We start from the raw sequence: 72,089 nt of genomic DNA, 5'->3' as shown, positions 1-72,089 counted from the left end.
TTAGAAATTATACCCTTAGAGGGGTTTCGAGCGGTGAGTGGACGTCAAACTATAACACAATTTGTAGACGAATCTTCGCACAGGAGCAACGATATTGGATGTTAAAGCTCCTGAGTCCTACATTGTGACCCGTTGTATGAAGTTAAATGGACAAAACTATCACCATCTTATACGCGAAACAAGGTTGCAGAGGTGGTTGTCTTCTATTACGCTTTTGTTCTTAGTTACAGCCACGCGAAACATACATGTGAGAACGTAGTTTTATTAGTTTTGTTATCTCTTGGCACTTTGCACTAGTGTTATTCTCCTTGTACTTTTTGTAACATGGTTTGAAAACATGTTTCATGTGATAACTTGTAAGAGATTTTATGTAATGTTGATAAAAAAACATTATTTGAACTTCGAAAGCTTTGATAACTTAGGCAAATATAACGTTGAATACATGAAGATGCAACATATGGGGATGTGACACTCACTAATGTACAAGGAGCAAAAGGCCAACATTAAGGAATCAAGCCTAAACTATTTCTCCAATGAACCTTACTAACCATTTTTCAAAGTTTTTCAAAGACAAAATATTGAATGGTAATTTTTATTAATATTGACCCTATCATGGCATACATATTATCCTTGCATATTAAGCCAATAACATCACATGAATTTGATAATCCATAAACTATATAGAGACTTACTTCTTTTGCTTGTTCCTCTCTCTCTGTCTCTCTGTCTCTCTCTCTCTCTCTCCCTCTCTCTCATAATGTAATATTTCTGCTAAAAATATTATGAGCCGCGTGAGTCTCATGCAATGACAATGTCGGTATTGTGGTCACCGACGGTGCGGGCTTTAATTGGTACACTCTCCACTGGCAATCAAGTCTAAGGACTAAAGATCCCGCATAGCTTCATAAGAACCTCCTCTTGGGAGGAGGTCATGAGGATAATATTGGAATCATGGAATGTTTTAAAAAACTATCCCCTCTTTCCCTAAGCCGACGGTTGTGCTGGAGGAGAGGGAAAAATGCGTTTATGACTAAGCATCTAGCTAGAGGACATAGGGAAGGGAATGGCCATGCAATCAGGCCACGTGGAGGGGGGAAGGTCCTCTCCCTATCCCATATAAACCCCCTGTGGGGGGGGAGTAAGGGAGGTAGTAGTGAGAAGGGATGCTGTTGTCAGGCACTGCCGCGATCGGGTGAAGGAGAGAATTCTGAGAAGTAAGGGAGGGAGCCATCACGCCGCCAAGACGAGGGGAGTGAAGAGGGCAGCGCCGCTCTGATCGCACCGAGATGGAGGAGGATTGCCTAAAGAATCACTGCCGCCATACTTCACTTCCTGCCTACCAACAATCGGCGATATTAGTCATCCCCTCTCCCTCCACGTGGTATCTAACAACCACAGAAGCTTCTTGGAAGCTTCTAAGGGAGCTCCCTAAGTCCCTTTCCTATTGAAATTCCCCTTCAAAGTTCATTTTAAACCTGGATTCCTTTAAAACCCCCTTTCCTATTGCCTCTCAAGCGGGTTTTGATAACCCCCCCAAGATTTAAGCACCTTCCCGTGGTCCGTTTAAAACCCCCCTTTCCATGAATTTCCATAAGCCCTTCTCGAGCAATCTTTACACCCCCTTTCCCCTTGGAGTTTAAGCCCCCTTGCCCCCCAAAACCCACCTTAGACCGGGTTTTAAAGACCCTTTCCGTGGGGACATCGCTAGGCACCTTTCCAAGGATTGGGCCGTGGCCAGGGAGCCACTACCCGAGACAGCCGCGTGTGTTGCCAACAGGGAAATGTGGGAAGAAGAGGATCCGACCATGGAAGCAGAGTTTGAGAGGGCCACAGTCCATGCCGCTCTTCGCAAGAAAGGGCCGAATCGCCAGTTCTCGGTGATTCAAACACCGTCGGACTTTCAAGGTAAAGGTTTCAAGACCTTGATTGATTGTGGTAGTATACATTCCTTTATCTCACCAGGTTGTGCAAGAAGATTAGGAATAGCCACAGTAGAAGCACCTACCTTACTTGTGGAATTAGCAAATGGTCGTGAGGTCACTTGTACCAGGCAAACTGCTAAGGTGGAATTCTTTTTGGGAGGAAAGACGACTTCGGTCAAATTCAGAGTCATGAACCTAGGCATCCATGATTGTTTACTCAAAATGGATTGGCTTAAACCTAATGATACCCACATTCATTGTGGAAAGGGCCAAATTTCCTTTCGGAACTCTGAAAGGGAATTGGTCACAACTCAAGATGAGGCTGGAAAGCCAATAACACAATTGACCAAAGCATCTCGAATTATAAAGGGAGTCAGAAAGGAACTACCTGTCTACTTGATTAAGCTCAATAAGTTAGATCAGAAGCAGGAGTCTAGTGAAGGACCTTCATGGCTAAAGGAATACGTGGATGTATTTCCTGAAGAGTTGACAGAACTTCCGCCTCAAAGAGAAGTGGATCATGAGATCAAGCTAGTGCCAAGAGCTGCGCCAATTGCAAAGAGACCTTATAGAATGTCCATCTCAGAAGCAATTGAGCTAAAGGAACAACTGAAGCAACTGCTAGATCAAGGCTACATCCATCCTAGCAGTTCACCATGGGGAGCTCCAATACTGTTCCAGAAAAAGAAAGATGGAACGCTTCGACCGTCTATTGATTACAGAGGGTTGAATCAATCAACTGTCAAGAACAAGTACCCTATTCCTAGAATAGATGAGCTTCTTGATCATCTTCAGGGTGCGAAGATCTTCTCTAAGATTGATCTCAGGTTTGGTTACTATTAGATAAGGAGCAAGGAAGAAGATATCCCAAAGACGGCCTTCAACACAAGATATGGACACTTTGAGTTTCTAGTTATGTTATTCGGGCTTACAAATGCGCCTGCCACCTTCAACAGGTTAATGCAGGATAATTTTAGGCCATATCTTGATAACTTCGTACTCGTCTTCTTTGACGACACTTTAGTCTATTTGAAACAGGAGGAAGATCATGAACCCCAACTTCTGATTGTCCTTGAGACAATGAGGTCACACAAGCTGTATGCTAAGATGAAAAAATGTACTTTCTAAAAGCATCAGATTGAATATCTGGGATTTATCATATCAGCGGAAGGAATCTCAATGGATCCGGCAGAGATGTGCTAGAATGGCCAATACCAAGAACTATCAAAGAAATACGCAGTTTTCTTGGATTGACAGGATGGTATAGAGTCTTCATCAAAAGCTATTCTTTGATTGCAGCACCTCTGATGAAATTACTAAAAAAGCAAACATCTATTGCATGGTCAACTTCCGAACAAACCAGATTTGATAGATTGAAGCAAAGTTTGGTATCAGCACCTATCCTAAAACTTCCAGACCTTAGTAAGGAGTTCGAGGTAGTAACTGATGCTAGCACGCTTGCCTTAGGATGTGTGCTCATGCAGGAAGGTCATCCTGTAGCATACTCTTCAAGAAAACTGAAGAGCCATGAGAAGAATTATGCTACCCATGATCTAGAACTGTTAGCTGTCATCCATGCTCTAAAGCTTTGGAGACACTACCTGTTGGGTAACAAGTCTACAGTAGTGACTTATCATAAAAGTCTCAAGTGGCTTCTTGGGTTATGTTTACTAAAGATGAGAATATGGTGAATCAAATTATTATGTCTAATATGGCTCGTTTATATTTGTGTTGACTAGATAGGGATATTGTGATAGGTATAGTCACCTCCAGATTATCGTTTATGTCCACTATTGTATAGCTAGACTCCCGAAGGTCACAAACCATGAAGTAGATGGTATATCAAGGGCATGCTGTATTCTTGTCAAAGGGCCATGAATTGAGGGCAAGTTTTTTTAGATGATCTCTAGTACTACGAAGGAATGCTGAAAGTCGCTATGAGTGGAAAATGATCCATGAGGAGTCCCTTTCAAGTGGAATCCGATTGTTCTTAGTTTTCTATGAGTTGTCTGATTGAACTGGCTTAGAAATAAACCATTTATTGAGTCCCATGCATATTTTCAGGAATGTGGATAGCTTATTGTGGGACCATATCACAAGAAAGAAAGAAACTATAGGGAGATAGGCAAGATGGCACTGCTTTGGCCATAATCAAGCTTTGATGGTCCTATACAACTACCTCCTGCTCCTTGGGTTCTGTTCACTAAAGATGAGAATATGGTGAATCAAATTATTATGTCTATTCGTACCCTGACAAGTATGATGCGTTCTCTTGGGTCCACTTTTTCTAAAGACAACCAACGAATATGACTAAAATCCCATGATTGGCATAAGATATGCTAAGTTTATCTCAGTGTTGATAGTAAATATAATTAGTATTTCACAATTTTGTGTTGATTTGATATTTATAATGCTTTAAGTTTCTAGCTCTTCATACTACAGATCATGATTGCAAGGTGTCTCACTCTAGAGATATGTTTAGTAATTTATGAGCTATCAAGTTTAGTGCAATGGGTCTCATAGAAGGAGATTAAGACATCCTCCATTTAATTCACATGATAAGGAGTAGTGGAGATAGTTTTTCTCTTTGAGAAGTACCTGCACATGAGCATGCTCACGATACAAACTCACCTCCTAGTACATCTCATGGCTGAAGCGGAGATTGTAGGAACTGTGCATACCCAATGGGTGTTTTTCTTTGAGCGCTTCGTGAAAACCTTGAAGGGCTTTATATAACAATGAGCTCATCTAGAGGGCAGCATGGTTGAAGGTGCTGGTTAGTGTTGAAGGTATTGTTGCATACTTCAGAGTGGCTCTCGACGGTGGATGTAGATAAGAGCATGGTATGCATGCTAAAGGATGATGATAGACTGAGAGGAGATATAGTTGTTGAAAATGGGATAGAAAAGAGGATGGTGCCATGGAGAAGAAGCCATGGTTCATGCCTACGAGGCGGTGGCATGATGCCTTGACCGAAGCTTCACACGAAGAGGTAGAAGTCTCTAGGGAAGAGTTGGAATTCTTAAGGGAATGTAGTTTAAAAATGATCGCATGCTTTCTTTGTTGTTATATCTAGATTTTATATAAGCTAACTAATCTAGCTATTTTGATATAGAATATATAATCTACACTACAACATGGTCACGTGAGTGATATTTTCCAATTGAGTGCATCGACAGAATGTGCTCCATGATGGACTGTGATATCATGGTGAAGTTTGAGCAAAAAAGTTAATGGTAGGCCATAGATCCAAATATTGTAGTAGATGAGATGAATTATTTTGGCAACCTATATAGTATTATTTCATAATATTATTGTAGCTCCCCATGATCATATTGATATATACTAGTTTAATGTGGTATTGAAAGGAGTAGGGACAACCATTCGAGGAGAACTGTCTGGCGAGGTTCCTATAGACTCTTGGACTATGATGTCATGGTGAAGTTTGAGAGCAAGAAAGTTAATGGTAGGCCATAGATCCAAATATTGTAGTAGATGAGATGAATTATTTCGGCAACCTAGAGAATGTTATTTCATAAGATTATTGTAGCTTCTCCATGATAATATTTGATATATACTGGTTTAATGTGGTATTGAAAGGAGCAGGGACAACCATTTGAGGAGAAGTGTTTGGCGAGGTTCCTCTAGATTCTAGGAGGTAGATTCCAATAAATGATGGAATGATTTACACTATATATTTATCCTACCAAGTCATTGTGAATAGATGCATGACCTTTATTATTAATTTTTTAATAGCATGAAATAGTCACAAATACCAATTCATTCTTTATGACACACTTATATGTGATATTGAACATGTGATCTTCTATCTAAATCCCCGACAACCTCATCGGTGGTATGTTGTGCCATCAATGCTTTGGAGCACTCTAGTATATGATGAAAGAAATGTCCTCAATGTGGATGACGAGAGTATATAGGTAGAGGGGTCAATATTGTGGGGGGTGGAGGACGAGAAGGGCTTTGAGTGTGCGGAGGAGACATGCACGGGTAATATAAACGAAGAGACAGGAGTACAAGAATTTTTGGAGAATGAAGTGGACTCCTCAATCTGTGGAGACCTATGCATAGAACTTTTAGTGTGTGCCGACTTATATGAAGAGCTTGACATGGAGTTGTAAGACTACTCATATTTATATCTGCTTGCCAAATTCGTTGATAATTTCCTTTTACTAAATTTACTTGTATATATTTAAAAAGTTATGTTATTGTGCTTTTCCTCGCATGGAGTTCATCTTATAGAAGATTTAAGATACCACATGAATTCAAAGGAAAGGGTTTTTTATTTAGTAAAATCTACAGAATTATATTTACAAAAGGAAATTGTATTATAATTCATGTGTTTAAGATAGTAAAAGGGACCACCCCCAGGCTTTACTTAAACTCATATATTCATGACACTAACATTGTTTTGTGACTATGCAAGCTAACAATATCTAGAGACTAGGATGAGTTGAGGGATGATGATTGAGGAGCTATAGGAGATATTCATACGTATGTCTCTAGATCAGATGACACACTTCAAATATATGGCAGACCAAGAGTTATCTTGGTCATCATTGTTTGAGCATTTTGTGCATTCTATCTCGGTATGTTCTAATGCTTCAATCTCTAGCAAGCGGAGTCAACTCTCTAGAATGGGGTTGCAGAGGGAGGCTCAAGGATGCCTCGCTCAATTGATGAAGAGGGTAGTTGTGGTTGATGTCTAAGAAAGCTATAAACTCCCTCTCCTCATCGTTCGGGTGATGGTTTTGGGGGATACGATGGAGATGCAGATATTATGACCCCATGACTAGTTGCTACTTCGCACTCTCGTACCAATTCTAGAGAGGGTAGCCTTTGTCGGTGATGTGGAGACACTGATGCTATGTAGCCATCTCGTTGCTTGAGTGGACACTTATGACCTCCAAGGTTTGCTAGAGTTTTAGTGATGTCTTCTCTCTCTACAGAGGTGGCACCCCTATGGGTGTTGTTTCGAGAGATACCATCCCTACAGGTATGCCAGATGGATAGGGTTCTCCTAGTTATGCCTGATACCATAGTTGCACGTGGGACAGGGCGCACCTTACATGTATCCCACCAAGGTACGGATACCTAGTGGAGGAGAAAATTGGCATAGTACTCATGAATGAGAAAGTTGTGCTAATACGTATTTAGGTACAATATTCTAGACCACTGAAAAAATATACTCTTAGGAAGCAAGGACTATATGGTAGCATCCTTGCATGAGGATTTCTCTTTATCTACAGTGGTGTGGTAGACTGACTTTCCATAGGATGGATGATAGATTGATTGTATGCATGCATACATGTCACATAGATGATCAGATGCATGTAAGGTAATCAAAAGGGGGGCTTCAAAGCTTGAGTTGTTAGACATAAAGAATTGGCAGAGACTCAAGGAGGCCATAGACTCTGCAAGAGGACGATGTCAATAATAGCAGTAAGTAGTGAGGGTACGACTAGAGGCAAATAATAGCAGTAAGTAGTGAGGGTACGACTAGAGGCAGGGGTCATCTAGGGAGTGGAAGACTTAAAACTTATTTGGAGGATTTTGTAAGTTTTATTTTGGTTATGGTGACTTTCTTCCTTGGTATAATACTTGTACTAATAACCTTATTTCTAACACTTCTACTTTATTTTTCTTGCAACACTCAGTCACAAATTAGGATACTATAGGTTTGGAGACTCAGTATATGCAGAGAGATACGGTCTCACTGCATTCATTAATAGAATATATATGTGCAGTGGCCCAGTAAGTCATGCCTCTTTCTTTGTTTGAATTATTAGTTTTTTTGTGATGCATTATATATTATGGATTAATCTTTGCTTGTTTGTATTGTAGATTCCATTCGTTGCTTCATTACGTTGTTGGGAGGAGCTCTCGAACGGTTGAGGAGTTGCAATAGTTCCTTAGATTTATGGACTGCACATCATTTCCTTCTTTTGGCCCTATGATTCATGTAGGCTCTTTCTATGTAGCTTTTGGGTATATATCTCATCCTTTGTATGGACTCATATTTTGTGATATTTAAAGATATACTTCTTTGTTTGTTTTGGACTCTCCTCTCTATCATTCCATGTAATTCTATGAGATATCATCATCGATAATGTAGTACTTTGAATATTAAATCAAGGACTCTTTCTTTCCAAAATCTCATGGTATATGCGTTTCGATGACAATTGTGTATTTAATTTATAAATGCTTTATAGAATATTGTTTAGCACATAGGACTAGAAGGGTAGTAGGGTAGGATATCCTATCACCTAAATTTCTTTTTCTCTACAACAGTCGCTATAAGCATCATAAATATACTTATACTACACATCGCTATTTTTGTTAGTAAATATGTTGGAAAGCCTTGTTATTTATGTCACTAATTATGATGCAAATATTGATGTGCATAGTGACACAAATAGTGCTGATGTATTTGTAGAGACGTATATATCAAGGATTTTAGCGACAAAGGGGATAATTTTTTAAATAGATATTTTCATTGCTTTAGACGTTGATATATGGCCTATATCTAGTAGTGAGGGTTGATGATGAGGGGCATTGAATGTATCTTATTGTGCTAGTAATATGGAGAGAGAGAAAAAGCCATAAATGTGGTAGTGTGCTTAGAAAAGTACTATATTCTATGAGTTTAAAAACTTGAGGAAGGATGTCTCAAAATTTGTGACTTTTAATGGTTTTCTTAAGAGTTTAAGATTCTAGCATTCGATGGAACTTAGCATGGATCTAGTTGTGCTCATAGTAGTAACCATCCACTTGTCCCTCTTTCCCCCTTTCCCCGTCAAAGCTCACAGTTAGGAAGAATCCCTCTATCACAAATTTACTTTTTCATAGAGTCTTCCAAGTAAACATGTTTGCCCCGATTTACAATGTGGCCTTAGTAGCTATTTGTTTGATTCTTTTGATTACTCCTTTGACCTTCCATTCTTCCTCCCTTTAACATTTAACAATCCCAAAACTTTTGTTTTTTGGAAGAAGGACTATAATATTACATAACTACATTTTTCTATAGTAGCTCCTTGATAAATTGTCTTTTCGAATGCAATGTACTTGAAGATGAGCCTTTGAAAGAATACCATTTGTATGCTTTGTTGGAGCCTTATTGATCAGTCATGACCATCAAATCTAAAAGAGCTTCATAATTGAGGCCATTACATGGGTAATGCTATAAATAGTTTGAATCAACTAGAGGGGAGCAACATAGTACAATATTTCTAGAGACAAAGGCAATCACACATATAGTGGACAACTCAAGTGTGTGCAACCTAATGGATCTATAGCATCTCTCCAAAGATGTGGGGAGATTAATTGGAAGCCATCAAACACGAACACATTATAGTGCTTGTGTCATATGCTTTAACACGACTTTTTGTACTTATATGAATAACTCTAGGCTCTGACACTTTGATACTATTGAAATGCACAATCTCCAAAGTTCCTTGTGTTCTCAAAAGGAAATGTCAACATGTAAATAATTTTAGGTGAATTATCAAAGTTATATTCCAAGCTTATGTCAGGGTTTCTAACAATCATTCTTATTAGGCCATAGTGACGTAGGGTAGTTAACCTTTTCTAGTTCATTTTATATGCACAAAATGATAATTGAGTATGCATGATCTCTCCCTCTCTCTCAGAATTGTGTCTCTTTACTTTGCCTTTCTACTTTCTAACAATTACGAATGTGGATATACAAGCATCCGACAGACAAAGTCCTGGTGTAGAACGAAGCCACGGACTTGCATCTATAAAACCCACATCCTCTGGTCATATCATTTTCTAAGCCCGTCGTTCTCATAAGCAAGATCTTTCGATAGCGTATAAAAATACGGTTTTTTTGTTTTAAGCATGGTTTTTGCACGTTAACAACGCAATTTCTGATTCCTTCTCTTTCTTTCTTGTGCGCTGCAGGTGACTTTGGCGAGGTGGTCATGGACTCGAGTTTCGGGACGGAGACGTACACTCGTGCGACGACAATGTCATCCATGGCGACTAATGAGCATGGAAGGAATATTCGTGAGGAAGAGAGACTTCTGCGTCGCGGATTCGAGGCCTACTTTATGCTTCCTTGCCACAAGGATAATCATGATGCGTTGATGGGCGAAGCCGCGCGGTCAGGCGCAACTGCGGCGCGGCCTGCTCATGGATATGACGGACATCATGATCTTGCACGTCCGCGGCCGGTGCAACTTCCACCTCTGAATGAAGAGCGGCAACCTCCCTATGTCGACTGCACATTAACACCATCTTTGAGCTCTTTTCTGGACAATGACGGGCAGCCCGTGTTCAGCATTGGGCAGATGTCGCCATTTGCCAGCTTCTTACGCGGCAGCCATATTAACAACAGAGTCAATTCCAATAGTTCTGCTAGCGCGTCGAGGAGTGCTGCTGCGAGTGTTCCATGGCCGTGGTCGGAGCTTGCAAACAGGGATCGTCCTGCTCGTCCTTGGTCTCTCTTCTCCGATCCCAACGCCCCGTATACTTTCTTCACAGGTGGACCCCCGCCAGTTAAAAACATGATAGATAATAAACACGACCAGCTTGATCTTAATCCACCCCCCCGAGCGGCGACGGTACCTGATCTCCTGAGTGATGCACCAAGCTCCCAGGCTGCAGCTGCATCTCCCATTTCTGGACCAGTACGACGTCGTCCTTAATTAGCTGAGTTTGTACTCTTGTTTTGGCGTATATATTAACGCCACAAGTAAGGTTTTGTTTGCTTGACACTACGCCCGGTTTCCACTTAGGTTGTTTTGCAAGAAGTTATCTTCAGCGAATTCGTTCGACATTATGCGGTTTCTGCATCCGTTTATAAATTCAATCGCTAATAGTATCTTTAATCTCATCTTCCTCCTTTACATTATTTGTCGTACGTCGCAAACGATCTATGTTTTTTGAAACCTTTCACGTACTCACCAGAACATAGTACTGAGCTTGTACGTCATTTGCGGCCATGGACTGCCTCCAATTCCAGAATTTAGCATCTAAACGTTGCATTGCAATGAGCCGAGGTGAACCTTATCATGTTTCCCGGATGTATTATCGAGAGTGCATAAAGCTTTGAAAACACGCTTTTTACTAATTGTTGCAACTTTGCACTTTTGCACGAGGAGGCATGCAAAACATCTGATTCGAGAGATAATACTTGGCTATCAACATTGAGAATGTAAAACAGGTGTCATCTTCTTTTGAATAAGCTTATGCAGTTTGTGAGGATTGATGGTATATGTTCAGTGCCTTTCATCTTCTTTTGAATAAGTTTATGCAGTTTGTATGTTCATTGCCTTTCATTGGCGAAAATGAGAATAGTAATACTCTCATTCAAATTGGTTTTCATTCGAAAATGGTGGAAGCAAGAGTAGTTTCTTATATCATGTATGGAGATATTTAATGTAAGTATGCCCCTCAACCGAGGATTGTGTGGCGTCCAAGGTTGGTTCGAAAGGCAACACCATTAGTTATTTTCTTCTGAAGCATGGAGATTACTCTCATTGTTTGTATAACACTATAAGACTTTCCAAATAGGGATAACTTAGTATGTCCACCAAGTGATCATCAAGACATGTGATTTTGGAGTTCTCTTGTGAATAGTAGGCATAGAGGGTTGGAGTGACTAGCGAAATTGACTTCCCTCCTAACCACATAAATTTGAAAATGGAAATATTCATTGACCCTATCGAGGTGTATAATTCTTTGTTAAAACTAAGGGTTACAATATAGTAGTAGGGTAGAAATTATTGCACTGATAGATAATGCATCTGACTATTTGTTTATCTTTCAACCATTATGGGAAGGTTAGTAGAGGTGAATGGTCGTGATAAAGAAAGGTGTCAAGGATAAGAACATAGAGAGACAAATTATCTTATGATGTCATACCAAGTTACCCATATGCTTTACCAAAAGATTATGATAAAGTGCAAGGGTGGTTTCAAAGGTATTGAAGAGTTGATCAACAATAGTACCTACCAAAGATAGCAAAGTACAATTTTTCTTACAATTATAGGCAATGTACCTAACTTTATCATTCAACCATTAGGAGAATATTAAAAGAGGTGAACAGTGAAGATAAAGACGGTTGCCCAAGATTGCACGACCAAGAGAGTTTCTTGTTCAACAACTTCTACCAATCCAATCCCAATGTTCAACAAAAGTGCTTTAGGGAAAGTTAGTCAATAATTTCTATAAGATTGAGTGGAGTAAACTCACTTGATTTTGGCTCAAAGAGATAGCTTGATTGATTGGAGTTGAAGTAAAACCCCCTTCGTAGACAACTACGAATCCCATGGTAGTATTTATTGTTGATAGCATGCACCAGATACATGGAATGGTAGTGTTTTTTGTCAAAGATGTTGACATTGGAGGCTTGGTAGTATTTTTTGTCAAAGAGTAATGTTGCTTGGTACATGGTGGTTGGTAGTCAAAAGTGTTGGTGGGGATGAAATTGTAAATAACTTATAAGCATTGGTAGCACTCTTGATTGGTAGTGTCCTATGGTTGGATAAGGCTTGCATGAGAATGGGATTGTGGCCTATAGGAGGTGGATGGGCCATTGTTGATGAATAGGTGTAGATGCAAGAGTCATCTTAGTCTTCTGTATCTACAATAGAGAACCTCTCATGTGTTCTTTCTCTTGGGGAAGTACTAGTTTCTGATCTTATGCACATGAAATATTTAATTGGTTTGGGAGGCCATACTCTAGGAAACAAGCCTAGAGTGTTATTTGGGACTTGAGGACCCAAACTATGTATATATTTTTATGTGATACTTATGTGGCTACATGTGCATACTTGGGTGCTCTACTAATTCTTTGTAAATGAGTTGGTTGATGATGCCATGAGTTTAGAGTTGGAAGAATTATCATTTCCAATCAAAGAGTGCTTGAAGAGAATTGCATGTACACACCATTGGATAATTGGTCACATTGGACTAGGGTAGGCTCTTCCATTGCCTCATTTGCAAGGCTAGTCTTGATTGATTGGTTCCTTTTTAGGTTCCCTTCATGCCTTGCTTCAACAAGCAAATTTGATGGCACTGAGATGAATAAGATATACAAGGGAAGGAGAATGCTAGACCATAGAAAAAATAAGTTTTCTTCAAATATTGAGTCAACGAGATAGATCTTAAGAAAGTGTTGGAAGAGAGGACCTTTAATAGCAAGGTTGAATTTACTTAGGAGAGGTTTTGGGAATTGCAAACAGAGAGTTCCATGAGAAAATTATCGATATCATTAAGAGAAAGAAATAGAGGATTAAAATTGCAAAGGTACCTACTATGTAGGATATCATGATTGAGGAGTTGATTGAGGAGAGTTATGATGAAGTTCTTGTTGAGGATGGTGCAATATGTTTGAAGAATGTACATCCAGTGCAGAATGTAGAGGATGATGCACCTGTAATGATTCCCTGTAAACATTTTTCTAAAAGTCATTAGGCATGAGCAACCACTACGAGAATGATTAAGATTAGAGAGATGGAGAAACCATTTGTTGCCTTGCTAGATCATGGCTCAAAGATAAATATTATAGTTCAAAATTTCTATGAGAGTGTTAAATGGTCGGTAAGTGTAGAGCATGGATTGTAGATGAGAGCCACTTATAACAGTATAGGAGATCTATGTGCAGCATGTCCAAATATGAGTGTGATCATAGGGGATAATCAAGATGATGATAATTTCTTTGTGCAAGATGCATATTCTTATGACATTATTGTGGGACAGTCCTTTATCATTGAGGTGCAAATAGAAACAAATGTTATAAATAGTTGTTTTGCATATACACGATGTCGTGCCACTACACACACACCGTGTAAATAAAAATCTAGAATGTGGCTTTCTAATTGATTTAGAGGGCCAATGCCATTTTAGACATTACTATTAGTGTCCATGGTACATAAATATTAAATTTTTAGACAAGTTTTAGCCAATTTTTGATATTCTAGATATTATCTCTTGTAAAAATCCATAAAACTATAGACAATTTGTAGATTAGGATGACCTATAAAAGAAAGCATGCAGCTTTCAGCCAATTTGAGAGGATTTTATGTATACTACAAGGATATTGAGGTATAGTGATGGCGCTTTGCAATGCAAAATAGCGGCATTGCTAGAAAATAGCGACGCAAATAGCGAGGGTACTTAGACGAAAAAAATGCAGGCCGAAACCCGAGCGTGTTATTTTGCGCGCATACACGAAAGAGAGCGAAAGGGAGAGCGAACATCTTGCATTTGAGAGAGAGAGAGAGAGAGAGAGAGAAAGAGAGAAAGAGGGAGAAGGAAAGCTTCTCACCGCCGCCATCGCCATTCGCGAAGAAGAGAAGGAAGTATATAGAGGGTGAAGAGGAGCCACCGAACCCTTCTTCGAGCCTTTACGGTGAGTGCATTGTTCCTTCTTGCTTTGTTTTTGTGTTTTCTCTTTCTCTTTTACTTGTTTTTGTTAAAATTCATGTGTATTGAGAGAGGGAGAGGAAATGAGAGAGAAAGAGAGGGAGAGGGAGGGAGAGGAAATGAGAGAGGGAGAGGGAGAGGGAGGGAGAGGAAGAGAGGGAAACATTAAACATAATAGGGAAAGAGAGAAAGAGAGGGAGAGAGAGAGGGAGGGAAAGGAAATGAGAGAGGGAGAGGGAGAGGGAGAGGGAGGGAAAGGAAAGAGATGGAAACATTAAACATAATAGGGAAAGAGAGAACGAGAGGGAGAGGAAGAGAGAAAAAGAAATGAGAGAGGGAGAGGAAAAGAGAAAAAACATTAAACATAATAGGGAAAGGGAGAAAGAGAGGGAGAGGGAGAAGGACAGGGAGGAAGAAGAAAGAGAGAAAAGGAAATGAGAGAGGGAGAGAAAGAGAGAAAGAAAAGAGAGAAAAGGAAATGAGAGAGGGAGAGGAAGAGAGAAAAAACATTAAACATAATAGGGAAAGAGAGAAAGAGAGGGAGAGGGGGAGGGAGGGAGAGGAAATGAGAGAGGGAGATGGAGAGGGAGGGAGAGGAAAGAGAGAGGGAGAGGAAGAGATTAAAAACATTAAACATAATAGGGAAAGAGAAAGAGAAGGAGAGGGAGAGGAAGGGAGAGAGAGGAGGGAGAGGTTGTTGTTTTCTTGTTTGTTGTAGTAGTAGTAGCAGTAGTTTTTTTTTCTTTTCTTGTTTATTATTGTTTAGTTTTCTTATTTTTTGTTGTTATTGTAGTAGTAGTAGTAATAGTTTTTTCTTCTTTTCTTGTTTACTGTTATTGTAGTAGTAGTAGTTGTTGTTGTTGTTTTTTCTTCTTTTCTTGTTTATTATAGTGGTAGTGGTGGTGGTGGTGGTGGTGGTGGTTGTAGTCATAGTCATGGTTGTAGTAGTAGTAGTAGTTTTCTTGTTTGTTGTTGTTGTTGTAGTAGTAGTAATACTTTTTTTTGTTTTCTTGTTTATTGTTATCTAGTTTTCTTATTTGTTGTTGTTGCTGTTGTAGTGGTAGTAATAGTAATTTTTTTTTCTTTTCTTGTTTGTAGTAGTAGTAGTAGTTTTTTTTTCTTTTCTTGTTTTTTTGTTTGTTGTAGTAGTAGTAGTTTTTTCTTTTCTTGTTGTTATAGTAGTAGTAATAGTTTTTGTTCTTTTCTTGTTTATTGTTATTGTAGTAGTAGTAGTTGTTGTTGTTGTTTCTTCTTTTCTTGCTTATTATGGTGGTGGTGGTGGTGGTGGTGGTGGTGGTGGTGGTGGTGGTAGTAGTAGTAGTAGTAGTAGTAGTAGTAGTAGTCATAGTCATGGGTGTAGTAGTAGTAGTGGTTTTCTTGTTTGTTGTTATTGTTGTAGTAGTAGTTTTTTTTTTTTTTTTCTTGTTTATTGTTAGCTAGTTTTCTTATTTGTTGTTGTTGTTATAGTAGTGGTAGTAATAGTAGTTTTTCTTTTCTTTTCTTGTTTGTAGTAGTAGTATAGTAGTAGTAGTAGTAGTAGAGAGATATATATATTTTGTTAAAGAGAATGAGAGAGGGGGAGGAAGAGAAAAAGGAAGAAGGAACGAGAGAGAGGGAATAAACATACAACATAATAAAGAAAGAGAGAGAGAGAGAGAGATGGAAATAGAAGAGATAATGAATGGATAAAAAACAAAGAGAGAGTAGTGGCGAGGTCCGGTGCAATACCACAAGATGGGAAACACTCCGACATACGTTAATTTGTGGGTGGATGGGTGGAGACTTTACATACGTTAATTTTTGCTGAGTTACAAGAGAAGAAATCCCTTCTCAAACAATTTAAGAAAGAAAAAAAGAATGATAACAAAAATAAATTGTTTGTCATAACCTAGAAAAAATGGAAATCGATGAAGGTCTTGATGTTCAAGATCGCAAGGCGTATCTTAATCAGCATGTCCATGTCCTTGCTCTCAATGCAAGCTAGCAATTAGACAAAAACGATGATTCTCTATAGAACACGTACGATGCTTTGGCGAGTTTCAATTTGAGATCATTGATCAAGTGATCTTGGATTTTCAGCAAACGGTAAGAAAAGTTAATATCAATCATGCATTGTACTCGCAAGCTAATTGAATATCATATACAAAAAGATTGGGTGTGGCTGACAAATTTTCTATCTAGGGAGGTGACGTCTCGTCCCAAGGAGGAGTGCACCCTTTGCGGCCAATTAGAAGAGTTTGTGGGCGTGCGATGGATGAAGTGCCTAAGCCAATCCACCACTTGGAAGGTACTACCCAATCTATATCATCAATACCAGAGGAGACAGACAGCCTTCGAGACCTACCTACAATCTTGGAGCTTGAGTTGGAGACAATGATCGATGCATTGATTCCCATGGATGTCGAGACTTCTGATTTGGTTAAAGAGGAAGCATCCATACCATTATATGATGGGTGCCGAGTACCTTACCTGAAGGCACTGTGTGCAAGCAAAATACACGTGGAGCGATGCGAGTGTGACCGAGTTGATCAGGTACCTTGTACGTGCGCTTCCTTGATTTCTTTTGGGCACTATCATTAAAAAAAATTGTGTTTTTTCAAGGTGTTTTATGATTTTTTTTAGGTTACTAAAGTATCATATATTACCACTTGCAAATACCATGCCTGAGTCTCGTGATGATGCATGACATGTTTTATGAAAGCTTGGCATGTACTACAACAAAAAAGGTCTCATAGACGCACATTTAGACGCGATTTTTGAATATAGAGAAAATTTTACGAGCGCGTCTATCCGCCTGTCTATTTGCGCGTCTATAATCTCATATATCAACGAATTTACATGCAAAAATAGACGCGCAATAGATGCACATATACACGCTGGTAGACGCGTTTTTACAAGCACTGGTAGATGCGAATGGAAAACAAAAATGTCATTTAAAAAAAAAAGATATTTAATTTCTTTTTTAAATTTGAATTATGAAGTGCGTGTAGTCTGCACTATAGACGCGCGTATAAACGCGAATTATCTGCAATTTAGATGCGCGGATAGATGTGCAAAATAGAACTGGAAAAAAATACCAGAGAGTATGTGGTTGCAAAGCAACCATTTGCAACCACATGCTCTCTGGTTTTTTTTTTCCCCCTCCCATACATCAAATTGTGCATTTGGAAAAAAGACAATGTATCTTACGGGCACGAGAATTGAAAATAAAAGTCCATGTATTCATTATATATCAAAAGCATTTACATGGGAAGTTTAAGTGCTTGCGACCTAAAGCGTGGCCGCAAGAAGTAGGCTCAAAGATGGATCATACATATACAAGAAAAGAAGGCCTCATGAGGAGGTATGGTGCTCCTCTATAAATCTGAAGAGGAAACATCTTCGCTAGTACCACCATGGCTACTAGCGTCGCTATCCCCCTCCTCGCTATGCTCCACATCCGTGTTCGCCTACGCACACAAAAGATCAGGGTTGCTTACATAGACAAGGTGGAGAAAAAGTTATAATTATCTATACTTTTAATAGGAAAGTAAGGAAAACATACCTCCTCTGGCTGTCGAATCCTCATGGCCCGGTTGTATTCGTCCTCAGTGAGATGAGACCCTCCTCATAGAAGTGAAGCCATGTGACTGTGCGGTTATGGCCTCAATGGTAACCTACCTCTCTAGGAGTAGGTATCCTACCAACGATGGTAGTCTGTAAAACATTTAGATATATACAAACAATTATGAGTCACAATATATTAGAATAAAATATATAAAGAATTGAAAGAAATATAAATTTTAAAAAACTAAAAATCAAAATATACTTACAAACTCTGCCTCCCATGACTCTCTGCCACCCGATCCGTAATGCGGCGATCCCATGGTTTTCATTTGGATCCGTTGCGCCTCTACGTGCTGGCGACTCTTCACTTTCTCTGCTACTTTCTTCTTGGCTTTCTTCCACTCTATGCAGTGGCACATAGGTGGTTGGCTATAGGCTCCACGCCCCCCATCTGCCTCAGCAGTGAGTCCCTGGCCCGTGTCATGAGGTGGAATCTTTTGTTGTGAAGCATATCCCTCACTTTTGTGCATCCCCAATCATCCGAGAATCGCTGACCCTCAGGATTTGGATACCTCCTATGGACTGCCCTCAACACCTCCTGCCACAAGCCGCTTTTCTGATTTTTGAAGGCAATGAAACAATCTTTATACATCGCATGCACGACGCTCCTCATGTACGCCATTACATCCCTTCCTTCATTAACATGAAAGATGCCACCAGCATTTGTAACTCTATAGTACTGGCGTACAACCTCCTCTACGTGATCTACTGGTGAGGGTGATCGCTCGCCACCTCCTAGGCAACCCCCACACAAGCCTCGTCCTCCCCCTCGACTCTCCCTCCTCCCTTTCTGTCGACTACCCTTTCTGTCGACTACCCTCTGCCTCGCTGGACGCACGAGCTTCTGCAGATGCATGTGCTTCTGCAGATGCTTGTGCTTCAGCCGATGCACGTGGAGCACGTGGAGTACCTGCATGTGGAGTACCTGCATGTGGAGTTTGGGAAGTAGTGCCAGGCAAAGACGTCAAATGCATCCCAGACATGACACTGAACACCTCATCCGCTCTGGGAGAGCAGCCAAGGTGTCTGGTCATCTCTCCCATGAAGTCTTCCCTACTAGGAAAACCTCCAAAAAATGCATTGACCCCCCTGCCAAAGGAGGCCAATGTATCATTCATGCGATCCAAATCCGGGTCATTGCTAGATGAACCAGGATACGACATCTGCAAAAAAAACATAGAAAAAAGACAAATTTATTTGCATACAAAAAATCATATATTACCTACATTTTCAAATATCTTTCTTTAGACATTGAGCATAAAACTTAAGTGCTAATGCTTGTCATAAACAAGAAAACTGATAAACACAAAGATGGGATTTGTCACATTCATCATTGCAAAAATATATTGTTTACTATCAGAACTGGGAGACCTGGCGCGTGTATCCCCGCGTCTAAATTGCAGGTTAGACACACCCTCAGACGTGCTCCAAAGTCAACCTTCTGTCCAGTGCATCTATCTTCGCATCTAACATGCAGCACAGACGCGCTGTCAGACGCACATTCCAGGTCAATGCTCGTGTATAATCGCGTGTAGATTGCAGGTCAACCTTCTGTCCAGTGGGTGTATCATCATGTGTAGACTGCAGAGCACACACGCCAGCACACGCGCTCTAAGACGCGCCCTCAAACGCTATGAGAGAAAATATTTTTTCGCGTCTATATCTGCGTCTACAATAAAATATAGACGCGCTATCAGACACGCTCGGTCGCCTGATTTTAGCCCAACGACCGCTATTGATGATTTACAAAATTCAATACATAATGGAATCACAAATCCTAAATACACAGACAGAGCAGAGAGAGGAAGAGAGAAACAAAGACACAGAGAGAGAGAGAGAGAGAGAGAGAGAGAGACTCACTTTGGGTGTTTGGTGTGGTGGGTGGTGGCGCTTCTTCCTTCTCATTCTTCCTCTCCTTGGTAAGTTACCCTCCTTGATGCTTGCTTGCTTACTTGCTGCTTCTTCTTGTTCTCCTGTCTCTTATTCTCTCTTTATTCCTCTCCTTGGCTTTCCTTTTTCCCTTCTTGTGTGTTTGAAATGAAAGAAGAGGTGAGTCATGAGGAGGTGAGGCATGAAGAGACTGCATGTCGGCTAAACTCAAGCTTCAGAACCGCAAAAAACGCAGGAAAGGAAAGACGCAGTTTGAAAAGAAATGATTTAAGTATGGTTTGAATTTTGACATGTGTGTCTATTTTTGCGTGTATATGCGCGTCTATTGTTCAGATAGATGCGAGGATAGACACGAATATAGACGCGGAAATAGACGTTAATATAGACGCGAGGAGAGACACGAATATAGACTCACATTTAGGCTTTCTCATAATTTTTTGTTTTTAAGATAAGTTTTAATAGTGAATTCTTATCATAAGTTTTAATGTATTTATGATGATTTTTGTGTATTTAAAATTGAGATCTTATGTAAACATATGAATGATAAATATTTTAATTTGATGTTGTCATGAATTATTAGGTTTAATCATGTCGTCGTCATCACCTAGTGCGGTGCATGGTGATGAGTCAATGAGCACATCCTCAAGTGAGGATGAAACATTGTGTCTTCATAATCAAGATACATAGCTACGATAAAAAATTAAATGCATCTGTGATCATTGTGGAGGGTGTATTTTTCGAGCACTCGAATTGCAATGTCACGCCTCAGCTTGTATGGAGAATGGGACCGAGAAAAATCACCGGTATTCATTGTTTTTTTTTTACCACTAAGATTGCTAGTCTATGTTATGGGAATTATATATCAACGTACATGAAACTCCCTTTTGTGGTTGAGCAGGATGCGGTGCCACATCCTCATATGCTCCCTCCCGGGCGTCGAGAGGCTGCAAAACGTCGACACGAGGAGGCAGAGTCTTCAAGAAGAGTAGAGAGGGACGACCATGATAGTAGCCCTCATGAAATGCCCCATCAAGTCATAGAGGATGAGATTTTGGACAACATGGTACACCATCTATTTTCGCAACCGGTTCAGGGAGAATGTTACTCTACGAAGCCAGATGATCCACTATATGTAGAATCATCTACTCCATTGTTTGAAGGATGTACATACTTCGTTCTTCGTGCTCCCTCAAGATACTTAACTTGCAAACAATTTATGGATGGAGTAATGCCAGTTTGGATGCGTTATTGAAGTAGGTATCAATTTAGTTTTATTTTGAAATCAAACAGAAATATATAACGTTGGTTTTTAGAAATATATGTAGGTTATGATCACAAATGCTTCCAAAAGGAAACAAATTGCCAACTAAGAGAGTGCAAGCAAGACATTACTTGACATCTCTGGGAGGCCTCGATTATGTCAAGATCCATGCATGTGTCAATGATTGTGTCTTATTTCGTGGGATTCATGAGTTCGCAGGAGAGTTTCCTGTTTATGGCGAATCAAGATACGAAGTGGAGATGAAGTCAATGGATGTGCCTCGTAAGGTTTTGCGACATTTTCCGATTGTTCCACGTATAAAACTTATGTTCAAGTGTAAGTCTATTGAAAAGCTCATGTCATGGCATGCTAGTCATCGTTCAAGTGATGGAAAATGAAGGATCCCTACAGACACACAGGCATGGCAACATATAGATAATTTGTGGCCCGTTTTCAAAGAAGAGCCAAGAAATTTGAGATTTGGTTTAGGTATGGATGAAATCAATCCATTTAGCATCAAAAGCACATCATACAGTGTATGGCCAGTGGTATTAGTGAACTATAATATTCCTCCATCCATGGCAATTAAAAAGGGACATGTAATGTTGTCCCTTCTGATTCCTGGAAAGCACAAGGTAAAAAACATGGAAATTTACTTAGAGCCTTTGATTGAAGAGTTAGAAATGTTATGGGAAGGTATTGAGGTGCAAGATACAAGTGCATCTGCATCCTCTAGAGATTTCACATTGAAGGCCATGTTGTTGTGGACCATGCACGACTTTCCAGGATACGGAGAGTATTCATGTACATGTATATAACTCTATATTTGAAATTCAAGACTTGAATCATATGCATCTTATTAATTCACTTGTTTTTTCAGGTTTAACCACGTCAGGATATCATGCATGTCCTATTTGCGGTCCCTCTCTAGTTTCCTCTAGGCCGGCACATTTAAAGAAGGTTATCTACGACAATCATCATCAATTTCTTCCTATTGACCATCCCAAATATGTTCTCCCTACTAATGGAATGACTCCACAATCTCTAACCATTCGAGATTGGAAGGAGAAATTGATTAATGCCGACAACCATCCTCCACTCGGCATGAGTCGGTAAGAAGTGCATTTCTCTCGATTGACTTTAAAGGATTTAGCATGATGAATTGTTTACATAATATATTGTTTGTTTGTTAGGTTCTCTATATTTTTTCGTCTTCCGTACTGGACTGAACTCAAGATCAATCACCTGTTGGACCCCATGCACATATTCAAAAATTTTGTATCTACATTATGGGATCACTTGATAGGGGCTCGTGATTCAGTTAATGTAAGGGAGGATTTACGTAACATTGGTTACATGAGACGAGCCTCGCCATGCTTTGGACCCAGAGGAAAGATTGAGCTACCCCATGCACCTTGGATGTTGTCAAAGAACGAGGAAAAAATAGTGAAGGAACAAATATATAGCTTTCAAACACCCACAGGATGTACGAGATGTCTCAAGGGAGCCTTCATAAAGCAAAAGAAAAGAGGTGTGGAGCAACTATCTGGTTTGAAGTCCCACGATTGGCACAAAATGATTCAAATAAGGGTATCTCTAACCATCAATATAGTAATTAGTGGAGTAACTATGTGTAAACCTTGGGATATGATGACTTTTTTCTCAACTAATCATTTCATCTATGAATATTGTTTACATTCATTTCGTACTTCCTACTAGCATATCCCATTGTGTATCCAAAGATGTACGTGATATCATTTACAAGATGGGAGAGCTTGTGAGGTGTGTATACATTGTATTTTTTCATTATATATCTTTGAATTTCTACACAAAAATAAACAAGCACATCATACATCTTGACAGATACGTGAGCTCAAAGGAAATTGATCCAAACACATAGCAAGATGCTCGAGTATTATCTGTTGAGGTGGTTTGTTTGGTGGATGAAATTTTTCCTCGATCCATTTTAACTATTCAATTACATTTACTCGTACATTTGATTGATGAGATCGCACTTTGTGGGGCAGTTCATGTAAGGTGGATGTTTTTTCTTGAGCGCTTCATGAAAACCTTGAAAGATTTTGTGAGGGAAAAAGCACGGCCTGAGGGAAGTATGGCTGAGGGTTGGTTAGTGCAATCATTCCTTGTTTATATCTCTGTATATCTTGTTGAAGTGGATTCCTCTCAACCATGACTATGGAAAGATGATGAAGACTTGAGGATGACCTCTATAGTACCTCAAGGAAAAGGAATGAGTAAAGTGCTAACAAAAGAAGAACTTCATAAGTTAAATAGTTTTTGTCTGCTCAATAGTGATGTAATGAGAAAATGGGTCACACTATATAATGAAGCAAGGGCAAGAAGAAAAAGCGAAAGACAAGAATTTCGCACTAGATATGAACGTAATGTCTCATTTCTAGATCATCTAAATGCGCTCCCACGTCATATTGATATAGATTGGTTACATGAGGAAATGGAGAGAATGGAAAAAGAGGAGGAAATTAATATATCTCAAGAAGAGTGGGAATATGCACGAGGTTGCTTATCAAAGGTGAGACATACTATCAATTAATTTGTTTCTATAAGTTTTATTTTATATAAATAATTGACATGTTTGATCTTTTATCTTTTACTACTAGTGCATATTATTCAATGCACTTTGGTGTGAGGGTAAACATCTTCGAACTCAACGTATAGATGAAAAGAGAAATACCCAAGATTGTGGTGTCCTTGCTCACTTCGAGGATGCCAATGGTACCATGGAAGGTTATTGTGGCCTGATCCAAGATATTCTGAAGCTTGACCTCAGTCGATTCTTTATATATGTACTGGATGTGAAGTGGTTTAAAGAAGTGGTAACAAATGGTGAGCATTGCACAATCAGACGTCATCCAAGTGGTTTTGTAATCATTGACTCTACAAAATTTCACCAAAATAAGAATGACACATTAGTACTACCTCAATAATGCGAGCAGGTATATATGCAAAGTCTAATTCTTTTATATGTATACATGTGATACATATACACAATATAATAAGTACTTAAGTTTTTTGCTTTTGTTTTTCAAATATAGGTTGTGTATCATCCAATGGTAAACAATAACCGATGGTGGTATGTCATCCCTATATCTAATCGTTCAAAACCAATATATGGTAATATTACCGACATGGAGATAGCAGATGACAATCCAACAATTAATGATAAGGAACTCAAAGTGTCCATATCTTGTGTTGAAGACCGTCTTTGGGATATCTTTTTCCTTGATCCTTATCTGATAGTAACCAGACTTGAGATCAATCTTGGAGAATATCCTCACACCCTGAAGATGATCAAGAAGCTCATCTATTCTAGGATTAGGGTACTTATTCTTAACAATTGATTGATTTAACCCTCTGTAATCAATACACAGTCGAAGCGTTCCATCTTTCTTTTTCTAGAACAGCACTGGAGCTCCCCATGGTGAACCGGTAGGATGGATGTAGCCCTGATCTAGCAGTTGCTTGAGTTGCTCCTTCAACTCGATTGCTTCTGGGATGGACATCCTATAAGGTCTCTTTGCAATCGACGTAGCTCCTGGCACTAGCTTGATCTCATGATCCACTTCTTTTGGAGGCAGGAGTTCTGTCAGCTCTTCAAAAAATACGTCCGCGTACTCCTTTAGCCATGAAGGTTCTTCACTAGACTCTTGCTTCTGATCTAACTTATTGAGCTTAATCAAGTAGATAGGTAGTCCCTTTCTAACTCCCTTTATAATTCGAGATGCTTTAGCCTATTGAATTTTTGGTTTTCCAGCCTCTCCTTGAGTTGTGGCCAATTCTCCTTCAAAGTTTCGAAAGGAAACTTGGCCCTTTCCACAATGAATGTGGGCATCCTTAGGTTTAAGCCAATCCATTATGAGTAAACACTCATGGATACCTAGGTTCATGACCCTAAATTTGACCGAAGTCCTCTTTTCTCCCAAAAAGAATTCTATCTTAGCAGTTTTCATGGTACAAGTGACCTCACGACCATTTGCTAATTCCACAAGCAAGGTAGGTGCTTCTACTATGGCTATTCCTCATCTTCTTGCACAAGCTGGTGAGATAAAGGAATGTGTACTGCCACAATCAATCAAGGTTTTGAAACCTTTGCCTTGATAGTCTGATAGTGTCTAAATCACCGAAAACTGGCGATTCGGGCCTTTTTTGTGAAGAGCAGCATGGACTGTCGCTCTTTCAAACTCTGTTTCCATGGTCGGATCTTCTTCTTCGTACATTTCCCTGTTGGCAACACAGGCGGTTCTTCCTCTTCCTCGAGTAGTGGCTCCCTGGCCACGGCCAGTTCCTTGGAAAGGTGCTTAACAATGGCTTCCACCAAGCTTGGGACATTGCCTTTTGAAATGACCGAGCTCGTTGCAGTGGAAACAATAGAGATTTTGGCCATTACTTTGGGCAGGGACAAAGTTGTTGACATTATTGGTCCTTGCTTTCTTTCTTTGTCCCCGGTTTTGACCTTAAACTCTCTTCACTTGGGGCCTATATGCTCCTCTATTCTGGCCATTATAAGTCCAAGTTTTATTACTTCTTGGCCTAGCGTGCACCTCCTGAATTATGGGCGCAGCTTGAATGAGTGCATCCTGTAGATCTATTGGGTGTATAGATTCGAGGCGAGTATTTACTGGCGGGTTTAAACCAGCACAAAATTTCGACACCTGCTGTGTCATATCCATCTGTGGCGCATACTTCAGAAGTGAGATGAATTTTGAGTAGTATGCGTCAAGAGTGAGACCCAACTGTTTCATCTCGTAGAACTCATTCATTTTTTGCGTGCGATACGCAGGTGGTAAGTATCTTCCTTGCACAGCTTTCTTTAGCTTTTCCTAGGTAACAGATCCTTCCAAGATCCCTTGATCTCTGCACCATTGCTTCCACCAAAGCCTGGCTTCGCCGGTGAGCTTTAGCTTGGCGAGCATAGCTTGGTTGGTGGGTGCAGTACCAGCTGCTTCAAAGTAATCTTCCATGGACTCTATCCAAATCTCAGCATCCACTTGGACAGTCCTACCTTTTCCGTCAAATTCCGGCGGCTTGATCTACTTGAGAAGAAACTTCTTCTCTTGGGTCACGGTCGTACTTGATGTAGGGGGGCGAACCGAGAACTTGTACCTAGGGTTGTGCCTGGATAGAGGATTCTTAACGTTATAACTCGCCAATCGTTATGATTTATATTTCATACCCAATTCAACTATCAACCAAGAAACCTAGCCACTTAACTTTTTATCAATTCTCATAGACAAGACAGACATTGAAAAAAAAAGTCTTATTCCATTTATATGGGTCTAGCCTTTTTGGAGTATAATATTTTCTGGGATGGTAGAGCAACTGTTACATTAATTCGGGGAGAATAATGTTGTGTTATCCTTTCCTTTGGTACCCATTCTTCTCGTAGCATCCCAACATCTTGATTCTGTCAGTGGGGATTACGCGAGTCACTTCCTCGTATACATATGAGTTCAGCTCAACCCTCCGACCTTCGATATGTAAAGTTGAGTTACGTGATGCTCCACAAAAATGAACAACTTCACGATCTTTAGGTCCTCCAACCACTTGATCCTCTTTAGGTTGGTTCGAAGGTACGCAAACCGGTGGGCAGCTATATAGTAGATTCCTGAGTCACCTATCCACATCCGTTCTATGTACAAAGGCGATGGATTATAAATACGGTCTAGGATGTTCATCATATCGATCCTTTGTCGATAATCCGAGAAATGTATCGCGGTCATAAACATGACTTGGAACACTAAGAACCTGTTCCATGCTTCTTAATTCTGCAAGACAGCATCGAAAGTAAGGAAATGTTCTTAACAGCAACATTTTCTTTACTTCTTCTTATTAAGATTTCTTATAAAAACAAATCCTTCGTTGGTTCGCTCTGATACCAACTGTAACGTGTCCACCTGTTCCCTTCAGGACACGTCTTAGCAGTCCATCGAAAAAAGAGGTCTAGAAAGCTCTGCCCGACACTCCCATGGAATGTCACGGGGTTTGCGATCTAGGACTTTCCACGTCTGCAACATAGCGGAAGTATTCTGGCCATTCCCACTTAGGACCCACCTGAATCATGGTTTCCCCTAATGGTCATTTACTAAAGAGCGACTAGCGTCGAACCCCCAAGCGAACTACTTTACGTAGAAATGCCAGGGCCGAAGCAGATTCACGCTGCACTTGGTTCAAGGAGAATGGGAAACGAGAGGGTTGCAAGGCTCAACCTCTCTGCCATAAGGCATAGTCCCATTTCATTCCCCTAGAACATCATAAACCAGATTATTATAACTTAGACTCTAGGTCAGCGCCCTTGTTATTCATTTTCTTTGAGAAGATCTCCTTGTTGTCCATTATGATTGAGAAAAGTTCCCAGCCAACCTAGACCACCCATCCGTAGGACAGACCCATGGCCATATCCACCGTAGTTTCCTCAAGGTTACCTTAGTTTTCTAATTACCTACCACATTTAGTTGGACATGCATCAAGCAACTTCCTTAATTAGCCCGTTAGATACCGGTTCCTTTACACAACCTTAGCACTTGACATAGAAAAGCAGTGTCAAACAAGTTCCTTTTCAACAGGTTATCATATTTATCTTTGAAATATATTCATAAAGTCCAGTCCGCAGGCTTATCCATAATCTGCCCAAAGGCTATCCAGCAATCCACAGGGATTACTAATCCAAGATTCCGCCCGTAGACTAGTATGCGAGCCTCGAGATCCAATCCTGAGTCACGTTCGCTTCGTGTGCAGGGCCTGGAAGGCGAGGGAATTACGGCCAGAGCCCCCCTGACACCCAAGCGTCCTCCTACTCCAAGTAGTGCCCAACAAAGAGACCTCACGCGACAGGTTCGATCCACGTTTCCGGCGTGGCTAACAACGCCCTTAGTTAGGGTGAGACAGATAGTCGGGGGTAACTGAGGCTGCCTCTCCCTTTAGGCCTTCAACTTGAAGCATTAGATATATTTTCATCCTTTAGTTCCTTGAGCAAATAAAGCAAACAGTGCTCTCTAAACTGTTACAAGCACAATCATTTCCAGTGGTCGTTATTTGGCCAATCGCTAAGGAGTGAATCTTTCTCTCCGAATGCATCCATCATTCGATCCGGGATCAATTGTGACTTGGCAAGATCCCTAAGGGTTTTTCCATTCTCCCTTTTGTCCTTGGGTTAGGGCCGTACCCTATTAACCCAACTCAACCAATACCTTATGTTTTATTAACAGTAAATCATGGCGACTATGTCGCTCCAAATTGTTGATTGGTCCTTTGCTTCCAAGCAAATACCTAATCTCCTTATCTTGGCAATTTTTCCCAAGAAAGGTGATATAACAGGATGACTACTCATCCTTTTGCAAGTTAAACTTGCGCAAGAATCTGCCAATCTCATTCCGAGGAATTGGTCATTCCCTTGTGATCAACCCACAAGATTCTGTGACGTTGCAACTTGTTGCACAAGTGTCGCATCTATTCCATGGGATCATTTTACCCATCGAACGACATCTTCTGGTCACGGAATCATGATTAGACAAGAAGCAAGGTTTAGGGTGTCTTCTTATCCAACCCATTCCCAATTGCACTAGGTCGACAACATTTGGTCCTAAGGTTCCAACTCAGTCCGATTTTCATCTTTTGAACGAGTGATCCTTAGGGTAGAAACCCTAGATCGTCTCTTGCAAGCGCGTCCAATTGTCCCTACATTCCGTGAATGTGGGTAGGACCTTAGGATATCAGGGTTTCGACTTGGTAACAAGTGCGACTAGGTCAAGTCCTTAACATGCTAAACCCTAGTTAGCACATGGAGTATATTGTATCGATTTAACCATCCTATGCGAATCCTTTGCGGTTTAGGTGTTTTAGGTAATTCCAGTTTACTTGTCTTATGACAAGGACGGGCCATTCCTAAAGATGTTGTCTTGATCAAAAGGGGAAAAAACTAGTTGCATTACGATACAATTCTAGTAAGCACACGATTCATTGCCTCTCTATATGATTAGATTCACAAACCCTAACTTTTCTTGTTAAGACCAAAGCGCATGTTAAATTTCAGCATAACTTCCATTGATCCTACTAGGACATGCATTCGCGATTCATGCCACTAAGCTTTTAAGATTTTTCGCTTAAATGAAACATCCAGCCTTTCCCTAACTACATCTCTGAAGAAAATTATTCGTACGATGAATGTGCATTATGCAACCTTTCCTAACTACTACGCAGTTAAATGAGATTTATGCCAATTGAAGCTAGAGTTAAACTACTTCATGCAACCCCTAGAATCTTTTCAATGCCTTGTAATTTCCTATGGTTGATAACGACTTTTTTTAATGAATCATTACGAAGAAGATTTGTCTAAAATTGCAACATGCGATTTAATCTTTCCATGCATAATCAAAGGTGTACTATAAGAATTTTGACTTTGTAATGGTAGTCATTAGTTGTTCTAGATTCGTTACTTTGCAATGCACAAAGGCAACAGCTAAAAATGCTTAGACACCTTATGTTTTCTTTTTCGTTCATTCCTTTGAAAGTACAATTGACCAATCTTCAATCATGAGTTACTTCTAGTAAATTTTAAATAGCCAATTTATTTCAATTGCATCTAACTAGGTGGATTTGATAAGCATAAGTGGATCCTAATTCCATGAAATAACAATGCATAATTGCAATACTTCTACGTAAATCAAAAATAGGAAGAAAACCTAGACTTGTGGGCTCGGTGAAATATCCACATGAATATTAGGAGATGATCCTCCTCCAGGTGCGCCTTGTGACTTTTTAGGGGCCATCGTGATTTCGGCTTCTCGTTTGCCTTCGCGGTCTACAGATTACTCGCCTTGGTATGCAGCTTTAAGATCTTTGGCCGTCTCCCTCGTACGCAGAAATTCCCTTTGAAGTACAGCTCCTTGATAGAAGTATCGACTTGCCAAATTTGGCTTTAGAAGGCCTTAGGGTTCGGAGTTTGGATCTTCTTTCTTTTGGGAAAAGAGGGGGGTTCGTGGAAAGGTTCTTGTGAAGGCCTTGTGGAAACGGAGGCCTATGAACTTTAGCTTCCTCTCCTTCAAAGCCCGGGATGGGCTGATTGAGTGATTGGTGGGAAGGGGGCTTTAAACCCGGGCTAGGAAATGGGCTTGTGGTGGATCTAATGGGAAGGGCTTTATACTTATTTTCTTCAAAATCCCAGGGGTTAAAGATCTTGTGGAATGGTGTTTAAGGAACCCTCTTCTTCTCTACAAGACCCGGGGTCTAGAGGGCTTATGGGAGATTTGGTAGGAAGGCCTTATAGTCTTCCTCTTTGTTCGAAGCTCGGGGGAAAAATTTGGGCTTTTGGAGGATCTAGTGGGAAGGGGGGGGATTAGAGAGCTCCTTAGAAGATTTTTAATGAAGCTTCTAAGAAGCTTCTAGGGTGCGTGAAAGGGGGAGATGTTACTGACGTGGAAAAGGGGGGGAGATGATAATGTCGTGGGAAGAGGGAGGGTGGTACTAACGTCGAGGGGGAGATTCCCTTGTCAGGAGATGGCGGCATTGGCCACTTTGGCAGATCGGGCAGCGGTCGTCAAGCCACAGGTGGCGGGTATTCAGCTGGCGGATCCCTCTCCTCCTCACGACGCAGCACAGCGACTAGTCGCTCCTCTTTTCCTTCCTCTACATAGCCTCTTAGCTTCCTCCACACATGTCAACAATAGCAGCTTCGAGCCTCCCGTAGTCTGATGCAGGCTCTTCCTCCTTTCACCCTTCTTTCCCCCCTCCACAAAGGGGGTTCTTATAGTCCAAGGGGGGAAAGGGGACCTCCCCCACGTGGGCTGTGCATGAAGCCCACGACTCCCCCTTGATGCACAGCCCACGACTCCCCCTTGTCACACCACTTCCCCCTACTTAGCCATCCCCTTCCCTCAGCCATGCATCGGCTGAGGGAAAATAAGAAAAAAATTTGCAATAATTCCACCTTTATCCACTTAACCTCCTCCTAAGACGGAGTTTTCCCACGGTTTGATGCGGTTTTGAACCTCGGTCTCGGTTTACCAATGCACATTTCTCCCCTTATCGCGTGCGGTTATAGATTAACTACCGGCAATGAAGATAATATTTGCACGGGTTTCATGCCGTGTGCAGGAAGTCGGTCTAGTAATATTTTTTTACGTGAAAATATTACAACCCCGGTCGGTACACCAGATGTAAAGGGGTCTCTTGGATATGTGCAGGAGCATGGTCCTAGGTGGGAGAGGACCCATCTTATGCATACCCTAGAGGGGTATGCCTACCTTGTAGATGATGGGTCAGGAGCCATGATCATGAATGATGAGGGGAGGAGGGTGATGTCTCGCATGAGAGAGTTGTGCCAACAAGTTTTTTAGCACAACGTCTTGGATCATTGGAAATACATACCGGAGGGGAGCAAGGACTACATAGTAGCATCCTTGCATGAGGAGTTTCCGATTCTAGCCAGAACAGATAGGTTTTCTAGGGGTTGGATGATGGAGTGCATGCATGCATATATACCACATAGACGATCGGACGCACCCAAGGCACTCAAGAGTGGGGCTGCAAAGCCCGAGTGGCTAGACGCGAACGGCTAGCATCAACTGAGGGAGGAGGCTACAGATTCTACAAGACGTTGGAGATAGCACCACGAGGCGGGGAGGGCACGACTAGAGGCTGGAGTGGTCCATCATCTTGGGAGTGGCAGCCACATGACATATCTGGAGGACTTTGTAAGTTTTTCTTTTGTTTTGCTTGCTTATTTTTTTGCAATATCCTTTGTACTGACAATCGTGTTTTTAACAATTAGTATTTTGTTTCCTTTGCAATACTCCATTACAAATCGCCTTGAGACTTGATATGCAGAGAGGCAGCGTCTCACTACATTGATCGAACGATTGTATGGACACGGCGGCCCTATAAGTCACTCATCTTTCTTATCCGTAGTTACCATGTTTAATTAGAATGCATTATTGTATGGTGGACTGATGTGTAGTTATTTCTTTTTTTGCAGAGTCTGTTTGATGCTCCTTTACGACAGGACGAGCTTTTGGATGGCGATGATCTATAGCTCACCCTTGGATCCCTAGAGCTCACACACCCTTCTTTTTTGGTCACGTGATCTGTTTAGAAATTTTCTATGTAGTAGTGATAACTTGCCATGATTGTACCAGTCACTTTCATTATGTGATCATGTATTTATTGTACCAGTCACTTTCGTTATGCGATCATGTATTTATTTCATGTATCAATATTATGATTTAAGTACACTTTGTTTTTATTTACACGAGCATTGTACACAGTGCAGAAACTATGTTGTATGGCCCAAATAAATCTCATAGTGCACAATTTTTTCCCCCTTTTATTGTCGCTACTAGCATCACAAATTTACCTGCACGCATCGTTATTAGCATCACAACGCATCGTTCAGCGTCGTTATTTGCGTCGGTATCAACATCACTAATACCGACGCTGATAACGACGCTAATACCGACTGTTCTATGGCATTGCCAATAAGGATGCTTTTTGCCGACGGGGGCAATTTTTTTTTAATATTTTCGTCACTTTTAACGTCGATGTAAGGCCTATATCTTGTAGTGGTAAAAAGAGAGATTGACAAAATCGCGCGATGCGCGATCGCTATTTTCAGGTAGTGAACAGTACTCCGAAGGGGGAGATGAAGAAGGAGTGATCTGGCAGAATTTTGGCAATTCAACCAATTTGAGAGATTCTATGTAAAAATAGAGATTGACGAAATCATGCGATGCGTGATGGCTGTTCCAGACAGTGAACAGCACTCCGATGGGGGAGATGAAGAAGGAGTGATCTTGCAGAATTACAGCCATGTGTGCTGGAATTTTACCCCCCTTTCGGAGCCAATGAAAGCAACAGATTGGCAATCTAAGCAGCATAGAGGAAGGTGTTATTTTATATACGTTTTTATCTATTAGAGTTATATCTTCTCATAATGCTGAAAGAAATTGACAGGCTTAATCTCTATTAGTAATTTTCTATAATTTTCTTTTTTTTTTTAGTATTCTTACACGTCTTCAATTTCTTCAAGCCCCTTCTCTTCTATCTACTCCTCTCCCTAAATCTACCTTCACCCTGCTGTCTCTTATCTTTAAGAACTTGGCTTGAAACCTTCAACCCTTCTCTTATCTCTACCATCTCTGGAGTCTAAGATCTTGAACCCCCATACATTCTTCTCTTGCCAAACCCTTGTGGTAACCTTTAACCCTACGCCCTACGACAACTGGTCTGAAGTAAAAATGAGAAAAGAGTTGTGTAGTTTATGACAATCTATGTGAATCACTGAAGAAACTGAGATACATTCCAAGGTTCCCCTCTACCCTCAAAAGAGTTGGATTTTCACTAAGGAGTTTGATTTTAACTAGGTACCACTTTCACAATGATGGTGGTATGAGGAATACGCTCTCACCTCTTAGCATCGATGCTCTTTCTTTACCCTCTACCCACAAAAGAGTTGGATTTTCACTAAGCACCACTAAGTAGCATCATATTGGGGAATATGGGAATTTTCCATAAGTTTGGGACACATGGTCAAATATTTAGATTTGTCATAACTTGAATACTATAACTCCAAATTGAGTGCTCTATAGCTTAATAGATTCCATTTTTCAATTGCTTTCAAATGATAGGTCATATCATATAGTTTTGAGAAACTTACAGGCATGTTATCCGCGAGTGCCACCTTTTTAGTATTCAGAAAATGGGAATTGCACAATGATGGTGGTATGAGGAATAAGCTCTCACCTCCTAGCAGTGATGCCCTTTCTTTAATATTTATTGGTCTTTTAGATCTGAGAGTTCTATTTCTTTTCATAAGGTTGCAGAGTTGCCTAGAGCTACTAGAGAATTGAAAAAAGCAAGTTTGTTGTTGGAAGATGAGTGCATTCTCTTGTGTGGATACTATTAGAGATATTGAAGATATGGTTAGAATAGAGATGCAAACTGATTCCAGTATGTATCATGAGCTTGTTGATTTCATATAGAAAAGAGGGTTGGATGTTGAAGTTTTTAAGAAAAAAGAGTCATTGGAAGCTAATGTATTTTAGCAAATTGAAAAGAGGGTTGAATTATTTCAGCCAACACAGTTGTAAGGAGCTATGAAATTTTAGCCAAGAGGGTTTGATATTGATTCATTTTGGCATATAGAATTTGGGGATATTATCATGTAGTCCAAAGAGAATAGGGCTAATCTATTTTAGCCAATAGAGTTGGGTGCTATCCATTTGCAACAAGAGTTGGGTTTATTAGAGGAAAAGAGTGAAGATAGATTCAGACCACCAAGTACAAAACTATTGACAAGAAAGTGAAATTGGTTGCATGACCATTACCTCTTGATAGCTATGAGAAGATGAAGAGGGTTGCAAAACAACCAAATTTGGAGAATCCAAAAAATATTGGTCATAAGTTTTTAGCAAAGACATTAATAGAGTTAAAGGTTGAGACTCAAAAATTATTTCTTCTTACAAAGAGATAGTGCCTTGAGGAGAATTTGCTAGCTAGTAATGCAATGTTTAGAAATGTTGAAGCTATATTGATACTGAATGCAAAAGGACACTCAACGAGTATATTGATGATACCTTGACTGACAGTTTATTTACTAAAATACTTGAGAATGCAAATGAAATGGATAGAGTGCATGTAGATGGTATAAAGACTCAGGATGTTTTGATTGAGGGTGTTCATATGTAGGATATAGAAGTTAGAGAGGATTGCAAAGAAGACATTGAAATGATGTTGCTTCTATAAGACAAAGATACTTTCATAGATGTTTTCTCTGAGTTAATCATATAGAGATATGCTATGCATTGCAAAGATTGAGAAAGTGGATGTCATAGAATTACATGTCCACTGGTGACAAACCAAAGATCTATTTTCATTGGATTTGACATTGTGTAGTTGCGTGTGATATTGTTGTTCTCTGTAGTTTATTTGGTTTGATTTCATAGTTTAGGTCCAAATTTGCTCCCATAAGAACTTAGCCTTCGTTCTAGCGTCGTTTTTTCATGTGGCTCGCGCATCTGCCCACTTAGTGAGGTAATCCGTGGCCACAATGATGTACCTAGCCTGCGAATACTGTGCTGCAGGACTGATGGGCCCAATGAAATCAATTTTTCATTTTTCGAATGGTTGTCGAGCAATAACCGGGGTTAATTCCATTCGATCTTTGCGAATTGGGACCTTCGTCCACTGGCACTCGTCACAGTGCTTGACGAATTGTGCTGTGTCGCGGAAAAGCATGGGCCACCACAGTTGAGACTGCAACACTTTTCGTGCTATCGTGTCTCCACTAAAGTGCCCCCCGGCAATGCCGCCGTGCACTTCTGAGAGAACATTGTGCATCTCATATTCGCACATGCATCTGCGCAACAATCCGTCTTGCCCCAGCTTGTAGAGTTGGCCTGTAATCAGCTGATAGGGCTGGATCTTAAGGATTAATCACCTAAGCCAGGATTTTTCTATTGGTCAGTCAGGCATTCCGTGCTCAAGCACTTGGACTATGTCATCTGCCCAATACGGTGTTAGATCAGCCTTAAACACGTCTCTCTCGCTGGAGAGGTTAAACAGATGGGCATCAGACAATTCAACAATAACACCTTGTCCAGCAGCTTCTCCGGTGGGAACGCGCGACATGTGATCAACCATGTAATGCTGCTTTCCCTTCCGTACCACTACGGAGAAGTCGAACTCTAAAAACAAAAGGAGCCATCGAGCTATGTGTCCTGTAGCACAAGGTTTGTTTACTATATATAGCAAGGCTTGATGGTCCACAAAAAAGGTGAAGGGCGTGGCCAAGATGTAATGCCAGAATTTCTTCATTGCGAATACCATGGCTGGTCCTTCTCTTTCCATCGTTGAGTAATTCATTTCTATCTCAGAGAGTTGTTTGCTAGCAAAGCTCACTGGATAGTCTAAATTGTGTTTGCCAGGCTGGCACAACACTGCCCCCACGGCAAACTTAGAAGCGTTGATATGCACATGGAAGGTGATGGTCCAATTTGAGGCTCGTAGGATTGGTACTGTGGTTAGAGCCTTCTTCAACTCTTCGTATGCCCTTTGGCATGCTTTAGTCCATTCGAAGACTATAAGCAGCTTGTACAATGGTTTGGCGATCAACACATAATTGAGTACAAACTGCCGATAGTACTCAGTATGGCCTAGGAAGCATTGAACTCCTTTGTAGTTGCTCGGGGGTGGAAGGTCAACAATGACCTTGAATTTCAAGAAGTCCATGGCAATGCCTTTCTTTGACACCACATGCCCTAGAATGCATCCATGCTTCACCCAAAACTGGCACTTTAAGGGTTTCAAGGAGAGACGGTATAAACAACACCGCTTAAAGACTGCTCAGAGTTTGTCTAAGTGTTTGACCCACGTCGAGTGGACACAGAGGTCATCGACAAAGTCTTCTAACTCCTTGCGAAGCATGTCCTTAAATATGGTGCACATGAGGCATTGAAAAGTGGCAGGGGAATTAGTCAACCCGAAGGGCATGACTATGTAAGCAAAGACACCCCACTCAGTGGCAAAGGCAATCTTATGCCTATCCCCAGGATGTACTTGCACCTGGTTGTACCCTGAGAAGCCGTCCAGGAAACTGTAGGCTTCCTTGCCTGCCACTCTCTCCAGCATGTGCTCGATGTATGGCAATGGATAGTTGTCCCTCTTGGTGGCAACATTCACCTTCTTGTAATTGACGCACACTCGGATTTTTTCATTTTTCTTCATCACGATGACTATGGGCGATACCCAGTCCGTGTGCTCAATTTCATAAATGAATCCTGCTCTCATTAGCTTATCAATCTCCTCCTTGACAGCATGAGCATATTTAGGATTCATACGGTACGGTCGCTTCTTGACCGGTATTGCATCAGGCGTCATGGGTATGTTGTGGGTCACGACACTTGGGTCTACCCCCCTTAAGCTCTCCTAAGGACTAGGCGAACACGTCTATGTACTCTCGCAAGAGAGCGACAAGACTCGTTTCTTCTTCATTAGTCAAATCATCAGCAATGAAGACTGGTCGGGGTGGTTTCCCTTCTTGGGCTAGGTCCACCTCCTTGACCCTAGCTAGTCCCTCGATTGGTTCGCTTGTTTGTGCTTGACGTTTGGCACTTAACAGCACTACCACCCTATCCCCCTTTTTGAATTTCGTGAATCATTTAGGGAGGTCCTCCGGTTTCCGCTGTTCTTCCGTTCGATCCTCCCTGGGTTGTTTTGCCTTTCCCTGTCTCAATCACCTGCGCCTCAGGTGGACTGGTAGGTTCCCCTGGGTGTGTTTAGTTGTGGGTCCTGTGCCTGCCCTCCTAGGCCCTTACCTCGTCCTCTTCCCAACGCCATCACCAGGACTGGGCGATAGTCCATGAGGACAGTGTTGCCCTCGTTGTCATGCGAAACATAAGGGCATATGTAAGCTTCCTCCTCGGTTGGTTCTTCCACATAGTGGACAGGAGCATCACTCAGTGGGTGGGTTACGTAAGGACTAGGCGGCCTAGGAATGCCTGTAGGATTTATCTCCATCCTAGGAATGACCGGCTTAATATCGTTGGGCACGCGAAGGGCCAATGGGGCTCCTCTTCCAAAGAATGGCTGCGGCCTGCTCACTAGGTAAGGCTGGCCGTATGGTTGTGAGTATGGAAGTCTCCTTGGTAGTCTACAATGCGCGACGTCATGACCGAACCTACCGCAGTTAGCGCAAGGTCGTGACCTAGGGTCTTGACACTCGGTTGGCAAGTGGTTTCTGCCTCAGTACATGCATTGGATGTGTGGGTGTGTTGGTCATCTCAACATAACTTGCAACTTGGCTAGTACTAACATCAGCCAAGTCTTGATTCGTTTCGGTGGTTCTTTCCTTATCCTAGGCTAATGGTGCTGATCGCTCACTCGAGGCTGACGCCCTCTCCGAGCTTCGCGAATTGGTCTCTTCTACGTTTGTACTTCTGGAACTCCGCTCCTTCAGCTGATCATCCACTCGAATGGCCTCCTCAAAGACTCTGGCTAGCGCGTCCTGCTGCAAGCTCGAGTTGCCTACCAAAGCCTTGTATAGCTCCTTGTTCTGAAGCCCGCTAATGAATACAGTTGACACTGCTCTCTCAGTCGGTCGCTCTCAAGTAGGGATTCTCTTGAAGAGACTCCGTACATGGGTCACGTAATCGGAATGTCCTCCTTCTCTTTCTGCTTGACGTTCATCAAGTGTACGAGTAGATTATCGGAGTATTCGGGCTCGGCAAATCTCTTACTGAAGAGATCCTTGAGGCCATCGAAGTTGGCTCGCTCTGCGTTATCTAGGCTCATATACCACGTCCTACCCTTGTTGCCCAAGCAAAGTCCGAACGCTTGCGAGCATTGAGTCAGGTCATTGAGGCTGTTGGCTTCGCAGACTTGCTCAAACTGCTCGACAAAGCTGTAGGGATCGTCTGGTACTTATCGAGTTGCTTGGCAACAATAGGGATTTAAGCCTGGCTCTTTGAGCCTTGGTTTGCTCCTAATCCTACGAGCATCGATGTCGCTAGAGCCATGGCACTTTGCTCTGCAGCCATGTTATTGAGCAGTCGCTTCATCAGAAGCTCACTCAACGTTAAGTCTCCTTCCAGTGCCCTTTCATGGTCCGTTCGATTCCTGCCAGCCAAGTTCAGTACCTGCTACACCTCTCGCAACTCCATGCCTTGCCTTTGGTTCCTCTTCTACTGCTGATCCCTATTGTACTCAGCCATGCTTTGCAATGCCTTGCGGGCCAGCTTTCTCTTCTCCTCTAGATCTGCAATGATAGCATCCATCATCCTACTCCGGTGCTCGTACCGAGCATGAGCATCGTAACTACTGACCAACTTGCTGAACTGAATCTGGAAAGACTCCTAAGTCGAATTCCACGTTGTATCTGTGGTTTGAACTTTCTTCTGCCATTGTCGAGTTGTCGTGCTCCATGAAGCTATCGATTAGGTCCAGTAGGCTTGTCAGATCCACTTCGTCGGCATCCCTTTCTTGGTTCTACCTCTGAGCATTGATGGTTTGTCTCTGTATTGGGTTCTCTCCTGTTGGTGGGTTCCTTGAGTGGTTTATCTAGGTGAGTTTCTTCAGTTATTTAATACAATCCTCAATTTATGGCCACTCAATATGTCTTTCCTCGTGCACTTGTGCTCAATCAGGATTTCAGTTTCCTTAAGTGTACTTCAAGTGTACTTCAGTTTCCTATACACAGTGCCTTCAGGTAAGGTACTCGGCACCCATCATATAATGGTATGGATGCTTCCTCTTTAAGCAGATCAGAAGTCTCAACATCCATGGGAATCAATGCATCGATCATTGTCTCCAACTCAGGCTCCAAGATTGTAGGTAGGTCGCGAAGGCTGTCTGTCTCCTCTGGTATTGATGATATAGATTGGGTAGTACCTTCCAAGTGGTGGATTGGCTTAGGCACTTCATCCATCGCACGCCCACAAACTCTTCTAATTGGCCGCAAAGGGTGCACTCCTCCTTGGGACGAGACGTCACCTCCCTAGATAGAAAATTTGGGATAGAAAATTCGCTAGAAGAGGTGGTCTCTCCTAGTGGGCGCAGTTCAGATGGTGATTTAGGTCTAAACACTGACGGCATTCCTAGCTCGGCTAGTCCCGCTTGCTTGAGGTCTATGCCTCCTATGTGTTCCAACTAGGCGCGGTCACATTCCATGCTCATGACTCCTCGCTCCCTCCGGAAGATACTCTTTCTCTGCGACTTGGAGTCCGCTCGTATTTGCTCTATTTCTTGTCCTTCAGTGTCGTATTCCATGGTATCCATCTCACCGTCACTTCCATCACTGAAGGACTGGCAGTCTTCGTATTCGTCGTTCGAATTTTCTTCATCAGATTGCTCATCATCTCCTTGGACTCGGTCTATCCTTGGTTGTTGGTTAGGCACTAGGGCCCAGTTATACATGAGGTTTAAGTCATGCACTCTGGTCCATTGCCACTTGGATTCATCTAAGAGATCCTGGAGTGGTTTGAGATTTGCAGCTGGATTGCCAGCTAGCTTGTCCGATAGATATTCCAGTATCTCCTGGAACTCCCTTTTGTTGGTTGGAACATGGGAGTTGACGGGCTTCGGCTTCCTTTGAAGGCTTCCTCTCATCATGCAGACTAGCACGGAGGGTGTGTCGTCAGCCTTGCCGATTGTTTTGATGGCTTGCTCGTATGCTTCGTGATCAGAGGACTGTAGGTCAATTGTAGCAAGGACATGCATCCAATCCTGCTCGTCCTCTGGGCATGGGATATACTTGGTCAAGGGCACGTAGGACTTCTTGGCCTGAGCATTACCCTTGAGCATAGTAGAGATGGCATCTAAGTCGATGGATGAAGTCTTCCAGGTGTCCATCTCTACTCTCATAGCGTCCATCCTATTGCCAAGGAAGATTAAGCCGTTACCCCAATCTTCGATGACACTAGTGTTGCACATCCAGGGGCGGCCTAATAGGATGTCGTAGTCCACTCCCTTCATGACTATAAAGTCAACGGAGAACTGGACACCTGCGATCTTCACTGGCCAATTCTTAAGCACCCCGAATGGCTTAACTCTCATACCGTTCGCTAGTGTGACATTAAACCTAACAGTCTCAATAGGTGGGTTTCCCCAAGTCTGAAGCACTGTGTGGCTAAGCACACTAACCCCGGCCCCCATGTCTATGATTCCCTTCCTCGTTGTATCGTCTAGGGCTAGCCGGTAAGACTGCATGCATCTCGGAGCCTTCCCAAAAGGCATTGACGTGCAAGGAATTAGGCAAAGAGTGCAGCATCAAACTCAGTATTTGCGTTTCTGCCTCATGGTCATGAGGGTCTGTCGTGACCTACTCTTATGTGCCTTCAACCCACTGAGTGCAGCATCAAACTCAGTATTTGCGTTTCCGCCTCATGGTCATGAGGGTCTGTCGTGACCTACTCTTATGTGCCTTCAACCCACTGCTTAAGGTCCTGCCATAAGGTGGGGTACTGCCTAAGCAGATCTCGCAGACTGAGTGTTACAGGGATAGTCACTAGCGTGGTCAGGAGATCATTGGGTGTTCATCTCTCTCCTAACCTGGATTGTCCTGGCCAGTGGCCGTGACTGAACCGTGGCCCTATAGCAGCGCCAAGGCTTGGCTTTAGAGGTACCGCTTGTGGTGCAGTTGCCTCTCTTAACTTTGGTTGTGGGAGTGAGGTTGGCATACTTATGCTAGAGAGGTCATCGATCCCATCCTCGATAATGGGCTCAACGTCCTTTAGGTGTTCTTGAGCTTCCTTCACCCATTCTCTCACCTTCTCTATGGCCTCTAATTGTCGCTTCGGTTGCGGTTATTCCCCTATCTTAGCACTTCCCTTTTCGGCCGTCTTAGGGGCTGATGTCTCTGCTTCTGCGTCGAAGACCTTCTTTCTAGTGGGCAGAGTTGTAACACTCTCCGTCTTTAGTGCGATTTTAGCTTCCGACTTCCTCTTCCGTCGTCTATGGCTCTTCTTCCCATCGAGGCTGCATCCAGATTGCTAGGTCCTAGCAGAGAGATGCCAGCCTGCTTCGTTTGGGCATGGGTCATGACCCGCAATGGGATGGGAGTGGCCTCCCCGTCGTGGTTCTCGACACCGAACAACCCCAATGGGACAGACAGCTCATTGGCTGAACTAGGTGATGGTTTTCTCCTTGGGCAGTCGACGAAAAGATGGGTGACTCCGCACTCAGCACACCTTTGATCAGCCTTATCTCTGTTTTGTTCCTCCCTCTCAGGGCAACGCGACGAGACATGACCTTGGTGGCCGCAGGTCCAATTTGGGTCCTGTGCCTGCCCTCCTAGGCCCTTACCTCGTCCTCTTCCCAACGCCATCACCAGGACTCGGCGATAGTCCATGAGGATAGTGTTGCCCTCGTTGTCATGCGAAACATAAGGGCATATGTAAGCTTCCTCCTCGGTTGGTTCTTCCACATAGTGGACAGGAGCGTCACTCAGTGGGTGGGTTACGTAAGGACCAGGCGGCCAAGGAATGCCTGTAGGATTTATCTCCATCCTAGGAATGACCGGCTTAATATCGTTGGGCACGGGAAGGGCCAATGGGGCTCCTCTTCCAAAGAATGGCTGCGGCCTGCTCACTAGGTAAGGCTGGCCGTATGGTTGTGAGTATGGAAGTCTCCTTGGCAGTCTACAATGCGCGACGTCATGACCGAACCTACCGCAGTTAGCGCAAGGTCGTGACCTAGGGTCTTGACACTCGGTTGGCAAGTGGTTTCTCCAATGTGTGGGTGTGTTGGTCATCTCAACATATCTTGCAACTTGGCTAGTACTAACATTAGCCAAGTCTTGATTCGTTTCGGTGGTTTTTTCCTTATCCTAGGCTGATGGTGCTGATCACTCACTCGAGGCTGACGCCCTCTCCGAGCTTCGCGAATTAGTCTCTTCTACGTTTGTACTTCTGGAGCTCCGCTCCTTCAGCTGATCATCCACTCGAAAGGCCTCCTCAAAGACTCTGGCTAGTGCGTCCTGCTGCAAGCTCGAGTTGCCTACCAAAGCCTTGTATAGCTCCTTGTTCTGAAGCCCGCTGATGAATACAGTTGACACTGCTCTCTCAGTCGGTCGCTCTCAAGTAGGGATTCTCTTGAAGAGACTCCGTACATGGGTCACGTAATCGGAATGTCCTCCTTCTCTTTCTGCTTGACGTTCATCAAGTGTACGAGTAGATTATCGGAGTATTCGGGCTCGGCAAATCTCTTATTGAAGAGATCCTTGAGGCCATCGAAGTTGGCTGGCTCTGCGTTATGTAGGCTCATATACCACGTTCTACCCTTCTTGCCCAAGCAAAGTCCGAACGCTTGCGAGCATTGAGTCAAGTCATTGAAGCCGTTGGCTTCGCAGACTTGCTCAAATTGCTCGACAAAGCTGTAGGGATCGTCTGGTACTTATCGAGTTGCTTGGCAACAATAGGGATTTAAGCCTGGCTCTTTGAGCCTTGGTTTGCTCCTAATCCTACGAGCAGCGATGTCGCTAGAGCCGTGGCACTTTGCTCTGCAGCCATGTTATCGAGCATCGCTTCATCAGAAGCTCACTCAGCGTTAAGTCTCCTTCCAGTGCCCTTTCATGGTCCGTTCAATTCCTGCCAGCCAAGTTCAGTACCTGCTACACCTCTCGCAACTCCATGCCTTGCCTTTGGTTTCTCTCCTGCTGCTGATCCCTATTGTACTCAGCCATGCTTTGCAATGCCTTGCAGGCCAGCTTTCTCTTCTCCTCTAGATTTGCAATGATAGCATCCGTCGTCCTACTGCGGTGCTCGTACCGAGTATGAGCGTCGTAACTACTGACCAACTTGCTGAACTGAATCTGGAAAGACTCCTAAGTCGAATTCCTCGTTGTATCTGTGGTCTGAACTTTCTTCTGCCATTGTCGAGTTGTCGTGCTCCATGAAGCTATCGATTAGGTCCAGTAGGCTTGTCAGATCCACTTCATCGGCGTCCCTTTCTTGGTTCTACCTCTGAGCATTGATGGTTTGTCTCTGTATTGGGTTCTCTCCTGTTGGTGGGTTCCTTGAGTGGTTTATCTAGGTGAGTTTCTTCAGTTATTTAATACAATCCTCAATTTATGGCCACTCAATATGTCTTTCCTTGTGCACTTGTGCTCAATCAGGATTTCAGTTTCCTTAAGTGTACTTCAAGTGCAAAAATTCAGGGTGAGTGCAGTAACCACTTCCTAGTCATCTTAGACACTCATGCGTTGTTTTGGGCCGAATAGGCTTGTTGGTCAACTTCCTAGCTGTCTTGTCAGGGTTTAGGGTTTCCCTAAGTTGTTGCCTCGTTCGTTTTTTGCCCGATCAGGCCTTACAGCTCAGCGGGTCATGTCTAAGCCTCTTGGTCTCGCAACTGCCCACTTCTAGCTGCTAAACCATGGCGCCCTATGATTTTGCCTATTCCGCGTACCAGAATCAAGTTCTGTGCACCCTACAGGCTTTCGATAGTCTGAGCTGCTGAGTCCTAGCCGGGTCAGGTCAATTTTTTAAAAATCTGGTAAAAATCTACACTCGGCCCAACTGGTCCGAATTGTAGGGTCTGAGTGGATTACTCGGATGGGACGAGGCGCATGGGCCGAGGGCCAAATCCGGGAACTTGGACAGGGTGGACTCGGACGGAGTCACTCGGACGTGGTCACTCGGACGGGCCGATGTGCATGGACCGAGGGTCGAATTTGATATGTGGCCAAATTATAGACTTGGACGGGCCGATTAGGGTTTTGGTCGGATGGGCCGAATTTAACAACCCAGGGAGGATCGAACGGAAGAACATCGAAAACCGCAGGACCTCCCTAAACGATTCACGAAATTCAAAAAGGGGGATAGGGTGGTAGTGCTGTTAGATGCCAAACGTTAAGCACAAACAAGCGAACCAATCGAGGGACTAGCCAGGGTCAAGGAGGTGGACCTAGCCCAAGAAGGGAAACCACCCCGACCAGTCTTCATTGCTGATGATTTGACTAATGAAGAAGAAACGAGTCTTGTCGCTCTCTTGTGAGAGTACATAGACGTGTTCGCCTAGTCCTTAGGAGAGATTAAGGGGGGTAGACCCAAGTGTCGTGACCCACAACATACCCATGACGCCTGATGCAATACCGGTCAAGCAGCGACCATACCCTATGAATCCTAAATATGTTCATGCTGTCAAGGAGGAGATTAATAAGCTAATGAGAGCACGATTCATTTATGAAATTGAGCACACAGACTGGGTATCGCCCATAGTCATCGTGATGAAGAAAAATGGAAAAATCCGAGTGTGCGTCAATTACAAGAAGGTGAACGCTGCCACCAAGAGGGACAACTATCCATTGCCATACACCGAGCACATGCTGGAGAGAGTGGCAGGCAAGGAAGCCTAGAGTTTCCTGGACGGCTTCTCAGGGTACAACCAGGTGCAAGTGCATCCTGGGGATAGGCATAAGATTGCCTTCGCCACTGAGTGGGGTGTCTTTGCTTACATAGTCATGCCCTTCGGGTTGACTAATGCCCCTGCCACTTTCCAATGCCTCATGTGCACCATATTTAAGGACATGCTCTGTGTCCACTCGACGTGGGTCAAACACTTAGACAAACTCCGAGCAGTCTTTAAGCGGTGTCGTTTATACCGTCTCTCCTTGAACCCCTTAAAGTGCCAGTTTTGGGTGAAGCATGGATGCATTCTAGGGCACGTGGTGTCAAAGAAAGGCATTGCCACTAACTTCTCGAAATTCAAGGTCATTGTTGACCTTCCACCCCCGAGCAACTACAAAGGAGTTCAATGCTTCCTAGGCCATACCGGGTACTATCGGCAGTTTGTACTCAATTATGTGTTGATCGCCAAACCATTGTACAAGCTCCTTATAGTCTTCGAATGGACTGAAGCATGCCAAAGGGCATACGAAGAGTTGAAGAAGGCTCTAACCACAGCACCAATCCTACGAGCCTCAAATTGGACCATCACCTTCCATGTGCATATCAACGCTTCTAAGTTTTCCGTGGGGGCAGTGTTGTGCCAGCCTGGCAAACACTATTTAGACTATCCAGTGAGCTTTGCTAGCAGACAACTCACTGAGATAGAAATGAATTACTCAACGACGGAAAGAGAAGGATCAGCCATGGTTTTCGCAATGAAGAAATTCTGGCATTACCTCTTGGCCACGCCCTTCACATTTTTTGTGGACCATCAAGCCTTGCTATATCTAGTAAACAAACCTTGTGCTACAGGACACATAGCTCGATGGCTCCTTCTTCTTTTAGAGTTCGACTTCTCCGTAGTGGTACAAAAGGGAAAGCAGCATTACATGGTTGACCACATGTCGCGCGTTCCCATCGGAGAAGCTGCTGGACAAGGTGTTATTGTTGAATTGTCTGATGCCCATCTGTTTAAACTTTCCAGCGAGGGAGACCTGTTTAAGGCTGATCTAACACCGTATTGGGCAGATGACATAGTCCAAGTGCTTGAGCACGGACTGCCTGACTGACCAATAGAAAAATCCTGGCTTAGGCGATTAATCCTTAAGATCCAACCCTATCAGCTGATTACAGGCCAACTCTACAGGCTGGGGCAAGACGGATTGTTGCGCAGATGCATGTGCGAATATGAGATGCACAATGTGCTCTCAGAAGTGTACGGCGGCATTGCCGGGGGGCACTTTAGTGGAGACACGACAGCACGAAAAGTGTTGCAGTCTCAACTGTGGTGGCCCATGCTTTTCCGCGACACAGCACAATTCGTCAAGCACTGTGATGAGTGCCAGCGGACGAAGGTCCCAATTCGCAAAGATCGAATGGAATTAACCCCGGTTATTACTCGACAACCATTCGAAAAATGAAAAATTGATTTCATTGGGCCCATCAGTCCTGCAGCACAGTATTCGCAGGCTAGGTACATCATTGTGGCCACGAATTACCTCACTAAGTGGGCAGATGCGCGAGCCACACGAAAAAACGACGCTAGAACGAAGGCTAAGTTCTTATGGGAGCAAGACATCCCCAGTGTAGAGGCCAGGCTACAGGCTACAGGCGAAGCTCGTACATGCGCTCTTCTCTAGTCAGCGCTATAACGCCCTGATACACCGAATCAGTGTACCAATCCTAGAAAATGTAGCGGCCCAGACCCTGCACAAAGTCGACTGGAATGGCTACGTGCGCAAGACTATCAATCAGGCAGCCCGAGCGCTAGCCCTAGGAAGCCTGCCAGCAGGAGGAGAATCACCGATGCCGAAGGTTGCAGAAAGAAAAAGGGGTTCCTCCAAAGCCTCATTCATCGCATACGGGGGCATTTTAATGGCGCTTATCCAGGAGGCCCTAAAGGAAGCAGAAGAGGGGGAGGAAGAAATACCCGACCGATTACCGCCCCATCAATACCAGGACAGGTCTAGCGATAGAACGGAGATAGAGGAAGAAGGGGAAGAGTTTCAATCTGAGATCATTGATCAGGTGATCTTGGATTTTCAACAAACAGTAAGAAAAGTTAATATCATTCATGCATTGTACTCGCAAGCTAATTGAATATCATATACAAAAAGATTGGGTGTGGCTGACAAATTTTCTATCTAGGGAGGTGACGTCTCGTCCCAAGGAGGAGTGCACCCTTTGCGGCCAATTAGAAGAGTTTGTGGGCGTGCGATGGATGAAGTGCCTAAGCCAATCTACCACTTGGAAGGTACTACCCAATCTATATCATCAATACCAGAGGAGACAGATAGCCTTCGAGACCTACCTACAATCTTGGAGCCTGAGTTGGAGACAATGATCGATGCATTGATTCCCATGGATGTCGAGACTTCTGATCTGCTTAAAGAGGAAGCATCCATACCATTATAGGATTCATTTATGAAATTGAGCACACGGACTGGGTATCGCCCATAGTCATCGTGATGAAGAAAAATGGAAAAATCCGAGTGTGCGTCAATTACAAGAAGGTGAACGCTGCCACCAAGAGGGACAACTATCCATTGCCATACACCGAGCACATGCTGGAGAGAGTGGCAGGCAAGGAAGCCTAGAGTTTCCTGGACGGCTTCTCAGGGTACAACCAGGTGCAAGTGCATCCTGGGGATAGGCATAAGATTGCCTTCGCCACTGAGTGGGGTGTCTTTGCTTACATAGTCATGCCCTTCGGGTTGACTAATGCCCCTGCCACTTTCCAATGCCTCATGTGCACCATATTTAAGGACATGCTCTGTGTCCACTCGACGTGGGTCAAACACTTAGACAAACTCCGAGCAGTCTTTAAGCGGTGTCGTTTATACCGTCTCTCCTTGAACCCCTTAAAGTGCCAGTTTTGGGTGAAGCATGGATGCATTCTAGGGCACGTGGTGTCAAAGAAAGGCATTGCCACTAACTTCTCGAAATTCAAGGTCATTGTTGACCTTCCACCCCCGAGCAACTACAAAGGAGTTCAATGCTTCCTAGGCCATACCGGGTACTATCGGCAGCTTGTACTCAATTATGTGTTGATCGCCAAACCATTGTACAAGCTCCTTATAGTCTTCGAATGGACTGAAGCATGCCAAAGGGCATACGAAGAGTTGAAGAAGGCTCTAACCACAGCACCAATCCTACGAGCCTCAAATTGGACCATCACCTTCCATGTGCATATCAACGCTTCTAAGTTTTCCGTGGGGGCAGTGTTGTGCCAGCCTGGCAAACACTATTTAGACTATCCAGTGAGCTTTGCTAGCAGACAACTCACTGAGATAGAAATGAATTACTCAACGACGGAAAGAGAAGGATCAGCCATGGTTTTCGCAATGAAGAAATTCTGGCATTACCTCTTGGCCACGCCCTTCACATTTTTTGTGGACCATCAAGCCTTGCTATATCTAGTAAACAAACCTTGTGCTACAGGACACATAGCTCGATGGCTCCTTCTTCTTTTAGAGTTCGACTTCTCCGTAGTGGTACAAAAGGGAAAGCACCATTACATGGTTGACCACATGTCGCGCGTTCCCATCGGAGAAGCTGCTGGACAAGGTGTTATTGTTGAATTGTCTGATGCCCATCTGTTTAACCTCTCCAGCGAGGGAGACCTGTTTAAGGCTGATCTAACACCGTATTGGGCAGATGACATAGTCCAAGTGCTTGAGCACGGACTGCCTGACTGACCAATAGAAAAATCTTGGCTTAGGCGATTAATCCTTAAGATCCAACCCTATCAGCTGATTACAGGCCAACTCTACAGGCTGGGGCAAGACGGATTGTTGGGCAGATGCATGTGCGAATATGAGATGCACAATGTGCTCTCAGAAGTGTACGGCGGCATTGCCGGGGGGCACTTTAGTGGAGACACGACAGCACGAAAAGTATTGCAGTCTCAACTGTGGTGGCCCATGCTTTTCCGCGACACAGCACAATTCGTCAAGCACTGTGATGAGTGCCAGCGGACGAAGGTCCCAATTCGCAAAGATCGAATGGAATTAACCTCGGTTATTACTCGACAACCATTCGAAAAATGAAAAATTGATTTCATTGGGCCCATCAGTCCTGCAGCACAGTATTCGCAGGCTAGGTACATCATTGTGGCCACGAATTACCTCACTAAGTGGGCAGATGCGCGAGCCACACGAAAAAACGACGCTAGAACGAAGGCTAAGTTCTTATGGGAGCAAGACATCCCTAGTGTAGAGACCAGGCTACAGGCTACAGGCAAAGCTCGTACATGCGCTCTTCTCCAGTCAGCGCTATAACGCCCTGATACACCGAATCAGTGTACCAATCCTAGAAAATGTAGCGGCCCAGACCCTGCACAAAGTCGACTGGAATGGCTACATGTGCAAGACTATCAATCAGGCAGCCCGAGCGCTAGCCTCAGGAAGCCTGCCAGCAGGAGGAGAATCACCGACTGAGTGGGGTGTCTTTGCTTACATAGTCTTGCCCTTCGGGTTGACTAATGCCCCTGCCACTTTCCAATGCCTCATGTGCACCATATTTAAGGACATGCTCTGTGTCCACTCGACGTGGGTCAAACACTTAGACAAACTCCGAGCAGTCTTTAAGCGGTGTCGTTTATACCGTCTCTCCTTGAGCCCCTTAAAGTGCCAGTTTTGGGTGAAGCATGAATGCATTCTAGGTCACGTGGTGTCAAAGAAAGGCATTGCCACTGACTTCTCGAAATTCAAGGTCATTGTTGACCTTCCACCCCCGAGCAACTACAAGGGAGTTCAATGCTTCCTAGGCCATACCGGGTACTATCGGTAGTTTGTACTCAATTATGTGTTGATCGCCAAACCATTGTACAAGCTCCTTATAGTCTTCGAATGGACTGAAGCATGCCAAAGGGCATACGAAGAGTTGAAGAAGGCTCTAACCACAGCACCAATCCTAGGAGCCTCAAATTGGACCATCACCTTCCATGTGCATATCAACGCTTCTAAGTTTGCCGTGGGGGCAGTGTTGTGCCAGCCTGGCAAACACAATTTAGACTATCCAGTGAGCTTTGCTAGCAGACAACTCACTGAGATAGAAATGAATTACTCAACGACAGAAAGAGAAGGACCAGCCATGGTATTCGCAATGAAGAAATTCTGGCATTACCTCTTGGCCACGCCCTTCACCTTTTTTGTGGACCATCAAGACTTGCTATATCTAGCAAACAAACCTTGTGCTAAAGGACACATAGCTCGATGGCTCCTTCTGCTTTTAGAGTTCGACTTCTCCGTAGTGGTAGAGAAGGGAAAGCAGCATTATATGGCTGATCACATGTCACGCGTTCCCACCGGAGAAGCCGCTGGACAAGGTGTTATTGTTGAATTGTCTGATGCCCATCTGTTTAACCTCTCCAATGAGAGAGACCTGTTTAAGGCTGATCTAACACCATATTGGGAAAATGACATAGTCCAAGTGCTTGAGCACGGACTGCCTGACTGATCAATAGAAAAATCCTGGCTTAGGCGATTAATCCTTAAGATCCAACCCTATCAGCTGATTACAGGCCAACTCTACAGGCTGGGGCGAGACGGATTGTTGCGCAGATGCATGTGCGAATATGAGATGCACAATGTGCTCTCAGAAGTGCACGACGGCATTGCCGGGGGGCACTTTAGTGGAGACACGACAGCACGAAAAGTGTTACAGTCTCAACTATGGTGGCCCATGCTTTTCCGCGACACAGCACAATTCGTCAAGCACTGTGACGAGTGCCAGCGGACGAAGGTCCCAATTCGCAAAGATCGAATGGAATTAACCCCGGTTATTACTCGATAACCATTCGAAAAATAAAAAATTGATTTCCTTGGGGCCATCAATCCTGCAGCACAGTATTCGCAGGCTAGGTACATCATTGTGGCCACGGATTACCTCACTAATTAGGTAGATGCGCGAGCCACACGAAAAAATGACGCTAGAATGAAGGCTAAGTTCTTATGGGAGCAAGACATCCCCAGTGTAGAGACCAGGCCACAAGCTACAGGCGAAGCTCGTACATGCGCTCTTCTCCAGCCAGCGCTATAACGCCCTGATACACCGAATCAGTGTACCAATCCTAGAAAATGTAGCGGCCCAGACCCTGCACAAAGTCGACTGGAATGGCTACGTGCGCAAGACTATCAATCAGGCAGCCCGAGCGCTAGCCTTAGGAAGCCTGCCAGCAGGAGGAGAATCACCGATGCCGAAGGCTGCAGAAAGAAAAAGGGCTTCCTCCAAAGCCTCATTCATCGCATACGGGGGCATTTTAATGGCGCTTATCCAGGAGGCCCTAAAGGAAGCAGAAGAGGGGGAGGAAGAAATACCTGACCGATTACCGCCCCATCAACACCAGGACAGGTCTAGCAATAGGACGGAGACAGAGGAAGAAGGGGAAGAGTTTCAATCTGAGATCATTGATCAGGTGATCTTGGATTTTCAGCAAACAGTAAGAAAAGTTAATATCAATCATGCATTGTACTCGCAAGCTAATTGAATATCATATACAAAAAGATTGGGTGTGGCTAACAAATTTTCTATCTAGGGAGGTGACGTCTCGTCCCAAGGAGGAGTGCACCCTTTGCGGCCAATTAGAAGAGTTTGTGGGCGTGCGATGGATGAAGTGCCTAAGCCAATCTACCACTTGGAAGGTACTACCCAATCTATATCATCAATACCAGAGGAGACAGACAGCCTTCGAGACCTACCTACAATCTTGGAGCCTGAGTTGGAGACAATGATCGATGCATTGATTCCCATGGATGTCGAAACTTATGATCTGCTTAAAGAGGAAGCATCGATACCATTATATAATGGGTGCCGAGTACCTTACCTGAAGGCACTGTGTGCAAGCAAAATACATGTGGAGCGATGCGAGTGTGACCGAGTTGATCAGGTACCTTGTACGTGCGCTTCCTTGATTTCTTTTGGGCACTATCATTAGAAAAAATTGTGTTTTTTCAAGGTGTTTTATGATTTTTTTAAGGTTACTAAAGTATCATATATTACCACTTGCAAATACCATGCCTGAGTCTCGTGATGATGTACGACATGTTTTATGAAAGCTTGGCATGTACTACAACAAAAAGGCCTCATAGACGCATATTTAGACGCGATTTTTGAATATAGAGAAAATCTTACGAGCGTGTCTATCCGCCTGTCTATTTGCGCGTCTATAATCGCATATATCAACGAATTTACATGCAAAAATAGACGCGCAATAGACGCACATATACATGCTGGTAGACGCGTTTTTACAAGCACTGGTAGATGCGAACGGAAAATAAAAATGTCATTTAAAAAAAAAGATATTTAATTTCTTTTTTAAATTTGAATTATGAAGCGCATGTATAAGCGCGTGTAGTCTGCACTATAGACGCACGTATAAACGTGAATTATCTGCAATTTAGATGCGCGGATAGATGTGCAAAACAGAACTGGAAAAAAAAACCAGAGAGTATGTGGTTGTAAAGCAACCATTTGCAACCACATGCTCTCTGGTTTTTTTTTTCCCCCTCCCATACATCAAATTGTGCATTTGGAAAAAAGACAATGTATCTTACGGGCACTAGAATTGAAAATAAAAGTCCATGTATTCATTATATATCAAAAGCATTTACATGGGAAGTTTAAGTGCTTGCGACCTAAAGCGTGGCCGCAAACAGTAGGCTCAAAGATGGATCATACATATACAAGAAAAGAAGGCCTCATGAGGAGGTATGGTGCTCCTCTATGAATCTGACCAAGAGGAAGCATCTTCGCTAGTACCACCATGGCTACTAGCGTCGCTATCCCCCTCCTCGCTATGCTCCACATCCGGGTTCGCCTACGCACACAAAAGATCAGGGTTGCTTACATAGACAAGGTGGAGAAAAAGTTATAATTATCTATACTTTTAATAGGAAAGTAAGGAAAACATACCTCCTCTGGCTGTCGAATCCTCATGGCCCGGTTGTATTGGTCCTCAGTGAGATGAGACCCTCCTCATAGAAGTGAAGCCATGTGACTGTGCGGTTATGGCCTCGATGGTAACCTACCTCTCTAGGAGTAGGTATCCTACCAACGATGGTAGTCTGTAAAACATTTAGATATATACAAACAATTATGAGTCACAATATATTAGAATAAAATATATAAAGAATTGAAAGAAATATAAATTTTAAAAAACTAAAAATCAAAATATACTTACAAACTCTGCCTCCCACCACTCTCTGTCGCCCGATCCGTAATGCGACGATCCCATGGTTTTCATTTGGATCCGTCGCGCCTTTACGTGCTGGCGACTCTTCACTTTCTCTGCTGCTTTCTTCTTGGCTTTCTTCCACTCTATGCGGTGGCACATAGGTGGTTGGCTATAGGCTCCACACCCCTCCTCCTGCCTCCGCAGTGAGTCCCTGGCCCGTGTCATGAGGTGGAATCTTTTGTTGTGAAGCATATCCCTCACTTTTGTGCATCCCCAATCATCCGAGAATTGCCGACCCTCAGGATTTGGGTACCTCCTATGGACTGCCCTCAACACCTCCTGCCACAAGCCGCTTTTCTGATTTTTGAAGGCAATGAAACAATCTTTATACATCGCATGCACGACGCTCCTCATGTACGCCATTACATCCCTTCCTTCATCAACATGAAAGATGCCACCAGCATCTGTAACTCTATAGTACTGGTGTACAACCTCCTCTACGTGATCTACTGGTGAGGGTGATCGCTCGCCACCTCCTAGGCAACCCCCACACAAGCCTCGTCCTCCCCCTCGACTCTCCCTCCTCCCTTTCTGTTGACTACCCTCTGCCTCGCTGGACGCACGAGCTTCTGCAGATGCATGTGCTTCTGCAGATGCTTGTGCTTCAGCCGATGCACGTGGAGTACCTACATATGCAGTACCTGCATGTGGAGTTTGGGAAGTAGTGCCAGGCAAAGACGTCAGAGGCATCCCAGACATGACACTGAACACCTCGTCCGCTCTGGGAGAGCAGCCAAGGTGTCTGGTCATCTCTCCCATGAAGTCTTCCCTACTAGGAAAACCTCCAAAAAATGCATTGACCCCCCTGCCAAAGGAGGCCAATGTATCATTCATGCGATCCAAATCCGGGTCATTGCTAGATGAACTAGGATACGACATCTGCAAAAAAAACACAGGAAAAAGATAAATTTATTTGCATACAAAAAATCATATATTACCTACATTTTCAAATATCTTTCTTTAGACATTGAGCATAAAACTTAAGTGCTAATGCTTCTCATAAACAAGAAAACTGATAAACACAAACATGGGATTGGTCACATTCATCATTGCAAAAATATATTGTTTACTATCAGAACTGGGAGACCTGGCGCGTGTATCCCCGCGTCTAAATTGCAGGTTAGACACACCCTCAGACGTGCTCCAAAGTCAACCTTCTGTCGAGCGCATCTATCTTTGCATCTAAGATGCAGCACAGATGCGCTGTTAGATGCACATTCCAGGTCAATGCACGTGTATAATCGCGTATAGATTGCAGGTCAACCTTCTGTCCAGTGGGTGTATCATCATGTGTAGACTGCAGAGCACACGTGCCAGCACACGCGCTCTAAGACGCGCCCTCAAACGCTATGAGAGAAAACATTTTTTCGCGTCTATATCTGCGTCTACACTAAAATATAGACGCGCTATCAGACGCGCTCGGTCGCCTGATTTTAGCCCTAGTCCGACGACCGCCATTGATGATTTACAAAATTCAATACATAATGGAATCACAAATCCTAAATACACAGACAGAGCAGAGAGAGAAAGAGAGAAACAAAGAGAGAAAGAGAGAGAGAGAGAGAGAGAGAGAGAGAGAGAGAGAGAGAGACTCACTTTGGGTGTTTGGTGTGGTGGGTGGTGGCGCTTCTTCCTTCTCATTCTTCCTCTCCTTGGTAAGTTACCCTCCTTGATGCTTGCTTTCTTACTTGCTGCTTCTTCTTGTTCTCCTGTCTCTTGTTCTCTCTTTCTTCCTCTCCTTGGCTTTCCTTTTTCCCTTCTTGTGTGTTTGAAATGAAAGAAGAGGTGAGTCATGAGGAGGTGAGGCATGAAGAGACTGCATGTCGGCTAAACTCAAGCTTCAGAACCGCAAAAAACGCAGGAAAGGAAAGGCGCAGTTTGAAAAGAAATGATTTAAGTATGGTTTGAATTTTGACATGTATGTCTATTTTTGCGTGTATATGCGCGTCTATTGTTTAGATAGATGCGAGGATAGACGCGAATATAGACGCGAAAATAGATGTTAATATAGACGCGAGGAGAGACGCGAATATAGATGCACATTTAGGCTTTATCATAATTTTTTGTTTTTAAGATAAGTTTTAATAGTGAATTCTTATCATAAGTTTTAATGTATTTATGATGCTTTTTGTGTATTTAAAATTGAGATCTTATGTTAACATATGAATGATAAATATTTTAATTTGATGTTGTCATGAATTATTAGGTTTAATCATGTCGTCGTCATCACCTAGTGCGGTGCATGGTGATGAGTCAATGAGCACATCCTCAAGTGAGGATGAAACATTGCGTCTTCATAATCAAGATACATAGCTACGACAAAAAATTAAATGCATCTGTGATCGTTATCGAGGGTGTATTTTTTGAGCACGTTGAATTGCAATGTCACACCTCAGCTTGTATGGAGAATGGGACCGAGAAAAATCACTGGTATTCATTGTTTTTTTTACCACTAAGATTGCTAGTCTATGTTACGGGAATTATATATCAACGTACATGAAACTCCCTTTTGTGGTTGAGCAGGATGCGGTGCCACATCCTCAGATGCTCCCTCCCGGGCGTTGAGAGGCTGCAAAACGTCGACGCGAGGAGGCAGAGTCTTCAAGAAGAGTAGACACTGAAGACCATGATAGTAGCCCTCATGAAATGCCCCATCAAGTCATAGAGGATGAGATTTTGGACAACATGGTACACCATCTATTTTTGCAACCGGTTTAGGGAGAGTGTTACTCTACGAAGCCAGATGATCCACTATATGTAGCATCATCTACTCCGTTGTTTGAAGGTTGTACGTACTCCGTTCTTCGTGCTCCCTCAAGATACTTAACTTGCAAACAATTTATGGATGGAGTAATGCCAGTTTGGATGCGTTATTGACGTAGGTATCAATTTAGTTTTATTTTGAAATCAGGCAGAAATATATAACATTGGTTTTTAAAAATATATGTAGGTTATTATCACAAATACTTCCAAAAGGAAACAAATTGCCAACTAAGAGAGTGCAAGCAAGACATTACTTGACATCTCTGGGAGGCCTCGATTATGTCAAGATCCATGCATGTGTCAATGATTGTGTCTTATTTCGTGGGATTCATGAGTTCGCACGAGAGTGTCCTGTTTATGGCGAATCAAGATACGAAGTGGAGATGAAGTCAATGGATGTGCCTCATAAGGTTTTGCGACATTTTCCGATTGTTCCACGTATAAAACTTATGTTCAAGTGTAAGTCTATTGAAAAGCTCATGTCATGGCATGCTAGTCATCGTTCAAGTGATGGAAAATGAAGGATCCCTGCAGACACACAGGCATGGCAACATATAGATAATTTGTGGCCCGTTTTCAAAGAAGAGCCAAGAAATTTGAGATTTGGTTTAGGTATGGATGAAATCAATCCATTTGGCATCAAAAGCACATCATACAGTGTATGGCCAGTGGTATTGGTGAACTATAATATTCCTCCATCCATGGCAATTAAAAAGGGACATGTAATGTTGTCCCTTCTGATTCCTGGAAAGCACAAGGTAAAAAACATGGAAATTTACTTAGAGCCTTTGATTGAAGAGTTAGAAATGTTATGGGAAGGCATCATGTTTTTAGGTGACAGTATTATGTGATATTTTAGCAACTTAAAAAAAAACCCCAATCACATTTGAAGAGAGTAAAAGTGTTCTTATGAAGGAATGAAAGACAAAGGAGCATGGTATGTACATGAGCAACTCTGTCACACTCACATTGCTCTATTTGTACTTGCATGTATACTTAGAAGCACAAGTAGCATCTTTAAGTAAGATACTTGCCCATCATACAATTGTATGGAGACCTCAACTCTCAATGGATGAGATTACATGGCATCCATGGGCAGTAATGCATCAATCATTGCCTCCATTTTTGGCACCAAGATTGGAAGAAGGTCGAAAATGCCCACCATCTCTTTTGGTGTCAAGGGCATAGTTAGCGGTCCTCTCTCATATGGGTTTATCAACTCAACCACTCCATCCATTGCATATTGAGAAACTCTTCTTACAGGCTATAATTGACGCATTCCCTAGGATAAAACAATACCTCTCTGTAGACATTTTCAGGGCACATCTAATATTATTATACATGACATCCAATTACAGCTTGAATGTAAAGCATGATTCGTACACACTTTTCTTATCGTTAACTCAAAGTCTGAGATTGGATGGTCAATGATTTCTAATTGAAAGTCTCACATGTGGTCTATAGACAAGCAATATTTTTGTCGAATTGCTAGCTTGCACTAAATGCAAGGACATAGGATACAGTGATTGAGATGTGCCTCATGATCTTGAATATCATAGCCATCATCATTTTCTTTTTTATCTATGTTATGGCAAACAATATGCTTTTGTTTTTCTTATTGTTTCCTGCCCTCACCTCCTCTCTCTCTTTCTCTCTCTCTCAATGCATCTCTAGCTCCCTTCATCTAATTTTCTCTATTTATGAGAAAATAACAAAAAGAAAAACAAAGAAATGAGAAGCATTGTTTGTCTCCCTCTCTTTCTCTCTCTCTACTTTTCTCTCTCTCCTCTTTCTCTCATTTTCTTTTTATTTCTCTATTTGTCTCTCCTTCTCTTGCTCTTTATTTTTTATCATTCCCTTCATCTGTAACGTGTCCACTTATTTGCTCACAAGACATGTCTTAGCAGCCCATCGAGAAGAGGGTCTAGAAAGCTTCGCTCGCCACTCCCATGAAATGATATGGGGTTTGTGATCTAGGTCTTTCCGAGTCTGCCACGTAGTAGAAGTATTCCAGCCGTTTCTACTTAGGACCGACCTAGTGGTCAAACTCCTAGAACGGCAACTCGCGTCAAACCCCAAGCGAACTGCTTTACATAGAAATGTCACGGTCAAAGCGGATTCATACTGCACTTGGTTCAAGGAGAATGGGAAATGGGAGGGATGCAAAGCTTGACCTCTCTGCCCATAAGGCATAGTCCCATTTCGTCCCCCTAAAATAGCATAAATAAGGATTCTAGTAATCTTAACTCTAGGTTAGCGTTGCATGCTGTTCATTTCCTTCGAGGAAAGTTCCCTGCTATCCATTTCGGTTGAGAAAAGTTCCCGGCCAACCAGGACCACCCATCCGTAGGACAGATACATGGCCACATCCACCGTACTTTCCTCAGGGTTGCTTTAGTTGTCTAATTACCTACCACATTTAGTTGGACATGCAAAAGCAGCTTCCTTAATTAACCAAGTAGACACCGGTTCCTTCATGTAATCTTAGCAGTTGACATAGAAAAACATTTCCAAACAAGTTCCTTTACATCAATTGATCTTATTTATCTTTGGAATATAACCATATAATCCATAATCCGCCCAAAGGCAATCCATAATCCGCCCGAAGGCAATCCAGCAATCCATAGGGATTACTAATCCGAGATTCCGCCCATAGACTAATATGCGGGCCTAAGATCCAATCCCGAGTCCCGTTGGCCTCTTGTGCAGGGCCCGAAAGGCAAGGGATTTATGGCTAAAGTCCCCCCTGGCACCCAAGCATCCTCCTGCTCCAAGTAGCACCCAACGGAGAGACCTCTCACGGCGGGTTCGGTCCACGTTCCCGATGCGACTAACAACCCCCTTGGTTAGGGTCAGGCAGATAGTCGGGGGTAATCGAAGCTGCCTCTCCCTTCAGGCCTTTAACCTGAAGCATTAATTATCTTTTCATCTTTAGTTCCTTGAGAAAACAATGCAAACAATGCTCCTAATTTGTTACAAACACAATCAATCTAGTGGTCGTTTATTTGGCCAATTGCTACGGAGTGAATCCTTCTCTACAAATGCATCCAGCATTCGATCCGGGATCAAATTGTGACTTGGCAAGATCCCCAAGGGTTTGTTTGTTTACCCTTTTATCCTTCGGTTAGGGTCATACCCTGTCAACCCAAATTAACCAACACTTTAGGTTTCTTAAGTTAAGATAGTAAATCCTGGCGACCATGTCGCTCTATCTTGATTGATCCTTTGCTTACCAGGCAATAGACAACTTTCCTTAACTTGGCAAACCAGCCCAAGAAATGTGATGTAACATGATGTCTACTCATCCTCTTGCAAGTTAGACTTGCGCTAGATATTGCCAGCCTTATTCCAAGGAGTGGAAAATTTATCTTATGGTTAAACCACAAAGCCATACGACGTTGCAACTTATTGTACAAGTGTCGTATCTAACTCATGGAATCATTTCACCCATCAAACGGTGTTTCTTGTTCAAGGAATTTGTTTAGTCAAGGTGTAGGGTTTGGGGTGTCTTCTTACACAACCCAACTCTAATTGTACTAGGCTGACAACGGTCCTAGAGTTTTCAAATTCAATCTGAGTTTTAGCATTAGGTCGATCGATCCTTAGGGTAGAAACCCTAGATCGTTGTTTGCATGGGCGTCCAATTAACCCAAACATTCGGTGAATGTGGGTAGGACCTTTGGTTTTGAGGGTCTCGACTTGGCATCCAAGTACGATACCATGCAAAATTTCTAATGCACCGCTAAACCCTAGCTAGCACTAGAAGTGTTCATCGTATCGACTAATTATGCTTTTACGAACCCCTTGAGGGTTAGGTGATTTAGCTAAATTGGAGTACTTGTCTTGCGACAAGGAACGATCCTTTCCTAGAGATGCTAAACTTGTTCTAAAGGTGTAAATAGTTGCAAGACGTCACAACACATGTAAACATGCGATTCATTACTTCTATGCACCATAAGGTTTGCAATAACCCTATCTTTTCTTGCTAAAGTCATTACGCATGATAATTTGGAGAATAACTTACATAGGACCTACTAGGATTTACATCAAGGAATTATGCCTACAGCCTTTTGTCTAAGCTTTTGAATTTCATGCTTTGATAAGCCATGCAACGTTTTCTAAATGCAACTCTTGATGAATGAATTTTTTTCATGACGAATGTGTAACATGCAACCCTTTTCTAGATACAACATTGTTAATGAAGTTCATGTGACATGCAACCTTTAATCTGTTCGAAAAACATCTTCGCATGCAACGTGCAAGCCCATGGTCCCATTTCCTTGCTATGCAATTTATTTGGACAACATCTAGTAGTTGCTAACGATTTTTTTTTCCCATGCAAATCACAACAAGGAAGATATTGCCTAAATGCAACATACGCTTATTCTTTCCAAGGCCAATCAAAAATGCACTTAACAATTTTATCTTTTATCCTGAGCAATATGCATTTAGGCTCATTACTTTGGAAATGCACCAAAATGGCAACATGCTCGTAAGATGAATAAGCAATTTATATTCATAGCTTCCCTATGAATTTTAAATAGGCCCAACGTGGAATTGAACTTTCAAGAACCTGGGTTTGTGGATCAGTGGGGATGTCCATGTGTAAACTTGGGCTCAAATCTTCCACGCGTGCGCCTTGCGACTTGGACTTTGGGGCCATCGTAGACGTAGTGTGTTTATGGATTCCTCAGATTCCTTCTAGGCACTTGAGAATCTTGTAGACTTTGGACCCTAGGAACTTGAGAATCTTGTAGGGCCCACAATACTTTAGAGTTAGCTTTTTGCATTCACCTAAGGATAGGGGACTCTTCTTTGGGAGTACACGAATGAAAACCATGTCTCCTTCAGCGAAGGTTCTATCTTGATGTTTCAAATCCACGTATGCCTTTTGTCTATCCTTGGCGGCTTGGATGTCCTGTCTTATTGACTTCATTTGGTCATCCATATCTTCCAGCATCTGCCTTGAAGCTTCAACCCTCAAGGTTAGATTTGAGAATTTTAAAGGACTTCAACACTCATGCCCATACAATGCTTGAAAAGGGGTCATCTGAATGATTTGTTGGTAGGAGGCATTGTAGGCAAACTCAACCAGTGGCAAGTATTGAATCCACTTTTTGGGTTCATGGCAACAGTGTGCCCTTAGCATATCCTCAATGACTTGGTTGACTCGCTCCGTTTGACCATCGATTTGGGGATGGTAAGCTGTACTAAAACAGAGTTGAGTCCCAATGGCTTCAAAGATAGCTCTCGAGAAGTGTGATGTGAAGAGAGAATCACGATCACTAATGATTCTTCTGGGAAACCCATGCAGTTTGAATATCTCCTTGATGAACAACCTTGCAATGTCTGAGGCTTTATAATTTGTCTTAACAGGGATAAGGTGTGTAACCTTGGTGAGCATATCCACCACAACCATAATGGAGTTGTATCCTCCCTGAACTTGGGGTAGGCCAACAACAAAGTCCATACTGATGAATTCCCATTTCATTTGGGGAATGCCAAGTGGTTGCAACTTTCCTGGCATTTTGACATGTTCGGCCTTAATATGTTGACAAGACAAACACTCAGTGACATATTTGAGAATGTCACCTTTAAGCCTCTCCCAATAGTAGCTTTTTCTGACTGCATTGAGGGTCTTGGCATAGCCAGGATGTCCTAAAAAAGGGGAATCATGAGCTTCCCAAAGTATCTTTTTGCTTGAGTGACTGACTTGCCAGTATACATAATCTCGTTCTATAGTAGACAAGTGCACTATTGATAGAGAATTTTTTATACTTAGCCTGTAGCTTTGGTTCTTGATCCTTGATAGTGATCTCCCTTAGCATATTCTGATAGGTTGGATCATGGCATGCTTCTTCTCTGGCTAGCTCAAGTATTGGGTTGTTTGGCATAGATACCTTTGTGGCTAGAGATCTAGCTATTGATGGATCTTGCAAGATTAGAGAATTAAGGAATGCCTTGTGACTGAGTGCATCAGCAACTACATTCTCCTTTCTAGGACGGTATTGGATTTCAAAATCATACTTCTCCAGCACTTCAATCCATCTACGTTGCCTCATGTTGAGTTCATTCTGGGTAAAGATCCACTTAAGACTTTTATGATCCGTCACTAGGGTAAACCTGTTACCCAGTAGGTAGTGTCTTCAAAGCTTGAGAGCATGGATAACAGCTAACAACTCTAGATCATAGGTAGTATAATTCCTCTCATGGCTCTTCAGTTTTCTTGAAGAGTATGCTACAAGATGTCCTTCTTGGATAAGCACACATCCTAAGGCAAGTGTGCTAGCATCAGTTACTACTTCGAACGCCTTACTGAGGTCCGAAAGTTTCAGGATAGGTGTTGATACCAAACTTTGCTTTAATCTATCAAAGCTAGATTGTTCGGTACTTGACCATGCAATCCATGTTTGCTTCTTCAGTAGATCCATCAGAGGTGCTGCAATCAAAGCATAGTTTTTTATAAAGACCCTGTACCATCCTGTCAAACCAAGAAAACTACGTATTTCCTTGATAGTTGTTGGTGTTGGCCATTCCAGAACATCTCTGACTTTGTCCACATCCACTTAAATTCCTTCTGCTAACACGATGAATCCCAGATATTTAATCTGACATTTGAAGAATGTACACTTCTTCATCTTGGCATAAAGCTTGTGTGCCCTCATTGTCTCAAGGACAATCCGAAGCTGGGGTTCATGATCTTCTTCCTGTTTGGAGTAGACTAGGGTATCGTCGAAGAAGACGAGTACAAAGTCATCAAGATATGGCCTAAAGATATCCTACACATTAACCTATTGAAGGTGGCAGGTGTATTTGTCAGCCCGAATGACATGACTAGGAACTCAAAGTGTCCATATCTTGTATTGAATGCCATCTTTGGGATATCTTCTTCCTTGATCCTTATCTCACAGTATCTAGACCTGAGATCAATCTTGGAGAAGATCTTCGCACCTTGAAGACAGTCAAGAAGTTCATCTATTCTTGGAATAGGGTACTTGTTCTTAGTGGTTGATTGATTCAGCCCTCCGTAATCAATACACAGCTGAAGTGTTCCATCTTTCTTTTTCTGGAACAACACTGGAGCTCCCCATGGTGAACTGCTAGGACAGATGTAGCCCTGATCTATTGAGTTGCTCCTTCAGCTCAATTGCTTCCGGGATGGACATTCTATATGGCCTCTTTGCAATTGGCGCAGCTCCTGGCACTAGCTTAATTTCATGATCAACTTCCCTTTGAGATGAAGTTCTGTTAGCTCCTCAGGAAATATGTCCACGTACTCCTTTAGTCATGAAGGTTCTTCACTAGAATCCTGATTCTGATCTAGCTTAGTAAGCTTAATAAAGTAGACAAGTAGTCCCTTTCTAACTCCCTTTATTATCTGAGATGCTTTGGCCAATTGAATTTTCGGCTTTCCAGTCTCTCCTTGAGTTGTGACCAATTCCCCTTCAGAATTTCGAAAGGAAACTTGGCCCTTTCCACAATGAATGTGGGCGTAACTAGGTTTAAGCCAATCCATTCTGAGCAAACACTCATGGATACCTAGGTTCATGACCCTGAATCTGACCAAAGTTGACATTCCTCCCAGTAGGAATTCCACATTACATTACATTTCCACTTCAGCTTTTAGCCAAGTGACCAAATCACTTTACTTCTTTATCAATATTCACAGTCAAGACAAGCATTGATAAAAAAAAGTCTTATTTCATTCATATGGGCATAGCCCTTTCGGAGTACAATTATTCTTGGGACGATGGAACAAGCTGATACATTAATTCGAGGAGAATAAGATGTTGTTGCATTCAATACGGGAACTGTTTAATAGTATGGATTGGGGTCATGGGTTTTCAGGAATCAATAGGTCTTTGGAAGATTAGGGTATCTTTTCCTTTGATATCCGTTCTTCTTATGACGTCCAACACCTTCATTCAGTTGGCAAGGATTACTCGAGTCACTTCCTTGTACACATACGTGTTCTGCTTAACCCTTCAGCCTCTGACATGTAGGGTTGCATTTGTGTGAGCCTCAACAAAGACAAACAACTTCACAATCTCTAGGTCCTCCATCCACTTGATTCTCTTCAAGTTGGTTCGAAGGTACGCAAGTCAGTGGGTAGCTATGTAATAGATTCCTAAATCACCTGTCCATCTCCATTCCACATACAGAGGCCATGGATTGTAGATGCGGTCTAGGATATTCATCATAGCGATCCTCCGTCAATAATCAGAAGCATGCATTGCGATCATAAACATGACCTGGAACACCAAGAATCTGTTCCATGCTTCATGACTCCGCAAGACAGCATCAATAAGTAAGGAAATGTTCTTAACAGTAACATTTGCTTTACTTCTTCTTATTAAGTTTTCTTATAAAGATAGATCCTTCGTTGGTTCGCTCTGATACCAACTGTAACGTGTCCACCTGTTCGCTCGCAGGACATGTCTTAGCAACCCATTGGGAAGAGGGTCTAGAAAGCTCCGCTGCTCGGCACTCCCATGGAATGTTATGGGGTTTGTGATCTAGGTCTTTCCGAGTCTGCCACATAGCGGAAGTATTCCGGCCGTTTCCACTTAGGACTGACCTAGTGGTCAAACTCCTAGAATGGCAGCTAGCATCGAACCCCTAGAACAGTAGCTAGTGGTCAAACTCCTAGGACTGACCTAGTGGTCAAACTCCTAGAATGGCAGCTAGCGTCAAACCCCAGCGAACTACTTTACGCAGAAACGTCACGGTCGAAGTAGATTCATGCTGCACTTGGTTCAAGGAGAATGGGAAATGGGAGGGATACAAAGCTCGACCTCTCTTCCCATAAGGCATAGTCCCATTCCGTCCCCCTAAAACAGCATAAATCAGGATTCTAGTAATAAAAACTCTAGGTCACCGTTGCTTGCTGTTCATTTCCTTCGAGGAAAGTTCCCTGCTGTCCATTTTGCTTGAGAAAATTTCCCGGCCAACCGGGGTCACCCATCGATCGAATGGACCCATGGCCACATCCACCACACTTTCCTCATGGTTTCTTTAGTTGTCTAATCACGCAGAAACAGCTTTCATAATTAGCCAATTAGACACCGGTTCCTTCACGTAATCTTGGCACTTGACATAGAAAAACATTTTCAAACAAGTTCCTTTACATCAATTGATCTTATTTATCTTTGGAATACAACCATATAATCCACAATCCACCTGAAGGAAATCTAGCAATCCACAAGGATTACTAATCCAAGATTCTGCTCGTAGACTAGTATGCAAGCCTCGAGATCTAATCTCGAGTTGCATTGGTCTCTTGTGCAAGGCCCAGAAAGCAAGGGATTTACGACCAGAGCCCCCTGGCACCCAAGCATCCTCCTGCTCCAAGTAGTTCCCAACAGAGAGACTTCTCGTGGTGAGTTCGGTCCACGTTCTTGGCGTGGCTAACAACCCTCTTGGTTAGGGTCAGCCAGACAGTCGGGGGTAACTGAAGTTGCCTCTCCCTTCAGGACTTTAACCTAAAGCATTAATTATCTTTCCATCTTTAGTTCCTTGAGCAAACAATACAAACAGTGCTCCTAAACTATTACAAACACAATCAATCCAGTGGTCGTTTATTTGGCCAACTGTTAAGGAGTGAATCCTTCTCTTCGAATGCATCCAGCATTTGATCCGCGATCAAATTGCGACTTGGCAAGATCCCCAAGGGTTTGTTTGTTTACCCTTTTATCCTTTGGTTAGGGTCATACCTTGTCAACCCAAATTAACCAATACCTTAGGTTTCTTAAGTTAAAATAGTAAATCCTAGTGACCATGTCACTCTATCTTGATTGATCCTTTGCCTATCAGGCAATACACAACTTCCCTTAACTTGGCAAACCAGCCCAAGAAAGGTGATGTAACAGGATGTCTACTCATCCTCTTGCAAGTTAGACTTGCGCTAGAACCTGCCAGTCTTATTCCAAGGAGTGGCAAATTTATCTTGTGGTTAAACCACAAAGCCATGCGACGTTACAACTTATTGTACAAGTGTTGCATCTAACTCATGGGATCATTTCACCCATCAAACAGTGTTACTTGTTCAAGGAATTTGTTTAGTCAAGGTGTAGGGTTTGGGGTGTCTTCTTACCCAACCCAACCCTAATTGTACTAGGCCGATAACATTCGGTCCTAGGCTTTCCAAACTCAATCCGAGTTTTAGCATTAGATCGATCGATCCTTAGGGTAGAAACCCTAGATCGTTGTTTGCATGGGCGTCCAATTAACCCAAACATTCCGTAAATATGGGTAGGACCTTTGGTTTTGAGGGTCTCTACTTGGCGTCCAAGTATGATACCATGCAGAATTTCTAACGTGCTAAGCCCTAGCTAGCACTAGTATTCATCGTAACGACTAATTATGCTTTTACGAACCCCTTGAGGGTTAGGTGATTTAGCTAAATTGGACTACTTGTCTTGCGACAAGGAACGATGCTTTCCTAGAGATGCTAAACTTGTTTCAAAGGTGTAAATAGTTGCAAGATGTTACAATACATGTAAACATGCGATTCATTACTTCTATGCACCATAAGGTTTGCAATAACCCTATCTTCTCTTGCTAAAGTCATTACGCATGATAATTTGGAGAATAACTTACATAGAACCTACTAGGATTTACATCAAGGAATTATGCCTACAACCTTTTGTCTAAGCTTTTGAATTTCATGCTTTGATAAGCCATTCAACCTTTCCTAAATGCAACTCTTGATGAATGAATTTTTCGCATTATGAATATGTAACATGCAACCCTTTTCTAGATACAACATTGTTAATGAAGTTCATGTGACATGCAACCTTTAATCTGTTCAACAAACATCTTCGCATGCAACGTGCAAGCCCATGGTCCCATTTCCATGCTATGCAATTTATTTGGACAACGTCTAGCAGTTGTTAACGATTTTTTTTCCATGCGAATCACAACAAGGAAGATATTGCCTAAATGCAACATACGCTTGTTCTTTCCAGGGCCAATAAAAAATGCACTTAACAATTTCATCTTTTACCCTAAGAAATATGGGTTTCGGCTCATTACTTTGGAAATGCACCAAAATGGCAACATGCTCGTAAGATGAATAAGCAATTTATATTCATGGCTTCCCTATGAATTTTAAACAGGCCCAACATGGAATTGAACTTTCAAGAACCTGGGTTTGTGGATCAGTGCGGATGTCCATGTGTAAACTTGGGCTCGAATCTTCCACGCATGCGCCTTGCGACTTGGACTTTGGGGCCATCGTAGATGTAGTGTGTTTATGGATTCCGTGGATTGCTTCTAGCCTTTAGTCTCGCTCTCCGAGGCTGCCTATACGTCGATACCTTTTCCCTTGCGTAGGAATTGGAGCTACGAGTGTGGGTTATAAGCACCCGGGGTGGAAACGGCGTGCACATGCTTTATGGCCTTATCCTTAGAAGATTCTAAGGAAGCTTCTTAGCCTGTCACAGAATGTGACGTGGGAGGAAAGGGGGTAATGATTGGAAAAGAAGCTTCGAGGATGAAAAGGGGGTTGATTAGGACCATGGCGGCGGTGGTATGGCAGCGGCTTGGTGGACTGGGCATGGCAAGGTGGCGATTCTCTGGTGCTGCAGTACGTCATCCTACTTCTCTCCCTTTGTACCTCCCTCTTGAACATCATGGCAACTATAACCTCATTATGTTCTCTATAACTTTTTGTTCTATATAACCTAATTATTTTCTTGATATTCTACTCAAGGATATCTTCAGAAGTTGTTCAAAATAGAAAGTCCTTGAGGCTTCTTGATAAATGACAGCTCTATGAGCTGCTATAGAACATGGCCATTATGTTTGTCATGTTTTCTTCAATTTTTGTACTATTGCTATTTAGTTGCAATGTTTTAAAGGATTGCCTTGAACATGAGGCACTTGCAGCTGCTAAAGATGGAACAAAAGGAGTAGCTGAATTACAACAAAACATGACAGAATGACTCAAGCTTGATGCACAACATAGCATCATAGAAGACAAAGCTACTGATGAATCTCTAGAATTCACGCAATCAGAATCTCCCCAGGATGAGCTATGAAAAGCTTCATTGATAAAGCTCGAAGAAGATTGTCAAGATTTTGCTTTTGGACACGTATACTTTGCATTATGTGCTATGCAAATTCTGTTCACTTCTAACTGGTTTGAAGTTGACTTGATGGTTTGTGCGATCCATTTTTGTGTGAATCTAATTATGTGTATTGCTTCTTTAATTATGTAGGGACTAATTGTAAGTCATCTAGGAGACCCAATTTGGTACAAATATGGATCTAAAGAACACTCTCTGATCATAGATGTTCCACAAGGTAATCCTTTATCTTTTGTTTCATTTGAGCATGAGATTGGTACTTTAGATCTATCCTCACATTCTCTACCCTTTCCTCCCACTTTTAATGAACATATACATTGATCTACATTAACTCTAGGATCATACTTTAGATCTACCATAGGTTTTCTAGTCTTAGCACACATTGTCTCTAATGCACATTTAGGCTTTAGACCATCACTAAACACTTACTGGTGTATGACTTTGCACCTTGGTGCTTTGTTGTTGGGAATGGTAGTTGTGCATTATGCACCTCCCCCATATATGCAAGTGCATCATACTCTATACTTTGATCTAGTCATGTGGGTAATCTACCCTAGTACATTGTACCACCCTCCCTTGTTGCTTATAGGCACAGATCCCACTCATGTGTTGATGAATCACCTCCTTCCTTGAAGGAAACAGGGACTAGAAAGTAATCACCTCATATTTAGACCTAGTCCCACCCTCCTTGAATGATCAATGCCAAGTTTGGATCACTTTTGGGTTGCATGAAAGTGTATCTTCCATGTTGGGCAGTTTTTCTCCCATTTTGGGCTGTTTGGGGCAAATCTAAAGGAGAACTTAATTATGAGTAGGCAATAGGTGTTGAAGCTCTAGGACAATACGGCAACCTGATGTTGAGCACATTTTGGAACTACAAATGACAAGATGTTCTTAAAATGAGGTTATTGACAGTTGTTGGTTCAGAAATTAGGGTTTTAGACACCATCAAAACCCTAGAAACGAGCAACAAGTGACCTTATTTTTGTTCTCTGAAGCAACACTAGTTGCTGTTATAACACTTTCTTGGCAGCATATTGAATGTCTCTCTCTCCTCTACTATGTTCTCCCTCATCTTAGCAAATCTTAAGATATTCACCATTGTTTTGCTAAAGTTAGGCCTAATTACTTCTATAGTTAGGAGTTTTTTTATGTCTCGAGAAGTGCACCATTGAATATTGACCATTCTCAGTTTTGCTCACCTATTTGAAGGTGGACAACTCCCATATGCTCTTGAAGGTTTGGCAACAATGATGGGTCATTGGCTTCTTTTTCTTGGTTGGTAAGCATTGGAAAAATAGAATCTTCAAGTTGCACTTATTACTAATGACAAGCCTAAGAAACATAGACAGCTTGATAGGGAGTTTGGAGGAAGCACAATAGTCAAAGGATCAATTTAGGATTACAAAGTAAGAAAAATATGTATGTTGTGCATCTATGCTAATTTTATTGTGCTTGGAAAAATCACAAGTATTTGAGTAGCTTTCAGCATAGGCTTTAGCCTCTTAGACCTTTAATGTGGATTCAATGGTAAGTGATGATTGGAATTAACAGCCATGAACAAGGAGCAGTAGCAGTAGAAAGCAGAACACATGTGCTTTAGCATCAAGAGTGAGATGTCGACCTAGAGTAGCCAGATCAAGTTTGACAGAACTCAACTAGCAAGAAGAAATTTTAAACAATAGTATCCTAGCAACAAATAAGTAGAGTGAAGACTCAAAATAGCCCAATCAGAGAGCATCCCCAGTCATACCTTCAAGTAATTACGTAGCTATAGTAGCCACAAGGCATGCCTTGAATTTAAACTATAATTGAGGGCAAGAAGTACCACCATCTAGGAATGGAAATACAAAAACTGCAACCTTCAAAACTACAAAACAATGTAGGGGAGGAGCCATTTGGATCTGATCAATAGCCCACAAGCACTACATGACACCAGAGTGGTCTGAAGCACTAGAAAATGCAGCACCCACCAGGCACCATGCTTTCTATACATTGTTGCTAGCAAAACTAATCTACTATGGATATACTACATGAAATTTGACTGCGTCACCCCCCTTTGTAGGGCCTAGGTAGGTTGGTCAAGTTGCAGGTTCGTGATCAGCCTCCCACTCATTCAACAGACACTCAACATTTCTAGTTGACCAAGCCAACTAGGCTCATCCACTATCACCGTTCACAGCATGGTTTCACCTTAAATAATGACCTAATTAGTAGAAAATTTTCACATAATGTAATTGTATATTTTATATTGCATTAGTTAAACTAAGCTTGGTTTCTATAACCACATCATTGTGCAAACTATTCCTTTAAAGTACTTTAAAACCAGTAGCCCTTCCTTTTGCCTAGTTATCCACCATTAGGCTGTTGGATCTCTAATACTATCACCTCCCCCTGAATCCCATGTACCATCCCCATGTTTATAGATGAACTTTTGCAGCACTATTAATTTTCCACACCTCCCAATTTTCTTTTCAAAAGGCTTCTATCTTCTTTCTCTATTTTTATTAGCTGAGGATTTTTTTACACACATAATGACTTATTGAATCTTGCTCCACCTCATATATACTCTAATCAAACACTTGTCCCTACCTTTTGCTACATTGCTACCCCTAATTAGTTCTTCTACTCATGATACAAAACCTACCTCTTTTTTTAATTCATGCCAATTGTCATATCCATCACCTTTTAGTCAATCTGTCCTCACACAAAGCCATATCAATATTCTCTACCCAACCATCTACTTATCGCCAATTACTTTGTGATTTGATGAATGTCCACTTCCACCCTTACATTGAATCCTATGGTCCTAGTGCCTTACTTCTTCAATTCTCAATTGTGCCTTAAATCTTTCCGCTAATAATTTGTTATTAATATCGGGCTCCTTATCTAATTTAACATCTCGTTACTTTATTGAGGCCGATTCCTATATTCAAGCCATCACCTTACTACTTGTTTGTCAATGGCTATTGGCCCTCCTCTCTTTCCTATCCCTGCTATGCATCGTACTTGTACCCTAGCTACAATGATTAACCTCTTCAACCCTTTCTACTCTTGTTGTGATCCATAAACTTAGTGGTTGGTTATATAATGGTGCTTTAATGTCTATATTTGCTATAAGATTCTTGATAGAACAAGGCATATTAATTTTTCTATGTGGATCTTGTAGGACTTGAGAAGAATGTATATTCTCTCTTGCTCTTATTTACATTCCTTCATGTTTCTTCATGTTTTTATTTTTCTCTCCTTGTATTTATCATAACTTTCATACATACATACATACTTATGCATATATATATATATGCACACACACACACACACAGATATATATATATATATGTATATATATATATGTATGTATGTATGTATGTATGTATGTATGTATGTTTGGCCTTTATGGCCATCACTTCCATCAACTTGCATGGGCCAAGACTCAATGACCACACGGTTGTCGATCTTCATTCAACCTATGAATAAAGAAACTTTGTATAACACCCTACACTACATGTTATTGCTCTCATGTCAAGCTCTCAATTATATTTTACATTTGTCCAACAAATTGTGCTAATTAGTGAGTCTCATGCACCTATCCTCTTCAAGTACTCTCTCATTAGTAATTGTAATTATTCCAACTCTAAATTCCTTGTTTCATCAACCAATCCATTACAGAGAACTAGTAGAGCACCCAAGTATTCACATGCATTCACATAAGAATCACATAATAATATATACACTTTTTGGGTTCTCAAGTGTGGAACAACACTCTCAACTTGTTTCCACAAGTTTTACCCATCTCCCAAACCAATTAAATATGTCATGTGCATGAGAACAAAGACTAGTATTTCCCCTAGCGAAAGAACACATGAGAGTTTCTCTATTGTAGGTATAAAATATTGTGATGAATCTTGCATCATCACATGTTCATCAACAATGATCTATCCACTTGGCACAACTGCATGCCCATTCAAGCCTTATACAACCATAGAAGACTACCAATCAAGATTG

The sequence above is a fragment of the Lygodium microphyllum genome, chromosome 4 (genome assembly GCF_053477565.2).
Source record: "Lygodium microphyllum isolate KBCC chromosome 4, Lygodium_microphyllum_v1.1.10, whole genome shotgun sequence".
In the NCBI taxonomy this organism is placed as follows: Eukaryota; Viridiplantae; Streptophyta; class Polypodiopsida; order Schizaeales; family Lygodiaceae; genus Lygodium; species Lygodium microphyllum.
Note: the sequence above shows the minus strand (reverse complement) of the source record.